This window comes from Phyllostomus hastatus, unplaced genomic scaffold, assembly GCF_019186645.2.
Source record: "Phyllostomus hastatus isolate PE091 unplaced genomic scaffold, TTU_PhHast_1.1 phas_scaffold_760, whole genome shotgun sequence".
Lineage (NCBI taxonomy): Eukaryota > Metazoa > Chordata > Mammalia > Chiroptera > Phyllostomidae > Phyllostomus > Phyllostomus hastatus.
Window position 1 is genome coordinate 97,968 of NW_025334040.1, and position 59,459 is coordinate 157,426.

Genomic DNA, 59,459 nt, shown 5'->3' on the forward strand with positions numbered 1-59,459 from the left:
TTTCAAAGGCTTTCGCTGACACCTTGTTTGCCCTCCCCCAACCCCCTTATAAAAGATCTGGCTGGGAAACAAAGAGTAAGATGGTTTGTTAGGGTATGAACCCGCCATCTTCTCAGATCGCCAGCCATGTGAATAAAGCGCCTATAAAAGATTCAATCACTGTCATTGCTTATTGGATTTGGTAGTGACAGGCAGCCCGAATGCTGGTGTCTTTTCCGCTTGCATGACAGGTCACATACCTTCCAGGAACTATTTTTTCCTTATGTTTTGGAGGAAAACATAGTAGTTTTGGGGGGATGTAGAGATTTCCAAAATATCTCGATGACCCCAGGGGCATGATTCACTAAAGGAAGACTAAGTGGACCACCCTGGACAGCACCACCGTTACTGTTTTGCTTTGCAGTGTTGTTGAAAGAGGATGAAAAGGAGAAGAAAGTGCAAGAAAACATTTTCAAACTAAATATCAAATGAAAAACTTATCCTAGAGTATCGAAAGCTCTTAAAAATAAACAGTGAGAAGGTAAGAAACGGATTGAACACATTTAGAAACTGGTCGATGGTTTCTGAACAAGAACACACAGGCCCCGGAAGAGACAGAAAATGGCAGCAAGAACCCGGGAAGAGGCCCCTCAGGAGCCAGCCGGGAAATTCGAGTGAAAACATGGGGGGATCACCGCGCACCTGCCAGATGGTAAAGCAGACAAGGCGACCAGCCCCAGTGTCGGCAGCACGTGGACACACGGGGTCACCGGGGCGGAGGGTGTGAACCGGCACCGACACGGGAAGGAGTCTGGCGGCTTCTGACAGCAGCAAACCGGTGGTTCGCACACGGCCCAGCGACTGCGGCTCAGGGCGCTCAGTTCAGACCCCGCAAACTGATGTCCACAGAGAAACCGCACACACGTGTGTGTTCCTGGGACCCTGGTGCGCAGTCTCCTAAGGTGAGGACCTTCCCGGCTTCTCTGCACGGGTGGGTGTCAAACAGACTGGGACCCACCCAGACCACAGAATTCTGCTCAGCAAGGAAAGGAACAAACTCAATATAACAGCAATTTGCAGGAATCTCAGGGTATAATCTAACGGAAAATATGCCAATCCCAGATGGCGAACTACTATAAGATTTGGTTTATTCTATTTCAATAGACCATTTCTGCAAAGAGAAGTTTTAGAAACGAAGAACTCATTCGTGGTGCAGGGAAGGGCTCCCGGGCGGGAGGAGGTGGACACTGTTACACAAGGAGAACAGGGGCCCTCGTGGTCAGGGATGTGCTCTCCGCCTCGACTGCCGGGATGGACACATGAACGCACACCTGATATACACTTACATCACTGTAAGCACACGCACACCTTGGGAAGGGAAAGCAAGTAAAGGGAGAGTTAATGAAAAGGGACCAGGAGCGTAAGATAGAGAGACTGACCAATTCCATACACCAGTAACGAAAACCCAAACGGACTGATAGAGAGAGACGCAGAGAGGGAGCGAGGCAGCGGCAGAGGGACCTGCGGGGGAAGGTCGCCTCCTCTGCTCAGGCGCCCTCTGGCCCTGCGCCCCCGTCCCTCTCTCCCCAGCTCTGTCTGCCTCCTGGCCAGGTCCTGGGGCCTGTTTCAGCTGCTCTTTCTGGAGCCTCTGCCAAGGCCACAAGCAAGACCAGCAGAAGTCAGTTGTACATGACAGAGCTGACAGTGGTGTCACTGAGACCCTGACCCTGTCACATCCCTGACCAGAAGAAACGGCTTCTAAGGGGCCTTGTCCTTCTGTGACCTGGGACGAGAAGTGGCAGCCGCCTCACTGGCTGGTCACCATCTAAGCACAGCAGGAGGTGACCTGCATCTGCTGCCTCTGCACTCCCTGTCGTCACTAACACGGGGCGTCCCTCTGTCTGTCCATCGAGGCCACTGCTGACTTTCTTCCACGTTACCTGCACCACAGGCCCCGCGTAGACCTGGAGGAGGTGTGGTCCACACTCGGGTTGGGTTCATTCCTCACAGTCCTCCCCACGTGCTGTCCTGCAGTGTGGGAGGTGGAGGACACTCCCACTAGAGGGCGCATGGGAGCCTTGTTTGAGACAAAGTCCCTGTGTCCCTTGCAGAGAACAACATTTGACTGGAGAGGGGGGGATGGAGATGGCCCCAGGTCCCTGTGATCCAGCCCCCTTGGCTGACCGAGGTCACTGCAGGACTGAGCCTGAGTCCATGTCCTCCTGCCCGTTCTGCCCCCTGTCCACTCCATCCCGAGACCAGCCCACCTCCTCCTCTCCCGCCTCCTTGGGGCCCCAGAGGCCACAGGCAGATCCTGGACTTTCATCTCAGAGTCAGTCTCTGGGGACCAGCCCTGAGATCCCAGCTGAGCCAGCTCAGATCAGTGTCCTGGAATCAGTATTACTGTGGAGAGTGGGCTGCTCCATGTTGCCTCCAAGGTGGGGTGTGTGTTAAAGATGCTTTGTCTTCTGTTTGTACAAAAGTTGCACAGGAAATTAGTGCACCAGGGGACCTGCAACTTCCAAGTGTATGTGAGGAGGGTCACCCACAGGGCTGAGCTTTGTCACCAGTGAGGAATGTATTTCATGCCAGTGTCCCCGTTTCCCATGCTCTGCCGCTGCCCCCGTGGACGTGGTGTTGTCTCGTCCCCAGAAAACTCCTGTGGGCACATGCGAAGCTTTCCTTGGTACCACAGGCTGAGAATCTGGCACCGATGGAGGACCCAGGTTGTGTTCCACATGGGTCCTGACGCAGCCCTGCCAACAGCCACCTGTTTCCCTCCCAGACCCAGCTCTGCCCTCACCAGGGTGTCAGGTCTCTCAGTCCTGCCTCTGCTCAGGGACAAATGCTTCCTGCCGGACCTCAGTCCTGACAGGACTCCTGCTTCACTCTCAGATGTCCTGAGTCAATACAGTCACTCTTCCCACTTCCAAGGTCACCACTGGGACAGCAAGGTCTTTGGTCTTTCCTTGAGAGGAGCCCCAAGATGGGAGCAAAGGGCCAGATGGTTGCTACGGATGAAGTTGTGTCAGCCTAAGCTATGAGCTGCATCTGCCTCTCCTTAGGGGTGTCCCCAGGAGGAGGTGCAGGATGATGGGACAGTCAACCAGAAGAGTCAGGGACTCAGGGTCCTGGGGAACGAGAGGGAGCACATCTCTCAGAACCCGTGGGGAGGTGGGAGAGGAGGAGGATGGTTTTGGCCTCACTTCCCCTTTGCCTGTGTCACTGTGGCTTAACCAGTTTGGTCACCAGTACTATAGCTTACAGAGCAGATATACTCAGCCTCGTCCTCAGACTGGAGGTTGGAGATGATCAAGTAGTGGTTGGTCCCAGAGCTGAATTTTGAGAAGCGATCAGGGCTTCCGTCACTCTTAAGCTGCATCACATACCGAGGGGCCTTCCCTGGATGCTGCTGATGCCATTCAATGTAGTAGCTGCTGTGTTCGCTGCTGAGGGTGCAGGTGAGCTTGGCCGAGGCTCCCGGGGAGGCAGAAGCAGACGGGGGCTGGGTCAGCACAGGCACAGCACAGAGACCTGCAGGCACAAAACATGGGGATGATGCCAGATGCACCCAAAATGGACGGATGCCCCTGAAACAATGATTACACGGAAAGCCCGGTTCAAGATCCCTGAGTGCCCAGGGATGCCCTGACCTGTGGAGAAAACCAGGGACAGAAAGTAGAAGGGAGCCCAGTCCATGGTGGGAAGGGCTTCCAGGAGCTCTGCCCTGAGGCTGCCCAGCTGGCCCTGGCCTCTCCAAGCCCCTGTCTTATCCTCTGTCCTGGCAGCTCAAAAGGGAGGAGCATGAATGCAAATCTGTCTCAGCTCTAGCTTCAACCCCAAGCCTAACAGCCTCCTGCTGGTAATTTTCTGAGGTCAGAAGAAGGTGCAGGTGTGGGTTTCATAGGGGAGGGTTGATCCTACCCAATGGAACTGTCTTCAAATGATGCTTATTACACACACCCCTTGCACTGAGCACAGCCCAGTGGAAATGGGACCTTTCAGTCCCAAAGGCAGTACCACAGTGCCCCCTGCTGTCCGCAGTGTGAGTGACATCCTTCAGTTTATAGCTCCTTCAATGGAGTGACTGTGTTCATTACTTTCAGCCCTCAGAAAGCTGAGCCTTGATGAGTGTGTTACCTGCACCCCCAACCCGACCTCAGCCCAGCCCCTCGTCCTGTCTCATGAGCAGGGAACCCTCACTTTGAGGTTACGATTTTCCCAGAGCCCCCCAGACAGTCATGATGAGTCAAGGCTCCAATCCAGGGATGCAGGAGCCTGACCTGTGAATCCCATCCCTGCTCGGCCCCTCTCCATGTCCCTTACCCTGCTCTTCCCCATCCCAGGTCCCAGCCTCCTGAGTCCCTGAGACACAGCCCTGCCTCCTGTCCCCAGGTGCTCCAAGTGCTCAGTCCCTCACCGTGGAGGAACCTGCATCCCTTGACATTAGAGGCTGCGTGTGCACAGGGGGGGGGGCACTGAAATATGTCCCTGTTTTCCAAACCTCAGTGTAAGAAAAATGGAAAATACATCAATATGTTATATTTAATTCACATTGAAATGATAATACTTTCAACTAAGGCAGTTAAACAAAATCTGCTATGAAACTAATGCCACTGGTCTCTTCCTGTTTGTCAGTGTGGCTCCTGGGAAACTTTAGGTGACACGTGCGGTTCACAGTTTTATTTCTGCTGGACAGGACGCCCTGTAAGTCACTGCACCCATCACCTGCTTTTGAAATAGCAGAGAGAACTTTCTGGCACCTTAAGGAGCAGACACATCTCAGCACTGAGAGCACAAAGAGAGGATGGGACGGTAGTGACGACCAGGGACCCTGGGGTCAGAGGACATCGGTGTGCTGCCACTCTGCAGTGGTGACCTCAGCCCAGGGCCACTGCGTCTGGGCCTCAGCCTTCCCGTCTGTGACAGCAGTGAGGAGGGGACTTCGTGGCACACAGAGCCCCTGCGGCCACACAGCTGAGGGACTGAGGTGCTGGGAGCGGGGCTGGCACCTGTGGGGCAGCAGTGAGTGTCTGTCCCCTCCCGTCCAAGCCCTCCGTGCCCGTCCTGGCAGGGCACGCAGGGCAAAGGCCCTGGGTGATGGGTGAAGAGAGTGGTGGGGAGCGAGGGCCACGGTGTGGGACATGTGACACTGGAAGTGTTTCTTGGCAACACTCACACACACACACACACACACACACACACACACACACTGTAGTCACACACACACTCATCTGTGCACACACGCAATGCCCTTTACACAAGTCCCGGGAGGTCACTGTCCCCAGCACCCTGTTCTGGTAACCAGAAATGAGAGTTGTGGGTGAAATTAATTCAGACCAGGTCACACTGGAGTATGGAGGGCCCTTACCCCATTGGATGGGTGACATGATAAAAAGGGAAATGTGGGGACAGATGCTCCCCAGGGAGACCACCCTGTGAGGAGGGAGGCAGAGTCTGTCAGCCGAGGTCAGCAGAGATGCCAGGGACCCCCAGCAGCTGGAAGGGAGGCAGGGGGGACTCTCCCCCACAGCCCACAGACCACCGACCCAGCGGACCACAGATCTCACACTGTCACTCTCAGATCTGAGATGGTAAATCTCTATTGTCACCCCCGTGGTGGGGTCTGTGACTGCAGCCCCAGCACCTGCACAGTCCCCTCCAAGGACACAGGTCTGAGGACACCAGCTGCTTCTGTGTCCCTGATCACCACTCCCTGGGGCGAGGCTCCTGCCCTGAGCTCCCTCCCCTGAGGGGCTGACCCTGCTCCCAGGAGCTGCCTCTGTCCCCACACAGCACAGTCTCCCCTGCACCTGGGTCCCCCTTGCAGCTCCTTCTGGGGTCACAGTGAGGAACGCTCACAGGTCCCCAGGGTGTGTGCTGGCCCACAGGAGCGTCTGCAGTGCCCAGTGTGGGGGTCCCCCTGAGAGCAGCTGCTCCCAGTCACTGCTCTGCGGGGCCCTGTGGGCGTCTCCCCTCCCAGGACTGAGTCTGAGGGGCCGGAGGGGACGGCCGAGATGGGGGCTGTGCTCAGAGCTGCAGAGGGGCCCGGGGTCTGATGAGTTCCCTTAGGAAAAGTGTGTCACCCAGTGTTTGCATCACGGATGGCCTCCCTGAGGAGGGGACTCTTCTCCAGGACCTTAAAGGGAAAGGTGGTGTCAGCCAGGTGGGCATCGGTATCCTGTGGAGGATGAGGGTGGGAGCTGGGATCACCTGCCTGCGGGGAGCAGAGATGGGGATGCAGGAGGAGGAGGAGGGGTCCCCTTTCACAGGAGGACCCAAGGCTCTAGCAGAGCTCCAGGCAGCTGTAGGGAAGAGACGACAGACCTGGAACCCTGGAAGGAGAGAGCCTGTGCTAGGACTGGGTGCAGGCTATGGCTGGAGGCAGGATCTGCAGATGAGGCCCTGCTCTGGTCACACCCAGGTTCAGTGGGGTAGGGACACGACATGCACCTGCCTGTCCTGCGCCATCCTTCTGCGTCTGAGCACACAGACCTTAGCAGGCTGGTTTGGTCTTAAGAGGCCTCATGTGCTTGTGTTCAGAAGGACACACTGGGCGATGTGGTGGGAGAGAAGAGGGACTCACTCCTTCAGCTTTGAAGATAGAAGGTTTCTCCTGTCAGGGGATGTGACAACACAGAAGGGGACAGGGGGAGAGGAGGGCCAGCCCAGGATGGACTGTGCTCCCCTTCCCAGCACTGGGACACTGTGGCAAAGAGCCCCGTCCCTGCCCTGCATGGGAACCTCCATAATTACAAGCCTCAGGGCTGCATGGAGCACAGAGGGAGGCTCAGAGAGGCTGTGTTGTCCCCTGGGGTCGTGCAGTTTGGTTCCTGACCTTCTATCTCAGCCACATTAGGCTGTGTTAAATGGCTGTTTATATCAGCAGTTACAATTATAATGTCCAATGTCACTGTTGCTCCTGCACAGTATATGGTCACCATCTGTCCAGGGGCCACACATGCCTGTCCAGGGAGAAGAGAGAAGTCAGGACAGAATGGCCCCCAACCCTGATGGCAGGGACAGATGTGGGCAGAAGTGAGGGCAGGGTGAAGACCACCAGGAGCCTGGGAGGGAGAGAGAGCAGGTCCCCTGTGATTGACAGATGGTGTCTTCTTGTGGTGACTGTCACTGAGCTTTGAGTGGCAGGTGGACAGGAGCGAAGCCCCTCCCAGTGTGGTCCTAGGAGGGACTGTCAAACAGGCAGGTTCCCTGGCCCACTTTTCCCTGGTGCAGCTGCATCTGCATCTTAGTCCATCCCAGGGGACCTGTGTGCTCTGGTCTCAGTCACCATGGAAACCCTCACTTCCTCTTATTCTGTCCCAACTCCTTCCTGGGCCATTGGGGTCTTGGTGCTGAACTACCTGCCCTCATCAGACTGAGCTTCATTCAGGTGCTGGACCCCGTAATATCGTGGAGAAAAGTATTTTACAAACAGTCACATGGGAGGTGTTTGGAGAAGAGGGATCCCTTTCTGACCTTGGTCTGTGTTACTTTCTGCTTCATTATGAACAGATTCTTTCTCTGACAGCAAGTGCTGAGTGTTTTCTCTGGTAGCATCTCATGGGCTGTCAGTCTCATCCCGTGCATTTTCAATCCCTGATATTGCAGCTTTTATATCCAGGTTTCCAGTTTGGATTTTTGGCCTCTGTGTCTTTCTTGCCAAGTCAAATCATTCTTCCTCCCTTGTGATGGAGGAAATATTGTTACAGTCACATTTTCTGTCTGCTTGCCCACAAATGGTGTCATCTGGACCACTTCAGGGCCATTCTGGACAAAGTGGTTTTTACATTCATAACAGCCCTGTTTTCCTGATTCTTCGCAGGAAAGTCTGACAGGGGGTCAGGCAACGGGACTGATTCCTGTTGGATCTGGAACACGTGTGCGTCTCCCTGTGTCGGGGACTCCCATTTGGGGTTCAGTGACTTACTGGCCACAGATCCATCCTGTGTCCACCTGCTCTCACTGACACTTTATGAGATGCCACCAGCACAGACCTTGGTTGGGGACTAAGTTCCCCTCCGTGGGACACAGAGCTTCTGACTCATCCACCTGATGCCTGAACTGGGAGCTGCTCCCGACTGGGCACAAGCCCTGCTGGCTGGGGTGCTGACCTGTGACGGTCCTCTCCCGTGTCTTTGGGGGGCTCCCTCCTCAGCCTCAGCTGCTTTCCTCCCGTGTGTGCTCACCAGTCTCCAGGGAACGTTTGCAGACGCCCAGAGTGTCCTCTCTGTGGGGCCCTCTCCTCTCCCACACACTCCCCCTGGACTGTGATTTCCTCTCTGGGGCCCTGGAGACTCCCTCTGACCTGGAGAATCTCACTCAGGGAGGTGTCAGGGGGTCTCTCTGGGAGGAACCTCAGAGGCATGACCTAGGAATTACAAAGCGGTGACAGTGGAATACTCAGCTGGAGGCTGCTAGGTCATGTGACCTGAGGCAGGGCTGTAGATCTTGGCATCATGTAGTCATGGGGCTGAGTCACACTGGGGAAAAGAAATGATCCTGAGGGAGGCAATTCTCTGCCCCATGGGAACTTTCCCAGTGGTGACCAATGAGGGCATAGCCCTGGTCACCTGGCTCCAGCAGGGGTGCTGGGTGTGCAGACGCTGGTTGACCTCATTCAGAGTCCTGGGCGTCACGGAGCCTGGGGTGTGTGGAGCACAGCTGAGCTGGCAGCTCTGGGGATGAGTCCAGATCGTTTCATAAAGGAGCGACCCAGTCACCGTGATGTAGAATTTCAAGACTGTTGCTTCAGCAACACAGGAATATGGCAGTCTGTCCTCTTGTCAGTCCCTCTAAATGGAAGTGACACTGTGGCAGAGACACACTAGGACAGCCTGGTCCTGCCAGCCCTGAATCCACTCCTGACCCTCCCCTTGCACAGCTGCCTGAGGCTGGGAGGAGGGGCCTCTGGAGGACCTGAGAAATGGGACCTGAGCCAGACATGCTCATGACTTTGCCCACAGTCCTCATGGGACCAGGGGAGAGTGTGACACACAAGGAGGTTTTTGTCACACTTCTCTGTCTGTGGGTATCACTGTGAGTCAACGCCAGCTGCTCCCACTGCCATCACTTTCTGCACAGTAGTAGTCAGCCTCGTCCTGGGCCTGGGCGCCGCTGATGGTCAGGGTGTTAGTGTCCCCTGAGTGAGAACTGGAGAATCGGTCAGGGATCACTGAAGTCCGGTTCTTGTCATCATAGATGAGCAGCATGGGTGCCTGGCCTGGCTTCTGCTGCAACCAGGCAGGATAATATTTTCTTACCAGCTCTCCCTGGCAGGTGATCCTAGCTGTCTGTCCCAGGTTCACAGACACTGCTGGGGGCTGAGTCACTTCAGAAGAGGCCACCAAACCTGTAAGGGAGGACAGGAGAGGTGAGTGTGAGGATGAGGGTCTCCTTTGCAGATGGCCCACGTCCTTGATGCTGAGCAAAGTTCAGGGTCAGGTTGCTCCCTAGTTTGTGTGGGGGCTTAGCCTTGGGAGTCAGCACCTGTGCAGAGAGTGAGGAGGGGGAGCAGGAGAGGGGTCCAGGCCATGGTGGAGAAGTCCCAGGATCTTCCTCTGACCCACAGCTGACGATGTGGCTTCGGGGCCTGTCTTATCCTGCATAAGGGGCTCCATGCAAATCCACTTCCTTCCCCTTGTGGCCTTGCTGAGTGGCACCCGCTGGGCAGAGAGCAGCTGGGGCCAGTGGAGGGTTTAAAACTGGGTCCTCACCTCCAGGGGTGCGCCCAGTTTGCTCAGAGCTCTCTGTGGTGTTGAGGGGAAGGTGCTGACCCCTGACCAGCCCCTGCACCCATATCTGGGCTGAGTTTCCTCTCTGGTCTTGGGGAGAGCGCTCAGTCCCCTCCAGGGATGAGATCACAGTGCGGTGTGGGGTGGGGGTGCTGGAAACAGGAGCTGGTAGGGACAGTGGTCAAGCTGGTGCAAGAGGCTAGACTTTGCTCCAGGAGACAATGACACTGGTCACATGCCTCTGGGGGAATTTCCATTACAGTTTAGAAAAAGGAAAAATCTTTTGCCTCTTGGTCTTCACAAGAATTCTTAGACTTCATAGAAATGCTTGACATCTAAAAAGAAAGAAAATAAATAGAAACCCTTTAAAATTAAAACCTTTGTTCTACAAAAGGCCCTTTATGGAGCTAATTTAAGAAAACAGTTAAGTAGGAGAAAACACTTTGCAATCCCAACCCATCAAGGAACCCTGTGTATAAAGTTTCAAACTAATTAATATGCAAAGCAGGCAGCCCTAGCTGGGGGCTCAGTTGGCTGGAGTAGTGTCCAAATGTAGGAAGGATTTGGATCTGACCCCTGTTGGAGGTGCAGACGGGAGTCGGCCAATGAGGGCATGAATGGGCAGAGCAACAGACACATGTTTTCTCAAATCATTTAAAAAGTTTAAAAAGTAAACAAAGCAAACAAAATTCAATTTGATAATGGACAAATGACAGAAATAGACAGTTGAAGGAAAAATATACAAATATCAAAACACACACACACAAAATGTTCATCAGGAGCCACCAGGGAAGGTAAGTTAAAACCCAAGCGAGACACCTGCACACCGGTCAGCACGGAGCAGACTGACTGAAGTGAAATCGGGGCAGCACCAGACACTGGTCAGGCAGCGAGAAGGGGGTCACTCACTCAGTGCCGGTAGGGAGGTCAGACGGGAGAGCCACAGTGGAAAAACAGCCCTGTACTTAGTATAACATGAACATGCAGTTACCATACAGCCAGTCACTGCATCACTGTACATTTATTTCAGAAAATTAAAAACTTATGTTTATATAGAAACCCATACACAAGTGTTCATAGCACCTGTCTAGTCAGCTCAGGCTGTGCTAACAAACACCACCGAGTTGCTTAAAGTTAGAATTCAGAGAGAGAGACAGAGACAGAGGCTCTGAACATTGATCCCACCAGGCCAGAGCCCCACCCATGACACATCCTTTGGCTTTTATTACTTCCTTGGAGTCCCCGTCTCCACATACAGCTACACTGGGAGCAAGGACTTCAACGTCCGAACTCCGGAAGACACAGACACTCAGTTCATACCAGCGCCCTTACACATAAGAGCCCCAATCTAAAAACAATTCAGAACTCCTTCGGGGTGATGGTTAAACAGACATTGGTACATGTGAATCACAGAATATTAATCAGTCAAAAAAATGGACTATTGATAAACACAACATCCTTGACGAGCATGTGAGGAAATACGATGAATAAATGACCAATCAAAAAAATTACATTCTGTAGGATTCTATTTCTACACAATTTTCCAATGACAGAATTTGAGAGATGGAGAAGCAGGTGATGGCTGCAGGGCTGAGGGGCAGGGGGAGGCTCTGGGTGGGAGGAGGTGGGTGTTGTGAAAGGGAAACACGAAGAGTCCACGTGTGATGGGACCACATGGAATCCTAACCGCTGTGGTGGGTGCATGAGCCGGCACGTGGGAGAGAAGTGTGTAGCCGTGTCCAGTGTGGCCCAGTTGCTTGGGCCATCATCCTCTGATCACAAGGGTGTGAGTTCAGTCCCCGGTCTGGGTACATATGGGAGGCAATCAATCAATGCTTCTCACTCTCATCAATGTTTCTCTCTCTCCCTCCTCTCGGTCCCTTTCTCTGTCACTAAAACAATGAAAAAAAGCTATTGGGTGAGGATAATAAACAAACAAACAAACAAATAAACTGTATAAGAAATACACACTCACACACCCAAAAACAGGAGGATCCAAATTATTTAAAATATCTGTAGATCTGATCCAACACTTCACCAAGAAAGAAGATGCACGTGTGAAAATAGGCACCTGAAGATCTGCTCACCGTCACAAGTCACTAAGGTGATGAGCACGACAGACAGATACAGAGGCACACACACCATGTGGAACAGGAAGAAAGTGGAGGAAGGGGTGCAGGACACGGGGTCAGGTAAGACAGGCTCAGCTGCTCTGCAGGGATGACACAGAACATGACTAACAGGGAGAAACCCAGATTTCACCAGAGTGACAGACAGACGGACAGAGGCAGAGAGTGACAGTCTGAGAGATGCAGAATGCACCAAGGGAAGGGGACAGCTCACCACACACACTCTCACTTTCGGCCCAGCCTGCCTGTCACCCCCTCAGCCACATCCCCTCCAGCTGCCTCCAAGGGCAGGTCCTGGCACCTGTGTCAGCTGCTCCTTGGGGTTACTGTCCAGAGCTCAGCAGGCTTTAATTATTCCCCTACTGTACCAGTGACACCGTGTGGTGTCCGCTCAGGTGGACATCCCAGCTTGAGGTCCTGGGATGAATCCCACAATCATGAGACAGGACTGGCCTGAACCTGCTCAGGTGACTCTGATCACCTACCTGTGAGCAGGCACCAGGTCACTGTGGTCCACGCAGCTGCTCCAGGCTGACTCTATGGTGTCGGTGTGAGTGAAAGATTCTGGTATTTCAGTTCCTGGGAAAGTCAGCAGAATATCAACCCACCCACTAATCCTGTCTCCATCCCCCCACAGATGCGGCTGAGGCTGGTGACCCACAGGGCAGGGACTGGAGGTAGGAGGTCGTTGACATATTTTCCACCTCAGCTTCCCATCCCCCATGTCCCACTGGGCATTGTCCTGATCTGTCCCTAAAAATGTTCTGTGGCCACAGCTGGAGCCTTCCTTGGCACCACAGGCTGAGAACTGGCACAGCTCGGGGACCCAGCCCGAGCTCCACATGGGTCCTGCCCCAGACCTCCCAACAGGCACCCGCTTCCCTCCCGACCCAGCTCTGCTCTCAACTCGGCATCAGGCCTCTCAGTCCTGCCTCTGCTCAGGGACAAATGCTTCCTGCAGAACCTCAGTCCTCACAGCGCTCCTGCTTCACTCCCAGGTGTCCCGAGTCAATACAGTCACTGTCTCCACTTCTAGGGTCATACCTGGAACACCAAGGTCTGCGTTCCTTCCTTGAGAAGAATCCCAAGATGGGAGCAAAGGCCCGATGGCTCCTGGAGATGCAGTCACCTCAGCCCAGCCACTTGTTCAGGGTCATGTTCCTGTCTGGGCTGCTCGCGTTTGTCCCAGCGTCCTGCATAGTGCCCTGTATTGAAGGAAACAGGACGTTGCTTTGTGAAAATGAACTACATTGTGACCATATGTGACTTTCCCCAGACGGGAGTAAGTACAGGAGGAGGGGATTTGCAGGGGAAGACGTAAATGTCTCAGGGTCCTGGGCAAGGACAGGGAGCAGCTTAGCCCAAGTCCCTGTGGGGGAGGGGATGAGGGATGGAGGTTTGGGCCTTTCTTACTCCCCTTTTGTATGTGTCACCGCAGCTTCTGTGAAAAGGCCGTTGTGTGTGTGGCTCTCACCACAGATATACTCAGTCTCGTCCTCAGACTGGAGACTGGAGATGGTTAAGTAGCAGTTGGCCCCAGAGCTGGAGCCTGAGAAGTGATCGGGAATCCTGTCCCCACTGCTGTGGCTTCCATCACTCTTAATGTACATCACATACCCAGGGCCATTTCCTGGTCTCTGTTGATATCAGTGAATGCTGTAGGGTCTGTGCTCACTGCTGAGGGTGCGGGGGAGCTGGGCGGAAGCTCCCAGGGAGGCTGGGTCAGTACACGTGCAGCACAGAGACCTGCAGACACAAAAGATGGCGATGATTCCAAAGGCACCCAGACTGGACGGATGCCCCTTGGGACTGTGCTTGGAAGGAAACTATTGGGGAGGGGACCCCTGAGTGCTCAGGGATGCTCTGACCTGTGGAGAAAACCAGGGGCAGGAGGGAGAAGGGAGCCCAGTCCATGGTGGGAGGGGCTTCCAGGAGCTCTGCCCTGAGGCTGCCCAGCTGGCCCTGGCCTCTCCAAGCCCCCTGTATTGTCCTCTGTCCTTGCAGCTCAACAGGGAGGTCCATGAATGCAAATCTGTCTCAGATGTGTCTCAACCCCAAGCATGACAGCTTCCTGCTGGTAATTTCCAGAGGAGGAGGAAGGTCCAGATGTGGGTTTCATTAAGAGTTGAATTTAACCAATAAAACTGTCTCCAAGGAGAATCAGTTACACTCGTTGCACTGAGCACAGCCCAGGAGATTTGCATTATGAGTTCCCAAGGCACGACCCACTGTGCCCCCTTGTGCCCCCAGGGTGAATGTCCTTCTCCATGTGAGTAGCTCAACCTATTGACTACTTTGGAGGCCTTAATAGGTGTCACATGGTTGGTGAGTGTTTGACCTGCACCCCTCACCAGACATCATAATTATTCAACATGATCTTTGTGCTGAAGGCACCTTCCAATGAGCAGGGGCCAACCTTGCAAGGTTATGATTTCCCCAGAGTCCCCCAGACTGTGATGTTGAGTCAAGGCTTCAATCCAGGGATGCAGGAGCTGGTTCTCAGAGCCTGACCTGTGGATCTCCTCCCTGCCCAGCCCTTCTCCAGGTCTCTTATCCTGCTCCTCCTCTGTCCCACATCCCATCCTCCTGAGTCCCTGAGTCAAGGCCATGCCTCCTGTCTGCAGGTGCTCCGCCCCCTGAGTCTGCTCTGAAGTGCGCTGGGATCTTCTCGGTGTTGGAATCTGTCTTTTCCAGTGAAACCCTGGTCTCTCTTGTATGGAGGTGGGGCCACTTCCACCACCGCAGACAACACAGCGAGACATTGGGGATCAGGTTGGGATCCTCGGGAGAATCTGTACAGAATGCCTTTTGTAATAATGTCAGGGCCATTGAGGTTGGATGACTGTCAGAATAAGAAGGGAAATCTTTAATATTAAGAAATATGATTGGCAAGGCACATTATTACCTAATATCTCAAACAAATGTATTTGTTTGCACACCAGTACTGCTGAGAATCTAATGCAATTAATTCACCTGGGGAATGCTGGAGCATTTTCCTTGGAGGTGAGGTGCAGCCTGGTGTGACTCCTGTGCACAGACAGACAGACAGACCCCTGACTGACTCCCTGAGTTTGTTCTGAGAGACAGTGGAGAGGGGACAAGGGTCTGGTGCCTGAGACATGCCCCCCACTGTCCCCCAGCTGAGAGGACCACAGCAGCTCCTCTCTGCCCCTCCCACCCAAGGGCGTCCACTCCTCACACTCACACCTCAGGGTCCCCATGGGGACCCTGCAGGCCAGTGCTCACACCTGTGCTGTGGGTCTCCTGACCACCTTGGGAGGTCACCTGTGAGTGCCACCCTGGGAGATTTCACCTTCAAAACACATTCTGTGTATGTGAGGTAGGCAAATGTATCCCTTTGTGGGGCACAGCATGTGGCCCCCAAATCAATAAAATCCATCTAGTACCCTCCTTCCTTCCAGATCTCTGCACAAAGTATAACCTTATGGCTTGTGTTGATGTTTATGGGAATGATCTGCCCAGTGAGGGAGTTTCCTGTAGCAACAACTACTTACAAATGTATGTAGACTGTGTCATTCATTCCACTAGTAAGAAAAATGTGCTCCATGGCTCAGAATCATGTTTAAAATTGTACTTGTATTTAATATCAGGTCCTTGAGGACAGAAGTAGTGTGGACAGGTGACATAATAATTCCCCTTGTTCTGTCCTCAATATTTCCGGTGTAGATGGCAAGTGGAGCAGACATTCCTCCCCTAGTGACATCTGGTCACAGGATCCCCGCCCTCCTCATGCCCTGGTGGCTGCAAGGATGCACTGCAGGGTCAGTGACATTGTCCTCTGCCCCCAGCCCAACGAGGACACGTCTCCCATCTGACCTGCTCTGACCAATGTGGTGTCCACAAGCCACATGCACCTCCTGAGGATGAAATGTGGGCGGTTCCAGTAGGAGGTGCTGTAGTCTGAAATGTGCACCAGATTTTAAGATTTATGATGAAAAAATTTAAGATTATCCACATTTTAATATTTAATTTATATGGAAACATTTCCACTAACAGAATTAAACACAATATATCCTGTAAACTAATCCCACCCATTTCCTGTCCTCCAGCTGTCACTAGACCTGAGTCACACCCAGAGACAGTGATGAACAGGGGTGGGGGGTGGGGGGGACAGTTCCCTGCTACCATCCCGCTCCCAGGGAGGGCCCGGCTGAGAGCAGCCGGGGGCCTGCAGCTGTGGTGGTGGGCGTGTGGGACCCGACTGGGCACCAGGGGATCTCACAGTGTCTGCTGCACTGGTCGGCTCCATTCAGAGTCCTGGGCGGCCTCGGAGCCCGGGCCTCAGGAGCTCCATGGAGCTGGCAGCTCTGGGGATGCATCCAGAGCATTTTCACAAGGAGCAGCCCAGTCACGATAATAAGGATTGTAGGACCGTCACTTCTGGGCACAGGACTCAAGCAGGCTGTCCTTTCGTGAGGCCCTCTTTTTGGCATTGATTCTGTGTCACAGACACAGGAGGCCAGCCTGGTCCTGCCCCCTGAATCCAGTCCTGACCCACCCTCTGCACAGCTGACTGAGGCTGGGAGGAGGGGCCACTGGGAGACCTGAGAAAGGGTACCTGGGCCAAAGCTACCCATGGCTTTGTCTGCGGTCGTCCTGGGGCCTGAGGAGAGCTTGACACAGACTGAGGTTTTTGTCTCACTTCCCCATCTGCCTGTGCCACCGTGAGTGTTTGTACTACCATCCCATGCTGCACAGTAATAGTCAGCCTCGTCCCTGGGCCTGGACCCCGCTGATGGTCAGGGTGGCCGTGTTCCCCGAGTTGGAGCCTGAGAACCGGTCAGGGATCCCTGAGGGCCTGCTGCTATCACTGTAGATGATGGTTACAGGGGCCTTGCTGGGCTTCTGCTGGAGCCAGTCAACACTTTTTCTTCCAATGTTGTCTCCCCCACAGGTGATCCTGGCTGTCTGTCCTGGCTGCACTGACATCGAGGGTGGCTGTGTCACCTCATAGGAGGCCACAGACCCTGCAAGAGAGGAAAGGAGAGGTGGGGTTAAGGATGAAGGACCCCTTCCCAGGACACCTGAGCCTGCCCTTGTTGGAAGATCTACAGGGATTCTGAGACTGGGCCATGAGTCTCAGCCCACATGTCCCACTGATGAGCTGATCCATGAAACCTGTGAAGAAATGGGGACCCTTCTGTCCCTTTCTCCTGGCAGGTGCAGCCCCTCAGGCTCACTCAGACCAGTGAGCACAGTGGAGGGTACAGCACCCCCATCCCCTCATCCTGCAGCTGGTTCAGGTGCACCTGAATCTCATAGGCTGAGGTCAGAATCAGGGTGAGAGTTGTCTAGACCCCTGGGGCTGGGAAAGGCTGGGAGCCATGGGCAGCACCTGTGCAGTGAGCGAGGAGGCCGAGGAGGAGAGAGGTCCAGGCCATGGTGGAGGTGTCCCACTTCTGCTCCCTGAGGCCCCAGGCTGGGCAGCTGTCCTCCCAGGCTTCTCTTATCCCCTTGCTGGAGAGACAGCTGCTGGGTATGCAAATCAACCAGGGCTCAGGGTAGCTGCCTGAGTAGCTGTGTGGTTCCTGCTGGGGGATGAGCCTGAGCAACTCAGGGAAGGGAGTAGTGGTCCCTTGGGACCCCACCTCATTCCCAGGGGATTCTGGTTCATATCCTTATACCACAGTGAGAGGCTGACATCTCCACCCAAGACTGTCTCAGGGCCTCACTCCTGGGCTGGGCTGGCCCCAGCAGAGCTCAGAGGTGACATCTGTCTGCACGTTCTGGACCCCTATAGAGCGTTAACTGTAGTGGTGACAATATGAGCTTGAGGACAGAGCAGGGTCCCACCCAGTGACAGTGTGTGAGCATCAGAACCTGTAGGACATTCTCACCTTGCTCAGTGCACAAGGAGAACTTGGAGCCTCTGAGATTCTGGAAGTTTCTAACTTGGTTTCAGCTCCTGGGACAGGTTATAGATGCTGTGCCCCAGTGTCCCGAGTGTGTGCCAGTGCCAGGGTCAGATCCAGTGCTTGGAAAGGTGTGACAGTTACAGAGTGTGAGCACGAATGGGGTGGGCTGGACAGGAATGAAGTGCCTGGACCTGAGACAGATGCACAGGCCAATTCTATGAGAACCCAATCTGAGAGACTCACAGTCAGGATGTTATATCATCCGTGTCAAAGTTAATGCTGTAGAAAACCTGCTGCTCTCTTTAAAGATGTGACGTGGTGCTTAATATTCACCATGTCTTACCACAATTAAATATCTTAATTATTAATGAATGGACAGATAGTTCCAAAACATAAATGATAATAATCCCCCTGCATGGTCGAATTCCTCATGCCCAGGCCCTCCAAGTCTCCAGGAGGCTTTGCCAGGTGGTCTCTGCTGCCCCCTGGTGGCCTCCCCACACTGGATGCAGGGGGAGGAGGTGTGCCTGGGTCCAGATGCAGAGTCTGAACCTACTGCTCAGGTGGCAACTCCCTGATCCAGGGACTGAGGGTCCCAGGGGGGATTGCTGTTCTCTCCATAACCACCACCGGCCCCAAGACCAGGCACAGGAGGCTCAGATCACCCATAAAAGTACGAACAGGCTCATTGGGAGGAGGAGAGGGTGGGGCCCACCTGAAGCATCTCTGACATATCCCTGGGGTGCCTGTGTGATGCTGAGGCCTTCATGGGGTACACAGGACTGAGGGACTGCCTCTCACTGATGCCCACTGCTAGCGCTGGCTCAAAATAGGGCCGTGTCAGCATCTGCCCCCAAAGACTGAGACAGGAGACACTCACCCAGCAAACACTGATTCAGCCCCCACTCTGTCTGCCAGACACTGCATCCTGGGTGAGACGTGTGAATGGGACCAGTCCTGCCTCACAGATGCCAGTGTGCACATGGGAGCCCACAGTGGACACACTGGTGTGGGTGACACAGCACAGTCACCGCCACCTTCTACCTGTGTGCTTTTTTCCCAAGCAGAACTGCATCCGACTTTATTAAAGACACTTTTCATGAACAACGAATCTGAGGTTTCCGGCAGGACGTGGGGGACAACAGTGAACTGTGCACAACAGCTCTCACCCTCCCGTCCTCAGTGCACTGCCCACCCAGAGAGCCGCTGTAACCATGGGGACGTCCTTGTCTGCTGCCCTGAACGGGGAGCGTTTAGAGTGAGGGCCGAAGTCTCACATGGGCATGTTGTTTAACAGCTCTTCACAAGCTGACCCTGACTTTCAGGCACTTCCTGGAAGAAAGGGGGGAAGGACTTGGGACCTCACAGGGCTGGTGAGTGTCTGCAGAACACCCGTCGGGCCCAGACTTGTGGCTGCAAGAGAAAAAGAGGCTCCTGTCTGCCCACGTCTCATATTGTCGTGTGTGCGTTTGCATTAAAAAAATGTCCTGACTAGTGAGGAAAATAATAGGCACTAATAAATAAATAAAAAATGAGAATAATTACAGGGGAATAACTGTGCAGCTGTTGTAGTATTCACATAATTAGTTGAGATCAGATAAGAACTGACAGGCAGGTCCTGTGTGGGGAGGGGCTGGAGGGGTCTCTCTGGAGGGGACCCTGGAGCTGCCATCAGGGTGAGAAGAGGGAGCAGCAGGAGGGAGTGAGTGTGGGGAGAGCAGGGTCACTGCCCTGGGGGGAGGGTCTGTCTGTCTGAGCAGGAAGGACAGTGAGAAACTAAGGTGGTTATGGTCCAAACCAAGTGGGCCCAATGTGACATGAATCTGTGACATTAAGGGATGAGTGGCAGGACTGACGTCACACTGAGCACACACACCTGGCCCAGGAGTCAGAGCTGCTGAGGGGTACCCTGGGGAAGGAGGAGCCACTGCACTGTGACTCCTGTCCTGTGTCAGTGATGTGAGTGAGCAGGTGACCCACAGGGACTGTCACTACACAGGGGCTGCTGCTTCCCTTCTGGTTTGCACAGGAAGTCACACGGGACCTTCTCTCCTGATTCCGAGAATTCTGACAACTCATCACTCCTGCTGCCGAAGTTATGACCTTGTGGGAAAGTGTCCCATTGTCCCTGAACTAGGTGTGAGTGAGACACCTGAGTTTATCATATGAGGTTCTCAAACCTTTAGGTAACATTGTCATAGCTTTACTTTATCATATATTATAAACCACAACATACATTGTTGTTGTTTTTTTTGCCTAAACAGTGATGTGTGTTATGGAATATAATAGGACAAAACATTTCATATTGATCCCTGTGGTAACGATACCAGATGCCATTAATTTCTCTGTGTAGATCCCCATTTCTCTCTGACTCGGGCGGGTCCCCTGCTCTTCCTGGTACAGAGCATCTGTGGGTGTCAGTTCTCTAAGTGTCTGTACATCTGAGAGAGTTTCACTTTCCTTCCTTTTTTTAAAGGTAATTTCACTGGGTAAAGACGTGAAAGTGGACAGGTTTTTGTTTTAGTTTTGTTGTTGCTTTTAGTTTTCTAGACTCTCTGCCCCCCTCTCCCCCCGTCTGTGGTGTTTCCAGGGAGACCTCTGCCCTGGTCCCTCTGCTCCGTCCTCTCCGTGGACGGGCCCCCGAGTCTCTGCGGCTTTTGTGATTTTCTCGTCAACACTGGGTTTAGGAATTTGGTTGTGATGTGTGTTGATGTCTCTTATATGTTTTTGTGCTTGGGTTTTGCCTAGGTTCTTGGATCTGTAGGATCTCAGTTTTCTATGCAATCAGAACATTTTTGCCCAGTGTTTCCTCAAATATTTTTCCTACCTTCCCCAAAACTTCTCTGCTTCAAAGCCTGTGATCACGTGCCAGTGAGGTTCCCTCCGTGCCCTCCCGCACACTGACGCTTCCGTGTGTTTATTCAGTGTGGTTTCGTGTCTGTGTCTCATGTCCTCTCTGTAGTTTCTCCTCCACTTCGTCTATTCTCATCTCTCCTCTGCGGAGATGACCCTGCTGTCAGTCACATCAGGGTCATTGTGTCCCAGACACTGTAGTGTCTGCATCTGTGTGTTGACTTGGCCTTGGTTTTTGTCCTCCTTGTCTACAATTACCATGTTCAAACATCTCCTACACACGGAACAAATGCAATACGAATTTTCTTAAAATCCTTGACTAACCATTCAATCATGTGTGAAATTTCATGGCCACTACAACTGCTTGTTTTTGTTGCTTATTGTAGCTGGTATTTTCTTGCTTCCAATGAGGAATATTTGATGTGACATCAGACTTGGTGAATACTTCCTTGTTAGTGAACAATACTTGTGTTTATATGTGTATTTTGTCTGCTGTTCTAGGTTATTGCAGACTCATTAGAGTTAATGCAAACAGTGTGATCCTTGGTCAGTTGCGCCTGTAGGTGACACAACAGTCCAAGGAGTCGGGTACTGTTTTCACACCTTGAGGTTCAGCTCCTTGACAGGTGACTCTGGTGCCTGATTAGGACATGTCCTCTTCGACTGTGGGACAAGTGTGACTTGTGGTTGTGTGTGTGAGCTCGGCAAGAGGTCTCTCTGGTGTACGTGTGGTTCTCTTTGGCCTCAGGGTGTTTCCTCACACGGTGTGTGTTACAGAACAGACCCGGGGGGGGGTGATACACTATTATCAAATGGACCCCCTTCTCTATGGGTCCCCCTGTACTAGGTTCTCCTTGCCCACCACCAGCAAATTATAGCTCTCAATGTCAGAGATCCATGAAAAGGAAACAAATTATTTATTCAAAAGTTCTACAGTCTTAGAGTAACGACTGAGTGTCTTCATTGAGACCTCAAAGTCCCTTAGAATTCCCACAAAGCCACAATCTTTCTTTCCCCCTCTGCCCGGTCCCGGGTACCATATCTCAGATAAAGAAATAGAGGACCGTGGCTCAGGGAGTCCCGGGTTCATTCAGGTAATCCGTGCTCCGCCGCCCAGCCTCCCTCACCTCCCAGCACCATCAGCTGTGTTGCTGCAGCGATCTCCAGTTCTTAATCCACAACCCTGTGGCACCTTCTCCGGGCCCACCAGCAAGAGTCATTTCACCCCTTTCCTTCCCACAACGTCTCTCCTGCATGCTTCCACATCACTAAGAAAGAGAGCTCTGCCTCACTGCTACATCTTGCTTTCTGGCTTCCTAAGCTGCGTGGCAAAGGGAGCCCCAAAGCCACAAGGTTGCAAACTTTTTCATGGCTGCTGCCCCTGGGTTTAAATCCCAGCCCCAATTTTCCTCTGCAGCCCCATTTCGACTCCTCGCATGATGGGCTACACCTGCCAGCACTCCCGTATCTTTCCAGCTTCTCTGGGCTGCCTGTCCAGGCAGGTGTGGCCCTATGGCATGGAGCCTGTCATCTCCAAGCTCTCATGCAGGCACAGGCCCTATAACCATGGGGAGCTGCCTTCCAGTGACATCCTGGGTGGAAGTCACTCCCATCTCCTTGGCTCAAGGCAAGGCCACAGCCATTTAACATATCCATGAAACCAGTTGCAGTTAGAGACATGCTAAATGACTGTGCCTGAGGTTATTTGCAAAACTGTTGCTCTGCAGAACAGCTCTCATTGGCCCTGCTCCATGGGTCCCATCCCCCAGTTCAGACTCATGGGGTGAGGACATCCTACCTTTTTAATATTTCCTGGACACCCTGAGTTCTGGACCCCATTACAAATCCCTCTTTGCAAGGGAGGGTCCTGGCTGCACCCTGTTACATGTGGTGATCAGATTCACCAAACTGGCAGTCAGTTCCCTGGACGCACAGAGGGAATGGAGAACCACATGCATTTGTGATTGTGGGTGATCTTAGCGGAGTAAACATGAGAGTTAAGAGTGGGAACCTGAAATGTGGTGACAACTGAGGACTCAGCTGGGAGGCCCTGTAAGGTTATCCTGACCCTGAGCCACACTCTGAGAGGGGACTGACTTTGTAGGGTGGGTCCTCTCCACCAGGAGCACTTCCTAGTGAGGGCACTGCTGTGAGCTGCCAGGACCCAGCAGTGGAGGGAGGGAGGGTTATCCCTGAGGAGGGGTTGTAGATGGATCCTCAGAGTCCTCGCCCATGTTTGCTCTGTTCAGAGTTCAGGCTGCCAGGACATCCTAGAGCTTCCTGAGCTCTGCTGATCTGGGTAGTTCTGGGTACAAACCCAGATCAGGTGACCAGTGAGGGGCCCAGTCACCATTACAAGGATATTCAGGGACAATTTGCACAGGATGTGTGTTCTGGCTTTTTGTCCTGCCACAATTTCCCTCTGTCTCCAACTCACATGCAGGCCCTGGAAACCCCAGGTCAGCCCTGTCCTGTGAGACTGAATCCACTGCTGTCCCACCCTCTGCACAGCTGCCTGAGGCTGAGGAGGGGCAGCCTGAGGATCTCAGTCTGGGGACCTGGGACAGACCTGCTCATGGCTTTGTCTCTGGTCCCGTTTGGGCTGGAGGAGAGTGTGACACCGATGGGGAAGGGGGTCATGTCCCACTTCCCCATCTCTGAATGTCATTGTGAGCAGTACCACTGCTGCCCCATGGTTGACAGTGATAGTCAGCCTCCTCCTGGGCCTGGGCTCTGCTGATTGCCAAGGTGGCTGTCTTCCCTGAGCTGGAGCCAGCGAATCCGTCCGGGATCGCTGAAGGTGCCTGGCTGTCCTCATAAGTGACCAGCACAGGGGCCTGGCTTGGCTTCTCTGGTACCAGTGAGTTATTTTTCATCCAGTAAATCTCCGGGGCAGGTGATCATGTCTGTCTTTCCTAAGACCACTGAAAAAGAAGACGAGCAGGAGAGCAGGTCTCCTGAGATTCACAGACAGTGCTTTCTGGTGGTGACTGTCATGGGAATATGAGTGGCAGGTGGACAAGAGTGAAACCCTCCCAGTCTGGTGCTAGGAGGGGACAGTCAGACAGGCAGGTTCCCGGGTCCATCCAGCCCTGCTGCAGCTGCATCTGCATCTTAGTGAATTCCAGGGAACTTGTTGCTCTGGCCTCAGTCACCATGGAAGCTCTCACTTCCTCCTGCTGTGTCCCCAACTCCTTCCTAGGCCACTGAGGTCTTGATGGTGAGGTGTCCTGCCCTCGTCACACTGAGCTTCTTTCAGTTGCCAGACCCTGCAGCATTGTGGAGAAAGTGTTTTAAAACCGAGTGTGTTTGAAGAGAAGGTGGGATCCCTGTCTAACCTTGGTCTTTGTTATTTTCTGCTTTATTTTGAATAGTTGATGTTGCTCTGACATAAGTGCTGAGTGTTTTCTCTGGTAGCATCTCATGGGCTGTCAGTCTCATCTGGTGTCTTTCGGATCCCAAATATTATAACTTTTACATCAAGGCTTTCAGTTTGGATTTTTGGCCTCTGTGTCTTCTCTTGCCATGTCAAATCATTTATCCTCCCTTATGACAGGAGGAAATATTATCATACTCACATTTTCTGTCTCCTAGGCCACAAATTGTGTCATCCAGGACATTTCAGGGCCATTCTGGACAAAGTGGTTTTTACATTCATAACAGCCCTGTTTTCCTGATTCTTTGCAGGAAAGTCTCACAGGGGGTCAGGCAACAGGACTGATTCCTGTTGGATCTGGAACACATGTGAGTCCCCCTGTGTCGGGGACTCCAATTTGGGGTTCAGTGACTTACTGGTCACAGATCCGTCCTGTGTCCACCTGCTCTCACTGACACTTTCTGAGATGCCACCAGCACAGACCTTGGTTGGGACTAAGTTCCCCTCCGTGGGGCACAGAGCTTCTGACTCGTCCACCTGACGCCTGAACTGGGAGCTGCCCCCCGACTGGGCACAAGCCCTACAGGCCAGGGTGCTGACCTGTGACCGTCCCCTCCTGTGTCCTTGGGGGGCTCCCTCCTCAGCCTCAGCTGGTTTCCTCCCGTGTGTGCTCACCAGTCTCGTGGGAATGTTTGCAGACACCCAGAGTGTCCTCTCTGTGGGGCCCTCTCCTCTCCCACACGCTCCGCCTGGGCTGTGATTTCCTCTCTGGGGCCCTGGAGACTCCCTCTGACCTGGAGAACCTCACTCAGGGAGGTGTCAGGGGGTCTCTGTAAGGAAGCTCAGAGGCAAGACCTGGGAACTGCAAAGCAGTGACAGTGGGCGGCTCAGCTGGAGGCTGCTAGGGCCTTCTGACCTGAGGCAGGGCCTTGGATTTGGGCCTCGGGTGGTTACAGGGTCTAGGTCACACTCAGGGAGAAGAATGACCCTGAGGGAGGCAATTCTCTGCCCCATGGGAACTTCCCAGTGAGGGCGCAGCCCTGGTCACCTGGGCTCCAGCAGGGGTGCTGGGTGTGCAGACACTGGTTGGCCCCATTCAGAGTCCTGGGCGGCCACGGAGCCTGGAGCTTGCGGAGCTCAGCTGAGCTGGCAGCTCTGGAGGTGAATCCAGGCCATGTCACCTGGAGCGGCCCCATCACTGTGATGCAGAAATTCAAGGACTGTTACCTCTGTACACAGGTTCTGGCAGTCTGTTGTTTTGCCAGACCCTCCTTTCAGAATTCATTCTGGGGCCCAGACACAGCAGGCCAGCCTGGTCTTGCTGCCCTGAATCTACTCCTGAATCACTCTCTACAAAGCTGCCTGAGGCTGGGAGGAAGGGCCGCTGGGAGACCTGAGAAATGGGACATGGGCCAAAGCTGCTCATGGCTTTGTTAGCAGTGCCCATGGAGCCTGAGGAGAGTGTGATACAGACTGAGGTTTTTGTCTCACTTCCCCGTCTGCCCGTGTCACTGTGAGTTTTACTGTTTTTGTTCCACACTGCACAGTAATAGTCAGCCTCGTCCTCAGCCCGGGCACTGCTGATGGTCAGGGTGTTCGTGTCCCCTGAGTGAGAACTAGAGAATCGGTCAGGGATCACTGAAGTCCGATTCGTGTCACCATAGATGAGCAGCATGGGTGCCTGGCCTGGCTTCTGCTGCAACCAGGCAGGATAATATCTCCTTATGAGCTCTCCCTGGCAGGTGATCCTGGCTGTCTGTCCCGGGCTCACAGACACGGCTGGGGGCTGAGTCACTTCAGAAGAGGCCACGGAACCTGTAAGAGAGGACAGGAGAGGTGACTGTGAGGATGAGGGTCTCCTTACCGGACGGTGCACATCCTCAGTTCTGAGCAAAGCCCAGGGCCAGGTTGCTCCCTGGTTTCTGTGGGGGCTTAGCCTTGGGAGTAAGCACCTGTGCAGAGAGTGAGGAGGGGGAGCAAGAGAGGGGTCCAGGCCATGGTGGAGAAGCTGCAGGATCTTCCTCTGACCCACAGCTGATGATGGGGCTTTGGGGCCTGTCTTATCCTGTATAAGGGGCTCCATGCAAATCCACTTCCTTCCCCTTGTAGCCTTCCTGAGTGGCACCTGCTGGGCAGAGAGCAGCTGGGGCCAATGGAGGGTTTAAAGTTGAGTCCTCACCTCCAGGTCTGCACCATGGTTGCTCAGAGCTCTCTGTGGTGTTGAGGGGACAGTGCTGACCCCTGACCAGCCTCTGCACCCACAGGTGATGAGATCAAATTCCTGTACCCCTCCAGTGATGAGATCACAGTGCGGTGTGGGGTGGGGGTGCTGGAAACAGGAGCCGGTAGGGACAGTGGTCAAGCTGGTGTAAGAGGCAGGAATTTGCTCCAGGACACAGTGACACTGGTCATGTGCCTCTGGGGGAATTTCTATTACACTTTAGAAAAAGGAAAAATTTTTGCATCTTGGTCTTGGCAAGAATTCTTAGACTTCACAGAAATGCTTGACATCTAAAAAGAAAGAAAGTAAGTGGAAACCCTTTAAAATTAAAAACTTTGAGTCCTGGCTGGTGTAGCTCAGTGGATTGAGCGCGGGCTGCGAACCCAAGTGTTGCATGTTTGATTCCCAGTCAGGGTACATGCCTGGGTTGCAGGCCATGACCCCCAGCAACCACACCTTGATGTTTCTCTCTCTCTTTCTCCCTCCCTTCCCTCTCTAAAAATAAATAAATAAAATCTTAAAAAAAATTAAAAACTTTGTTCTATAAATGATCCCCTATGGAGCTATTTTAAGAAAATAATACAGTGGGAGATAACACTTGGCAATCCAAACCCATTAAGAAACTATGTGCATAAAGTGTCAAACTAATTAATACACACAGCATACAGCCCTGGCCAGGGGCTCAGTTGGCTGGAGCAGCGTTCAAATGCACCAGGAGTTCGGGTCTGACCCCTGGTTGAGGGGCAGACGGGAGTCGGCCAATGAGGGCGTGGATGGGTGGAGCAACAGAGGTGTGTTCTCCTCAAATCATTAAAAAACTTTAAAAGGTGAACAAAACAAAATTCTATTTGAACATGGGCAAATTACCTAAATAGACAGTTGAAGGAAAAATATACGGATGTCAAAAAGCACATAGAGAAAAATGTTCATCAGTCACCACCAGGGAAGGTAAGTTAAAACCAGAGCGAGACACCTGCACACCGGTCAGCACGGAGCAGACTGACTGAAGTGAAATCGGGGCAGCACCAGACACTGGTCAGGCAGCAAGAAGCGGGTCACTCACTCAGTGCCAGTAGGGAGGTCAGACGGCAGAGCCACAGTGGACAAACAGCCGTGTGCTTAGTATAACATGAACATGCAGTTACCATACAACCAGTCACTGCATCATTGGGCATTTATTTCAGAAAATTAAAAACTTATGTTTACATAGAAACGCAAACACAAGTGTTCACAGCACCTGTCTAGTCAGCTCAGGCTGTGGTAACCAAACACCAGTGAGTTGCTTAAAGTTCAAAGTCAGAGAAAGGGAGAGAAACACTCTGGCCAGTGATCCCATCAGACCAGAGCCCCACCCATGACACATCCTGTGGCTTTTATTACTTCTCTAGAGTCCGAGTCTCCACATGCAGCTACACTGGGAGTAAGGACTTCAATGTCTGAACTTCGGAAGACACAATCACTCATTTCTTACCAGCGCCCTTACAAATAAGAGCCCCAAACTGGAAACAATTCAAATGTCCTTTGGGATGATGGTTAAACAGACTTCAGTACATGCGAACCACAGAATACTATTCAGCCATAAAAAAAATGAACTATTGGTACACACAACACCAGTGACGAGTCTATAAGGAAATGTGATGAATGAATAAACAATCACAAAATGTTACATTCTGTAGAATTCTATTTATACACAATTTTCCAATGACAGAATTTGAGAGATGGAGAAGCAGGTGATGGCTGCAGGGCTGAGGGGCAGGGGAAGGGTCTGGGTGGGAGGAGGTGGGTGTTGTAAAAGGAAAACACGAAGAGTCCACGTGTGATGGGACTGCGGGGAATCCTGACCGCTGTGGTGGGCACATGAGCCTGCACGTGGGATGGAAGGGCTTAGCTGTGACCAGTGTGGCTCAGTTGGTCAGAGCATCATCCTCTGATCATAAAGTTATGGGCTTTATACTGAGTCTGGGTGTGTATGGGAGGCAATCAATCAGTGCTTCTCTCTCTCATGGATGTTTCTCTCTCTACCTTCCTCTCTGTCCCTCAGAGAGATGAAAAATCTGTCCTTGGGTGAATGAATGAATGAATAAAATAAAATGCATAAGAAGAAATCTATAAGCTCCCACTTACAAGCACAAGGAGGGGGACCCAAATTTTCAAGTGTGCAATGATTTCATCAAACACTTCCCCCCAAATGAAAAGATGATCTGTGAAAACAGGCACCTGAAGATCTGCTCACCGTCACAAGTCACTGAGGTGATGAACACGACAGACAGATACAGAGGCACACACACCACTTGGAACAGGAAGAAAGTGAAGGAAGGGGTGCATGACCCGGGGTCAGGTAAGACAGGGTCAGCTGCTCTGGAGGGATGACACAGAACCTGACCAAGAGTGAGAAACCCAGATTTCACCAGAGTGACAGACAGAGACAGAGACAGAGACAGAGAGTGACAGTCTGAGAGATGCAGAATGCGTCAAGGGAAGGGGACAGCTCACCACACACACTCTCACTTTCGGCCCAGCCTGCCTGTCACCCCCTCAGCCACATCCCCTCCAGCTGCCTCCAAGGGCAGGTCCTGGCACCTGTGTCAGCTGCTCCCTGGAGTTACTATCAAGAGCTCAGCAGGCTTTAATTATTCCCCTACTGTACCAGTGACACCGCGTGATGGCCATTCCGGAGATCCCAGCTACAAGTCCTGGGATGAATCCCACAATCATGAGACAGGACTGACCTGAACCTGCTCAGGTGGGTGCCCGGCCTTGCCCCTCACCTACCTGTGAGCAGGAACCAGATCACTGTGGTCTACGCAGCTGCTCCAGGCTGAGTCTGTGGTGTCGGTGTGAGTGAAAGGTTCTGGTATTTCAGTCCCAGGAAAGTCAGCAGAATATCAACCCACCCACTAATCCTGTCTCCAACCCCCCATACATGCGGCTGAGGCCAGTGACCCACAGGGCAGAGACTGGAGGTAGGAGGTCGCTGACATTTTCCACCACAGGATTCTCATCCCCCATGTCCCAGTGGACATTGTCCTGGGCCTATCTCTAGAAAACTCTCGTGGGCAGACGTGGAGCCTTCCTTAGCACCACAAGCTGAGAATATGGCACAGCTGGAGGGTCCAGCCTGTGCTCCAGGTGGGTCCTGCCCCAGACCTCCCAACAGGCACCTGCTTCCCTCCAGAACGCAGCTCTGATTCCTCACTGGAGGCAGGTCTCTGACCTGCCTCCACTGAGGGACAAGTGCTTCCTGCTTAACCTCAAAGGACTCCTGCTTCACTTCCAGGTGTGCTGAGTCAGTACAGTCACTGTCCCCACTTCCAAGGTCAGCCCTGGAACACCAAGGTCTACAGTCCTTCCCTGAGAAGAACCCCAAGATGGGGGCAAAGGGCCAGATGGCCCCTAGGACAGGGCCATCTCAGCCCAGCCACTTGCCCACAGTCATGTTCCTGCTTGGGCTGCTCGGGTCTCCCCCAGAATCCTGCCTACAGCCCTGTATTGGGGGAAACAGGATGTTGCTTTGTGAAAATGACCTACATTGTGACCACATGTGACTTTACCCAGTGGGGGAGGAAGTACATGATGATGGGATTTGCAGGGGAAGATGTAAATGTCTCAGGGTCCTGGGCAAGGACAGGGAACAGCTTAGCCCAAGTCCCTGTGGGGGAGGGGAAGGGGGATGGAGGTTTAGACCTCACTCCTTTTGTCCATGTCACTGAAGCTTCTGTGAAAAGGCCGTCTTGTGCATGACTCTCACCACAGACATTCTCAGCCTCATCCTCACACTGGAGATTGGAGATGGTTAAGTGGCAGTTGGCCCCAGAGCTGGAGCCGGAGAAGTGATAGGGGATCTGACCCCCACTGCTGTGGCTTCCATCACTCTTAATGTACTTCACATACCCAGGGCCACTTCCTTGTCTCTTATGATACCAGCAAATGGTGTAGCTGCTGTGCTCACTGCTGAGGGTGCAGGGGAGCTGGGCAGAGGCTCCCAGGGAGGCAGAAGCAGATGGGGGCTGGGTCAGCACAGGTGCAGCACAGAGACCTGCAGACACAAAACATGGGGATGATGCCAAACGCACCCAGACTGGACAGATGCCCCTCGGGACTGTGCTTGGAAGGAAACTATTGGGGAGTGGGACCCCTGTGTGCCCAGGGATGCCCTGACCTGTGGAGAAACCAGGGGCAGGAGGGAGAAGGGAGCCCAGTCCATGGTGGGAGGGGCTTCCAGGAGCTCTGCCCTGAGGCTGCCCAGCTGGCCTGGGCCTCTCCAAGCCCCTGTATTATCTTCTCTCCTTGCAGCTCAAGGGGGAGGAGCATTGAATGCAAATCTGTTTTCTGCTCCTCACCTTGCCTGTCTCAGCTCTAGTCTGAGCCTAACAGCCTCCCAATGGTAATTTCCTGAGGCCAGAAGAAGGTCCTGGTGTTGGTTTCAGTGTTAAGAGTTGATTTTACCCGACAGGGGTGTCTTCAAAGAAACCTCAGTCAGGCCCTTTGCACTGTGCACTGCCCAGGGGACTTGGACCTATTATGGGTGCCCAAATCAAGACCCACAGTGCCCCCTGGTGCTCCCAGGATGAATGTCACTCTGGATCAGTGGGAACTGTAGCAGTGGGGAATTCTAACCCACTCCCCCCATCCTTTTGACATTGTTTCTGTAAGTTCGGACACTGACTAATATGAATCTTGTAGATAAACAGCTTGTTTGTATAAGAACCCCAGGAACTAACATCAGAAGATACAGACTCTCAGCTTTGGGAGATCTGTAGACCCCCAACCTTGGAGTCGGGTGATGTGTCGGGATGAGGTGAAGCCGGGACAACTACACCGGGATGACCCACACAGGACCATCAGCCTTGTCGGGTTGGACTGTGCTCATCTGCACGTAGAGAGCTTTTCAATCCGCTCCCTTCACCTCTTTTCTCTCTCCCCTCTCCCTCCTTGTAAAAATCTGCTCCACTGAGAGGCGGACATGAGCTTTGAGGCATGCGTCCCCCATCTCCCGGTGTCCGGCACCTGAATGAACCACCCTCCTTGACATCAGCACCGGTCTCTCTGGTATCGGCTTTGAAGCCGTAAGCAGCTGGGCTTGTGTTTGGTTCCAGCCTCCCTGTGTGTGTAGCTCATCTGAATGGCTGCTTATGCCCCCAGTAGACACTGACCCTCGAGGATGAATGTTTTCCATGCACCCCTCACCTGACACCGTAACAACCCAACATCACCCCCATGCTGAAGGCCCAGGTCCTCCTCCTGTCTGATGAGCAGGGTGCCCTCACTGGGAGGGTATGATTTTCCCAGAGCCCCCCAGACAGTGATGCTGAGTCAAGACTCCAATCCAGGAGCTGGACCTCAGAGCCTGACCTGTGGATCCCCTCCCTGCCTGCCCCCTCTCCATGTCCCTTATTTCCCTCCTCCCTGGTCCCAGGTCCCACACTCCCGAGTCCCTGAGTCACAGCCCTGCCTTCTGTGTGCAGGTGCTCTGTCCTCCGGAGTCTGTTCTAAAGACAACTCAGTTCTTCACGGTCGTGGGTCTGTGTTTCCCAGTGAACATGGACGGTCTGTGCACAAACATGGGGACAGTCCCTCTGCTGCCTGCTAGACAGGACAGGATCAGATGCCAGCGGGACACTGGGAATCAAGTTACTGGTGAGGCACCTTGTGCAATTCAGGATTCTTTTGCAACATGATCAAGGGCACTGGATTTAAACAACTACAACTGTAAGGAATGATACCTTTCATTTTTATGGAACACCATTGGCAGGAAAGCGTGTTTCACTTCATGTCCTGAGCAAGTGTATGTGCTTTCAGGCCAATATTGCTGAGGATTCGATGAAACACATTCATGTACAAAATGCTGGAGGCATTGTGCTTGGGGGTGATGGTGCAGCACTGAATTCATGTGCACAGACAGACAGACAGAGAGGCAGACCCGTCACTCACTCCTCAGAGTTTGGTCTGAGAGACAATGGAGAGGGGACCAGGGTCTGGTGCCTGAGACATGTCCCCCACTGTCCCCAGCTGAGGGGACCACAGTAGCTCCTCTCTGCCCTTCCCACCCAAGGGCGTCCACTCCTCACACTCACACCTCAGGGTCCCCATGGGTCCCGCTGGCCACTCCTGCAGCCCAGTGCTCACACCTGTGCTGTGGGTCTCCTGACCCCCTGGGAGGTCACCTGTGAGTGCCACCCTGGGAGGTTTCACCTTCAAACAGTGATCTGTGCTTGTGAGTTAGAGAAATATATCCAACTGCGGAAAATAGCATGTGATTCCACATCAATAAAATCAATCTAGTACCCTCCTTCCCTCCAGATCTCTGCACAAAGTATACCTTATGGCTTGTGTTGATGTTTATAGGAATGATCTGCCCAGTGAGGGAATTTCCTGTAGCAACAACTACTTACAAATGTATATAGACTGTGTCATTCATTCCACTAATAAGAAAAATGTGCTCAATGGTTCAGAATCATGTTTAAAATTGTACTTGTATTTAATATCAGGTCCTTGAGGGTAAGAGGAGTGTGGACACGATATAATAATTTCCTCATATTGTCGTCAATATTTCCGGTGTAGTTGGCAAGTGGAGCAGACATTCTTCCCCTAGTGATGTGTGGTCACAGGATCCCCGCCCTCCTCATGCCCTGGTGGCTGCAAGGATGCACTGCAGGGTCACTGACACTGTCCTCTGCCCCCAGCCCAATGAGGACACATCTCCCATCTGACCTGCTCTGACCAATGTGGTGTCCACAAGCCACATGCACCTCCTGAGGATGAAATGTGGGCGGTTCCAGTAGGAGGTGCTGTAGTCTGAAACGCCCACCAGATTTTAAGATTTATGATGAAATAATATAAAATTATCAACATTTTAATATTTAATTTATATGGAAACATTTCCACTAACAGAATTAAACAGAATATATCCTGTAAATTAATCCCACCCATTTCCTGTCCTCCAGCTGTCACTAGGCCTGAGTCATACCCAGAGACAGTGCTGAACCGGGGGGCAGTTCCCTGTAACCATTTCACTTCCCGGGAGGGCCGAGCTGAGAGCAGCCGGGGGCCTGCAGCTGTGGTGGTGGGCGGGTGGGACCCGACTGGGCACCAGGGAGTCTCACAGTGTCTGCTGCACTGGTCGGCTCCATTCAGAGTCCTGGGCAGCCTCGGAGCCCGGGCCTCAGGAGCTCAGTGGAGCTGGCAGCTCTGGGGATGAATCCAGAGCATTTTAACAGGGAGCAGCCCAGTCACGATGATATGGATTGTAGGACCGTCACTTCTGGACACAGGACTCAAGCAGGCTGACCTTTTGTGAGGCTCTCTTTTAAGAATTGAGTCTGTGGCACAGACACATCAGGCCAGCCTGGTCCTGCTCCCTGAATCCAGTTCTGACCCACCCTCTGCACAGCTGCCTGAGGCTGGGAGGAGGGGCCACTGGGAGACCTGAGAAATGGGGCCTGGGCCAAGGCTGCTCATGGCTTTGTCTGCAGTCCTCCTGGGGCCTGAGGGGAGTGTGACTCTGACTGAGGTTTTTGTCTCACTTCCCCTTCTGCCTGTGCCACCGTGAGTATTAGTACCACTACTATATGCTGCACAGTAATAGTCAGCCTCGTCCTGGGCCTGGACCCCGCTGATGGTCAGGGTGGCCGTGTTCCCCGAGTTGGAGCCTGAGAACCGGTCAGGGATCCCTGAGGGCCGGCGGCTATCACCATAGATGACCGTTACAGGGGCCTGGCCGGGCTTCTGCTGGTACCAGTAAGCATATTTACTTCCAATGTCTCCCCCGCAGGTGATCCTGGCTGTCTGTCCTGGCTGCACTGACATCGAGGGTGGCTGTGTCACCTCATAGGAGGCCACAGACCCTGCAAGAGAGGAAAGGAGAGGTGGGCTTAAGAATGAAGGTCCCCTTCCCAGGACACCTGGGCCTGCCTGTGCTGGAGAGATCTACAGGGATTCTGAGACTGGGCCAGCAGTCTCAGCCCACGTGTTGCACTGATGAGCTGATGCATGAATCCTGTGCAGAAATGAGAACCCTCCTGTCCCTTTCTCCTGGCAGGTGCAGCCCCTCAGGCTCCGTCAGACCGGTGAGCACAGTGGAGGGTACAGCACCCCCATCCCCTCATCCTGCAGCTGGTTCAGGGGCACCTGAAGCTCATAGGCTGACGTCAGAATCAGGGTGAGAGTTGTCTAGACCCCTGGGGCTGGGAAAGGCTGGGAGCCATGGGCAGCACCTGTGCAGTGAGCGAGGAGGCCGAGGAGGAGAGGGGTCCAGGCCATGGCGGAGGCGTCCCACTTCTGCTCCCTGAGGCCCCAGGCTGGGCAGCTCTCCTCCCAGGCCTCTCTTATCCCCTTGCTGGAGGGATAGCTGCTGGGTATGCAAATCAGCCAGGGCTCAGGGGAGCTGCCTGAGGAGCTGTGTGGTTCCTGATGGGGGCTCAGCCTGAGATATACTGGCAAGGGTGGGCTGTCCCTGAAGACCCTACCTCATTCCAAAAGGATCCAGTTCATAACCTGGTACCACAGTGTGCAGCTGACGTGCCCATTCCAGAGTGTCTCATGGCCTTACTACTTGTCAGGTCTGACCACAGCCGAGGTCAGAGGTGATGTCTTTCTGCCTGTTCTGAACCCAGTATGGAGCGTTAACTGTAGCTGTGACAATATGAGCCTGAGGTCAGAGCAGGGTCCCACCACAGTGACAGTGTGTGAGCATCACAGCCTGAAGGACAGTCCCACCTTGCCCAGGGCATAAGGAGAACTTGCAGCCCCCGAGATGCTGGAAGTTTCCAAGTCAGTTTCAACTCCTGGGACAGGTCATAGATCCTGTGGACAGTGTCACCACTGTGTGCTAGTGCCAGGGTCAGCCATAGTGCTTGGAAAAGTGTGACAGTTACAGAGTGTGAGCATGAATGGGGTGGGCTGGACAGGAATGAAGTGCCTGGACCTGAGACAGATGCACAGGCCAATTCTACAAGAACCCAATCTGAGAGACTCACAGTCAGTATGTTATATTATCCGTGTCAAAGTTAATACTGTAGAAAACCTACTGCTTTTTTTAAAGATGTGACGTGGTGCTTAATATTCACCATGTCTTACCACAATTAAATATCTTAATTATTAATAAATGGACAGATAGTTCCAAAACATAAATGATAATAATCTCCCTGCAGTGTAGAATTCCTCAGGCCCAAGCCCTCCCAGTCTCCAGGAGGCTTTGCCAGGGCAGTCTCTGCTGCCCCCTGGTGGCCTCCCCAAGCTGGCTGGAGGGGCAGTAGGGGTGTGCTCTGTCCAGGTGCAGAGTCTGAACCCACTGCTCAGGTGGCAACTCCCTGATCCAGGGACTGCTGGTCCCAGGGGGGATTGCTGTTCTCTCCATAACCACTGCCGGCCTCAGGACCAGGCACAGGAGTCTCAGGTCACCTATAAAAGTACGAACAGGCTCATTGGGAGGAGGAGAGGGTGGGCCCACCTGAAGTATCTCTGACACATCCCTGGGGTGATGGTGTGATACTGAGGCTTGCGTGGGGGACACATGACTGAGGGACTGCCTCTCACTGATGCCCACCGCTAGCGCTGGCTCAAAATAGGGCCGTGTCGGCATCTTCCCCAAAGACTGAGACAGGAGACACTCACCCAGCAAACACTGATTCAGCCCCACTCTGTCTGCCAGTCACTGCGTCCTGGGTGAGACGTGTGAACAGGACCAGTCCTGCCTCACAGATGCCAGTGTGCACATGGGAGCCCACAGTGGACACGCTGGTGTGGGTGACACAGCACAGTCACCGCCACCTTCAACTTGCATGTTGTCTTCTTTTTTCCCCAAGCCGAACTGCATCCGGCTTTATTAAAGACACTTTTCATGAACAATCCTGAGGTTTCAGGCAGGACGTGGGGGACAATAGTCAACTGTGCACAACAGCTCTCACCCTCCCGTCCTCAGCGCACTGCCCACCCAGAGAGCCGCTGTAACCCCGGTGACGGTCACGTCCTCATCTGCTGCCCTGAACGGGGAGCGTTTAGAGTGAGGGCCGATGTCTCACATGGGCATGTTGTTTAACAGCTCTTCACAAGCCGACCCTGACTCTCAGGCTTGGCCTGGAAGAAAGGGGGAAGGACTTGGGACCTTGCAGGGCTGGTGAGTGTCTGCGGAGCACCTGTCGGGCCCAGACTGTGGCTGCAGGAGGAAAAGAGGCTCCTGTCTGCCCACGTCTCTTATTGTCGTGTGTGTGTTTGCATTAAAAAAATGTCCTGACTAGTGAGGAAAATAATAGGCACTAATAAATTAATAAAAATGAGAATAATTACAGGGGAATACCTGTGCAGCTGTTGTAGTATTCACATAATTAGTTGAGATCAGACACAAACTGACAGGCAGGTCCTGTGTGGGGAGAGGCTGGAGGGGTCTCTCTGGAGGGGACCCTGGAGCTGCCAACAGGGTGGGAAGAGGAAGCAGCAGGAGGAAGTGAGTGTGGGGACAGCAGGGTCCGTGACCTGGGGGAGGGTCTGGTCTGTCTGAGCAGGAAGGACAGTGAGAAACTAAGGTGGCTGTGGTCCAAACCAGGTTGGCCAAATGTGACATGAATCTGTCACATTAAGGGCTGAGGGGCAGGACTGACGTCACACTGAGCACACACACCTGGCCCAGGAGTCACAGCAGCTGAAGGGAGACCCAGGGGAGGGAGGAGCCACTGCACTGTGACCCCTGTCCTGTGTCAGCCAGGTGAGTGAGCAGGTGACCCACAGGGACTGTCACTACACAGGGGCTGCTGCTTCCCTTCTGGTTTGCACAGGAAGCCACACGGGACCTTCTCTCCTGATTCAGAGAATTCTGACAACTCATCACTCCTGCTGGTGTGATTTTCTCACACACTTGTGAGAAAATGTAACATGGGACCTGAACTAGATGTGAGTGAGACACCTGAGTTTATCATAACAGGCTCCTCTTCGTCTCAAACCTGTGAGGTAACTCTGTCATATTTATACTTTATCATGTATTATATACCACAACATACATTGTTAGTGATTTTTTTTGCCTTAAACAAGATACCTTTTATGGAATTTAGTATGACAAAATTGTTTCTCTATTTCCATGGAGAAATGGTACCTGATGCTGTTAATTTCTCTGTGTAGATCCCCATTTGTCTCTGACTCGGGCGGTTCCTCTGCTCTTCCTGGTACAGAGCATCTGCCGGTGTCAGTTCTCTAAGCGTCTGCACATCTGAGAGAGTTTTAATTTGCTTTTTTGAAAGATACTTTGATTGGGTAAAGACTTGAAACTGGACAGGTTTTTGTTGTTTTCTTGTTGCTTTTAGTTTTCTAGACACTCTGCCCCCCTCTCCCCCCGCCTGTGGTGTTTCCAGGGAGACCTCTGCCCTGGTCCCTCTGCTCCGTCCTCTCCGTGGACGGGCCCCGTGTCTCTGAGGCTTTTGTGATTTTCTCGTCGACACTGGGTTTAGGAATTTCATCGTGATGTTTATTGATGTCTCCTGTATGTTTTATGTTTGGGTTTTGTTGAGTTTCTTGAATCTATAGGATGTCAGTCTTCACTGATATTGGTATTTTTTGGCCAATATTTCCTCAATTAATTTTTCTACCTCCCCCCAAATTTCTCTCCTTCAATGACTGTATTGTGAGGCTGTGAGACTCCCCTTGTGCCCCCCCGCACACTGACACTTCCATGTGTTTAGTCAATGTGGTTTCGTGTCTGTGTCTCGTGTCCTCTCTGTAGTTTCTCCCCCACGTCATCTGTCACTATTTCTCCTCTGCAGAGATGAACCTGCTGTCAGTCACATCAGGGTTATTGTGTCTCAGACACTGTAGCGTCCGCATCTGTGTATTGAGTTGGCCATGGATTTTGTCCTCCTTGTCTGCAGTGACCATGTTCAAGCATCTCCTACACACTGGACGAAATGGAATATTAATGTTCTTAAAATCCTTGACTAACTATTCAATCATTTCTAAAATTTTATGGACAGGACGATCGGTTGGTTTTGTTGCTTATTATAGCTGGTATTTTCTTGCTTCCAATCAGGAATATTTGATAGGATACTGGACTTGGTGAATATTTCCTTGTTGGTGAACAATACTGTATTTATATATACATTTTGTCTGCTATTCTAGGTTATTGCAGATTCATTAGAGTTAATTCGAACAGTTCGATCATTGGTCATTTGTGATTATACATTCGTCAGTGGGACCACAGCAGTGAGGAGTCAGTGAGCAGTGAGGAGTCTTCCCACCTCAAGGCCCAGCTCTCTGACAGGTCAATCTGGAGTCCTGACTGAGACTTGTCCTCTCTTACTGCGGGACAAGTGTGACTTCTGACTGAGTGTGTGAGCTCAGCAAGCAGTCTCTGTGGTCTCTGTGTGGTTGTCTTTGCCCTCGGGGGTCTCCTCACACCTGTGGTGATCTGATTCTCGAACACGGGCAGTCAGTTCCCTGGGGGCACATAGAGGTTGGAGAACCACATGCAGGAAGGTTAGGGGTGATCTTTCTGGAGTGAAGGTGAGAGGCAAGAGTGGGGACCTGCAATGTATTGACAACTGAGGTCTCAGATGTGAGGCCCTGCAAGATCATCCTGACATTGAGCCACACTCTGAGGGGGGCGTGACTTGCCAGGTGTGTCCTCTCCACCAGGAGCACTTCCCTGTGAGGGCGCTGCTGTGAGCTGCCAGGACCCAGCAGGGGAGGGAGGGAGGGCCAGCCCTGAAGGGGGGATGCAGGTGGATCCTCTGTGTCCTCTGCAAGGGTTTGGTGTGTTCTGAGCACAGGCTGCCAGGACAGCCTGGGGTTTCCTGAGCTCAGCTAAGCTGGGTAGTTCTGGGGACAAACCCAGGACTGGTGACCAGTGAGAGGCCCAGTCCCCATGAAGCATTATCAGGGTCCGTTACCATGGGATGCATGTCCTGGGCAGTGTGTCCTTCCACTCACACTCTCTGTCTCCAATTCACATGCAGGCCCTGCAAACACAAGGTCAGCCCAGTCTTGTGAGACTGACCACTGCTGTCCCACCCTCTGCACAACTGCCTGAGGCTAAGGAAGGGCAGCTTGAGGATCTGAGGTCTGGGGAGCTAGGCCAGCCCTGCTCTTGGCTTCGTCTCCTGTCCTGTTTGGGTCCAAAGAGAGTGTGACACAGACGAGGAAGAGGGTTTTTGTCCCACTTTCCCATTGGCTTGTGTCACTGTGAGCATTACCACTGCTGTCCCATGCCGCACAGTAATAGTCAGACTCATCTTCAGACTGGAGGTTGGAGATGGTCAAGTAGCGGTGGGCCCCAGAACTGGATCCCAGGGAGTCAATTAGGGATCCTGTCCCACTTACTGTGGCTTCCGTCTCTGTTAACTTACGTCAAATACCGAGGGGCCTTCCCTGACTGCTGCTGATACCAGTGAATAGAGTAGCTGCTGTGCTCACAGCTCAGGGTGCAGGTGAGCTTGGCCGAGGCTCCCGGGGAGGCAGACGCTGATGGGGGCTGGGTCAGCACAGGCGCAGCACAGAGACCTGCAGACACAAAACACAAGAGTGATGCTGAATATACCCAGACTGGACAGATGTCCGTTGAAACTGTTCTTGGAGGAAATGCAGACCCCTGAGTGCCCAGGGATGCTCTAACCTGAGGAGAAAACCAGGGCCAGGAGGTAGAGGGGAGCCCAGTCTATAGTGGGAGGTGCTTCCAGGAGCTCTGCCCTCAAGCTCCCCAGCTGGCCCTGGCCTCTCCAAGCCCCTGTCTTACCCTCTCTTTTTGTAGTTCAAGAGGGAGAAGCATTGAATGCAAATCTGTCTTTGTTCCCCAACTTGTGTGTCTCAGCTCTTGTCTGGACCCTGAGCCTAACAGCCTCCTGCTGAATTCCTGAGGCCAGAAGAAGGTGCAGGTGTGGGATTCATTGTTTAGAGTGATTTTCCAGATAGAAGTGTTTTCAAAGGAGCTTCTGTCATGCCCTTTGAACATGAAACAGCCAAATGCATTTAACCTATAAAGTTCCCCAAACAAGGACCCACGGTGCCCCCTGGTGTCCACAGCATGAATATCATAGTACATGTGTAGCTAGTGTATCAAGTGGCTACTTCTAAGAACTTAATGGATGGTGAACTTTGGTGAGTGTTTTATACGCACCCTTCACTTGACATGGTAATAACCTGACATCAGAATAACCCCACATTATCTGTGGGTGCTGTCAGTCTCCTGACAACCTAGGACGTCCCTGTGAGTGCCATCCTGGGAGATTTCACCTTCAAACAGTGATCTGTGCTTGTGAGTTACAGAAATACATCCCAGTGTGGAGAATAGAATGTAATCCAACTTCCATGAAATATTCCTTATGGTCTCTCTTCCTTCTGAATCTCTGCACAGACATCACTTATGACTTGTGTGAGGTTTGTGGACATGATCTTCCTACTGAGAGGGACATTTGCAGCAATATTTGTTCAAAAATTCAAAAGGAGTATCACCATTCATCACACAGATTTTTAATAAAATGTGTTTGTAGCTTCAGATTTATCTTTAAAATTATAATTATATTTACTGTCATGTGTGTAAGAATGAAAGTAGTGTGGACCCACGGTATAATAATTTTCTTGTTTCTGTGTCCTCAGGATTCCTGGTTTGGTTGGAGAGTGGAGCAGCCATTGTTCCCTAATGAGGGGCTGGGTTCTGGGACCCTGCATCGCCCCCTCGTGGCCGTGAGTATGTCTGCAGTGAGCTTCACGTGGTGAGTACCTGCAGGGACAGTTACCCAAGACACCTCATCCACCTGATCCTGCTCTGTCCAGTTTGGTGTCACAAGCCACACGACCCTGTTTAGCATGAAATGTGGGTCGACCCACTAGAGAAGAGCTGTAGTCCTGAAAGACACAGCAGATTTCAAAGAGTAGAAACGTAATGTAAAATATACCAATATTTTCTGTTTCCTTCATTTTGAATAATATTTTGAACTGATTGAAATTAAATAAATATTTTAAGGAAACTTATTCCACCTGTTTAACCCTTTAAAAGTGGACCCTGGAAAGTCTAGGTTTCCTGTGAGGTTCACACTTTATTTCTGTGGGACAGGGCTGCGCTGTAGCACCACATCATCTGTCCCCTGCCTGTGAAAGAGGAGAGAGAAGTTTCTGGCACCTTAAGAGGTGACAAGTGTCAGCTTTGAGAGCACAGTGAGAGATCACTGGACTGTGGTGAAGACCAGGGACCCTGGGCCCAGAACCTTGGTTTGCTACTCCGTTGTCTACTTTCCAGTTTGGACCTCAGACAAAAAGCTCATCCATTTGTGCCTCAGTTTCTGACTCTGTAAAATGGGGTGACAACGAGAATGCATTTTTTCTTTTAATTGTTGTTCAAGTACAGTTTTCTGCCTTTTACTCCCATTCCAGCCCATCCCCCCAGTCCTCACCACCTCACTCCCATTCCCACCCCCTTTGTTTCTGTCCATGTGTCCCCCATAATTGTTCCTGTAAACCCTTCCTCTTTTCCCCTGAAATTCCTTCCCCTCTCCCCTCTGGTCACTGTCAGCCTGTTCTCTATTTCAGTAGCTGTGGTTATACTTTTCTTGTCCGTTTGTTCTGTTGATTAGTTTCCTGTTAAAGGTGAGATCATATGGTATTTGTCTTTCACCACCTGGCTTATTTCGCTTAGCGTAATGCTCTCCAGTTCCATCCATGCTGTTGCAAAGGGTAGGAGCTCCTTCTTTCTTTCTGTTGCTGCATAGAAGTCCATTGTGTAAATGTACCATAGTTTTTTGATCTACTCATTTACTGATGAGAATGCTTATCTGTGGAGGGGCTGATATTAAAGGGCTTAATAAAAATGAGGCATTTGGTGCTTTCCACATATTAAACATACATGAGTGTGTACTCATCCTTCTTCATTAACGCCCTTATTTTATTTTTATGATAGAGCAGAGACATTGAAGAGAGAAAAATGATAAAAGTGAAGAAAACATAAAAAATTGTGATTTGGGACATTTGACATTGACTGCATTTCCCGGCAACACCAAATGCACTCAGGGGCACAGGGGCCCCCACATGCACTGCCCTTCCAACAGATTATAGGGCCACATGCACTCAGCCCCCTTTCCTGTCCACTAGGCCTTGTCCCAGTGATATGGTCCTTGTCCTCCATCAGCGACATCTCAGGGTGTCCCAGCACAGCCACAGCAGACTACTCTATGTTCGTGGAGATCTGGGACATGTGTTACATCACCCTGGCTGTCTAACTAGACTCGGCCCCAGTGTGACTAGAGGTTTGGGAGGGGGGCCTGGTTCTGCAGAAGCTGTAGCCTGACCCGCACACGTTGGCATCAGTGTGTGTCTGCTGACCCATGCCCCCAGGGCCACATGGACATCTGGGGACAGGTGAGGGCTGATGGGCTCAGGGCTCAGACAAATGGCACTGGGCAGAGAGCATAGGGGCACCTCATATGGACCCGTGGGCACAAGGAGAGGTTTACCAGGGTCCTAGTGTCACCATGTCACATGAACTGAGCTGACTCAGGAGAACCCAGATGTTTGGTTGGAGGAGAAGCAGACCAGGTGATGTCCTGGGGTCTCCATCAAAAAGTCAGCAGCCTCTGAGTTCCTCACTGGACATAGGAGGTCCTTGCCTCACTTCTACCAGACTGGGAAGCTGCGGAGGCCACTTTGTCTTGTGTCAGAGACTTGCCCCCTGTGGTGATGTCAGAGAACAAGGATGGAGCCTGGCCAGTCTGCCCAGAGATGGGCCACTTGGGGGAGGGCCAGGATCTCTCTGGGCCCCCAGTGATGCCTCCTCTAATCCCTGAGGGCTTGTGGTGCACCCCAGCCTGCGGGCCTCCTAGGAGGCGGATAGACCCCATAACAGTAAGGGCACTGTTGATGGTTGAATCGTGTGCCCCAAATTCATATGTCGATGCCCTAATCTTCACTACCTCAGGTGGGAGCTTATGGAGTTGGGCATGTTGTAGATGTAATTCCTCACCATGAGGTCACAGTGGAGTAGGGTGACCTTTGATTCATTGGACTGGTGTCCTTAGAGAAAGGGGGAATATAGAGACAGACACTCACAAGTGAGAATATTATGTGAAGATGAAGGCAGAGTCCATCAGTCAAGGTCAGCAGAGACGTCAGCAACCCCCAGAAGCTAGAAGAATGGCAGGGGGAGACTCTCCTTCACAGCCCACAAACCACCAACCCAGCTGACTAGTGATCTCTCACTGCTGACCTCACAACTGGGAGACAGTAAATCTCTATTGTCTCCCCCCACCCCAGTGTGTGCTGTGTGAGGCCACAGCTCCAGCAACCTCTAGAGTCCCTCCTGAGGACGCTGCTCTCAGAACATAAGCAGTAGGTGGGCTCCTTCCTGGGGCTTGTTGTCCAATCTCTTCATCCAAGACCAAGTCTGATGGAGACGCAGGGACAAACGAGATGTGAGCTGTGCTGGGAGCTGCAGAGGGGACGCTCTGGAGTATGACGAGATGGTTCAGCAAAGGCGTATCTCTTGGTCTTTGTGTCATGGGGGTCTCCCCGAGGATGGGACTTTTGAACATAGCCTTGAGGGAGAATTTGGTGTTGACTCGATAAGGTTGATCCCCTATGGGGTGGCGGGGTGAAGGGCAGGGGGCTGAGACGACCTTGGGCTGCAGAAAGGGATTTGTGAGGGGGTGGGAGGCACCTCCAGGGGCAGGACCCCTGGCTCCCTCAGGGTTCTCTGGGTGCAGACCCAGCCCGAGTCCCCAAAGGCAGCAGATGCTCCCGTCCCTCAGATCTGCTTCCTGCACGGGTAACATGGCGGTCAGGCCAACGTCAGCGCTGGCTCCCCACTGCTTCCCCTGGTAACGAGAAGGAAGAACAGATCTGAGAATCTTACCCCTGGGCTCCATCCCAGGAAGGGCAGATAGCAGTAGCCAGAGGCAGGATCTCAGGGTGACACTTGTTCTCTGTCCCAGGGGGACTCTGTGGCACCCAGACAGCACCACACCCATCTCTCACGAGGCGTCGGTGGGTGGCTGAGCACACAGACCACAGGCAGAGAGAAGCATCCTTCACAGGTGACCTCAGTGAGCTCATGCTCTCGAAGATACACCTGCCTTGTGGTGGGAGTGAGCAGGGGACCTCATTTCTGTGCCCTTGATCATGATAGGTGTCCCACATTATGGGAGCTGACTACACACCTGGGCACAGAGGGCAGGAGGGACAGCCCAGCATTGTCTGATCTCGCTTTCTCAGCACTTACGAACAGCAAGGAAGAACCTGTTCCACACCCTACCTGCAAAGCACAAAAATAAAGCTTGCGGCTGGGCTGGGGGCCAAAGATGCTCAGTGAGGCCAAGTTGGCAGAGTTGGTGTCTGGGGTCTGTGAGGTTTGATTCTTGACCTTGCACCTAAGCCATGTTAGGCTGTGCACAGAAGCTGCTGGTATCAGGACACACGATTATAACCTCCAGTGTCACAACTGCTTCAGCACAGAATATGGGCACCATCTGTCCAGGGGCCTCCTGTACTGGGAAGAGGGAAAGTCAGAACAGAGAAGGCCCCAAACTTGATAGTAGGTGGAGATGCAGGCAGAAGTGACAGCAGGGTGAAGACCACCAAGAGCAAGGGAGGGAGGGAGAGCAGGTCCCCTGTGATTCACAGATGGTGTCTTCCTGTAGTGACAGTCACTGAGCTGAGAGTAGCAGGTGTACAGGAGAGAAGTCACTGCCACTGTGGTCCTAGGAAGGGGCAGCTGAGACTCCTATGCCCACCCTGACCTGCTGCAGCTGCATCAGGGTTTTAGGAGATCCCGGGGGACTTGTGTGCTCAGGGAGGTCCCAGAAGCCTTGGTTTAGGTCACCATGGAAACTCTCACTTCCTCTGCTGTGCCTCCAACTCCTTCCTAGGCCACCTGGGTCTTGGTGCTTAACTGTCCTGCCCTCGTCAGGCTGAGCCTGATTCAGGTGCAGGACCCTGTAATGATGTGGAAAAAGAGTTTTATAAACAGACATTTCCACCAGCCACATGTGAGGGGTTGGGGATGGGGGTGTCCCCATGGACATCTGGATAGAAATAAATATTCATGACATCATTTGTTCTTTGGTCCAGGTGGTCTGGACTTTCCTGCTTTCCACAGATGCTCTCCTCCATCTGCCTTGCAGCCTCTGCCCGTGTTTCTCTCTGGCCGACCCCTCCCGAGGCCCCGCTCCTCACCCAGTACCTGCCCGAGCCTCAGCCTCCTTTCAGTTCTGTGTGCTCATCGTTTGTCTGGGAGGTGGCCTCTGACCACCACATGTTTGGAAGCACAGCGTTACGGCCTTTTATCATATTCTCGGGAGTGTGTTCACAGTTTGGTGTGGGCCATTCAGAACTTTTGCCTCGAAGAACCCACCCCACGCCTCTCCACACCAGCAATCACACCTTCTGAGGATGTGAGGGGACTAGAAACACAGCTAGAAGCAGTGGCTGCTGGCGTGAAGACGTTGAGACTCCTGAGAAGAGGACGGTGCTTTGTTCTCTATTGTGTCCCTGTGGTGTATTGGGTTGACTGATCTGCAGGTGCTAAATCAACCCTGTGTTCCCAGGATGAATGCCAGCCAGTCCTGGTGTGTGCTCCTTGTGCAGGTGGCTGGACTGGTTTTCTAGGACAGTTCGGGGGGTTCTAGGTCTGTATTGTCAGGGTTATTGACGATTAGTTTTTTTTCCTTGTGACATATTATCTGGTTTTTGGGTCAGAGTAACACTGACCTCATCGAATGAGCTGGTAGGTGTCTTTCTCTTCTATTTTTTTTTGAAAAAGTATGAATAATTGGTAATAATTGTTCTTTAAATGTGTGGTGACATTCACCAGTGAAGTGTCTGTATCTGGGCCTTTCTGTGTGGCTAATTTGTGATTATTTCTTCTCTGTATTGTTGGGGATTTCATCAGGCTTCCTTAGTTTTCATTGAGTTGGTTTCAGCAATTGCTGTTTTTCTAGCAACTTGTTCATTGCATCTACATTTTGTGGCGTGCATTGGTTCATAGTATTCCCTTATATCCTTAAAGACTTCTTTCATGTTTGCAATGTCAGTAGTAATGGCTCCTCTTTATTTCATGTTTTTAGTAATTTATCTTTTCAAAATATAATCAGTCTAGCCCTGACCAGTGTGCTTCAGCTGACTGAAAATCATCCTGCAAAGCAAAAGGTCACTGGTTGGATTCCCAGTCAGGGCACATGCCTGGGTCGCAGGTTCGGTTCCCGGTCAGGGCAAATTTGACAGGCAACTGATCAATGTTTCTCACATCGAAAATTCTCTCCCTTTTTTCCCCTCCCTTCTGCTCTCTCTAAAAATAAATATATAAAAATCATTAATAAATAAAGAAGTACATGAATAAGTAAATAAAGTATAATCAGTCTAGCTAAAAGTTTGTCAACAATGTTAAAGTTTTAAAAGAACAAACTTTTAGTTTAGTTGATATTCTTTACTTCTTTCCTCAATATTTAGTCTAACTCTATTAGTTATTTTGCCTGCTTTTGTTCTGTGTACTCTTCTTTTTACAATGTCTGAAATTGAAATGCTACATTACTGATCTGAGATCATATATGTATATTAGTATTTAGAAACAGAAAAATATTTTAATTCTATTTATTAATATACATTAAGTACCTATAAATATATTTACACATATTAATTAATATAATACAGGATGAGCAAAAAAAGGTTTATAGTTGTTTGTATAGAAAATAATACAATAATAAATATATAATAACAGAATAAACTCTGTTTTTGTGCATTCACAACTGTAAACCCATATTTGACCTACCCTGTATATAAATCAGGATAAATATACGAATTTGATTGTATAAATGTAAATATGCAAAGCACTCCTTCGAGGGAATTATATTCCTGTAGATACACACACACATAAACACACAACGCACGTATTCATTTTTTCACTTGTACATTCATATCTAATACACAGTACATACATAGATAGATCATGCACACACACATGTACACACACACGGATAAACACTCTCCTCTAAACACTGCTGTAGAAGCCTTCTGTTGGGCTGATACGCCATGTCTTCACCATCATTCACTGTCCACACATTTTCCAATTTTCCTTTGATTTCTCCATTGAGCCATTGACTATTTGGGTGTGTGCTTTCACATTTCCTTTTTTTATAAATTAAAAAATTGTTCTATTGATTTCTAATTTTATTCCACTTTGGAGAAAATACTATGTGTAATTTCTATCTTTTATTTATTTTTTTGTCATGTAACTTTTTAATTATATTTTTTCATTACCATTTATCCTCCTTATACCTTCTCCCATGTCTGTTAAATACATTGACCCTGTTTGGTGTCCCAGAAATGATCTAATCTGGAGAGTGGTCACGTGCCCTGGAGTCCAGTATATATTGTGCTGTTTTGGGACTGAGTGTTCTGTCTACATCTCTAATTGCTTTATACTCTGGTTCAATATATTCTATCAATTTATACACATGGAAATAGATGTTTGTATCTGTAGTCTATCCTTTTTCTCCTTTTTCAAAACTTTCAAAGGAGAAACTTACAAAGGATACAGTTCAAAACTTTCAAAGGAGAAACTTACAAAGGATACAGTTCAAAAGCTATTTTGAAATGTATCCATGTACCTACCATATCTGATGCTTTTCATTTCTTTGTGTGGGTACGTTTTCTATTGGGTGTCATTGTCCTTTTGTCTGAGGGTGTCTTACTATGTCCTGTAGTGGGGTCTGTGTGTGGTCAATTCTGTTTGTTTTGTATGCCTGAAACACTTTTATTTTACCTTTAATTTTGAAAGACACTTTACCTGAGTAAAGAATTCAAGGGTCTTTTTTTCTCTCATCATTTTAAGATCCTTCTATCTCTTGGTTGCATTGTTTCTCATGAGAAATCTCCCTTTATCATTGTCAGTTCCTCACTCCAGGACATGTCTTCTCTCTCTGACTGCTGCTGAGAGCATCTTTCCTCTAAGCCGTTTTACTATGAAACGTGTGGGTGTTTTCTCTCCCTCCCTCCCTCCCTCCCTCCCTCCCTCCCTCCCTCCCTCCCTCCCTCCCTATCTTTCTCTCTCACTCTGTTTCTTTCTCTCTATTTTTCTTTCCCTCTGTCTTTCATTTGTATTTCATTTTGTTAAGGTTCATGGACCTGTGCCTTTACAGTTTAACCAGTTTGGAATATTTTGGTCATATTTCTGCAGTTTTTCTAGTGACCCCCACCACATACTTCCCAACTTTTCCCCTTCAGTGCTTCCAATGATACACATTTGGGCCCTTTGAGATTGTTACAACTCAAAGATGTTCTGGTTATTTTCAGTCGTTTTTCTTTTTGTGTTTCTTTTTGTATATTTTCTGTGGCAACCTGTCAATTTCATTAAACTTTTCTTCTGCAGCATCTAATCTATTGTCATTCCCGTGCATTGTACCTTTGAGTCTCAGATACTGTAGTTTTCATTTTCACAAGTTCAATCAGTATCTCTATATAATCTTCTATATCTCCACATAACGCCTTCAGCCTTTCTTCTACCCTCATGTACCAGTGATATATGTTGATAATAATTGCTTTTATATCATTGAATATGAATTACATCATCAAAGAAATTTCTGGGCAAGTTCGGGTTCACTGATTTTTGTTTTTATAATAGCCTATATTTTCCTAATTTGTTTTCAGAAAATTTTTCATAAGATGTCAGCTATTGTGACTTTTCCCTTGTTGGGTATTCATATCTGTATTTCTCTTGATGTTTTTGATTTTTATATTTGGATCCAGTAAAGGTACTTGGACATATGTGATTGTTTGTCAACTTGCTTTAATCACCTCTCCAATGGCACCAGAGCAGCCTTTAGTTTGGGGCTCATTTTCTCACTGCTGAGACAGAGCTCTTCTGACAAGCCAGCCTGAAGCCTGAACTGGCAGACTCCTTCTGTCTGGGCACAAGCCCTGCAGGCTGGTGTGCTGACCTGTGACCGTCCTTTCTCGTGTCCTTGGGTGGCTCCCTCCTGAGTCTCAGCTGGTTTCATCCCACGTGTGCTCACCAGTCTCAGGGAACGCTGGCAAAAACCCAGGGTACCACCTCTGTGGGGCCCTCTCCTCTTCCACACACTCCCCTTGGGCTGTGATTTCCTCTCTGGGGGCCCTGGAGACTCCCTCTGACATGGAGAACCTGTCAGGGGATTTGTCTGGAGGGAAGCCGAGGAGGGCAGACCCGCCGTGTGCTAACAACTGAGGACTGAGCAGGAAACTCTGCACAGTTATCCTCAGTGGAAGCAGGGCCTGGGGATCCTGGCATCAGGCCGTCACTCGACCTGAGTCACACTCACAGGAAGGACATACCACCAGTGGGGGGTACAATTCTCTGCCAACACTGACTTCCCAGCGAGGGCACAGTGTGAGCTGCCTGGGGCTCCCAGCACAGGTGCCTGGGTACGAAAGCCCCAATTAGGGATCAAGGTGGACACCACAGTGTCCACTACCCCAGTCTGTTCCATTCAGAATCCCAGGCTGCCAGGGAACCTGGGGCTTCAGAACCTCAGGTGAGCTGGGAGGGTCTGGGGATTACTCTAGTATATTTTTCCAAGGAGTGGCCCAGTCACCATGCATGGAAATCCAAGGCCCACTGGACATAGATTTCCACCTGGATGTCCTTCAAGTGAGGACTTCTTTCTACAACTCATACTTTCTCCTAGAAACCCCAGAACAGCCTGGACCAGCCAGCCCTGAATTCACTCCTGACCCACCCTCTGCAGAGCTGCCCGAGGGCTCAGACCAGGGGCAGCGTTGGGATATCAGATCAGGGGACCTGAGCAAGTGGCTCAATGATTTTCTGCACAGTCGCCCTGGGGCTGGAGGAGAGTGTGACACAGACAGAGGAAGGGTTTGTGTCTCACTTCCCCTTTGGCCTGTGTCACTGTGAGCAGCACCACTGCTGTCCTGTGACTGACAGTAATAGCCTCGTCCTCAGCCTGGGACCTGCTGATGGTCAGGGTGGCCGTGTTTTTCGAGCTGGAGCCTGAGAATCGGTCAGAGATGCCTGAGGGCTGCTCGTTACCCTCGTAAATGACCAGCACAGGGGCCTGGCCAGGCTTCTGCTGGTACCAGTTCACAGCGTATTCTTCTCCATAGATGCCAGGTATCACGAAGATATCTCCCTGGCAGGTGATGGTGGCCGTCTGTCCCAGGGCCACAGACACCGAGGGGGGCTGTGTCAGCTCAGAGGAAACCACAGAGCCTGCAAGGCGGGAAGACAAAGCAGGAGTTGAGAATTAAGGGCCCATTCCCGTAAGGACCCACCTTAAGTCTGCATTGGGGCTGAGATCAAGGTTTGGGGGCACCTAGCTCCTTGTCCTGTTGGGCTGAGAGGCCGGCAGGGTCTGGGGGCAGCACCTGTGCAGAGAGTGAGAAGGGGAAGCAGGAGAGGGGTCAAGGCCATGGTGTAGACACCCCAGAGCTCTGCCTCGTGAGTCCTCAAGGCACCGTGGGCTCCCCAGGCCTCTCTTGTGCCCTTTCAGTCCTCTGGGGCCCTGATGTTTCAGTGTTTATGCAAATGCACTCCCCATCTGGGTTCCAAAGTAAGCAGTTAGCAGAGATCATTTTTACCCCCTCCAGGGGGCAGGCTAGGTGACTGAGGAGGAAGGGCTGAGTGTCCAGATTCTTCTAGCTGCTTCTCAGGTCAGAAAACTATCCATGGACCCCTGATCATGGTCACCTTCCTAGGGTGTGTCCCAAACCCTCCCAGCTAGGCGTCTGTCCTGGGCTGGCTCAGCAGGGCTGCGAGCCTTCCAGGAGCCTGGCCACAGGGCTGAGCTGGGCCCTCTGAGATGTAAGTGACAACTCCTGACTCAGCAGGTGCAGGGCCCTGGTCCCGACCTCCTCCTCCTTCACATCCTCTCTCTGTCCCCACGCATGTACGAGTGTCCATCACCGGCTTTCATTAGATGTGGTTCCATGGGGTCAGCATGTGTGTACAGTGCCTCTTGTGTAATGTGTTCCTTGTTCAATGGGCTCCTGCTTTAGATGATTCACACCAGCTCCCAGTCTCACCCACACTGGTGTCTGTGTCCCTTCCTCCGCGCCCCTCTCCACACAGACTCGCTATGGGTGGTGTTGACCCTTTGGTCCTTCTAAAATGCTGCATCAGGGCTTTAACTGACCTGGAAAAGCTCCAGAAATCCACCTGACTGAGACCCCAGCTTCAGGATGTATCTGCTCTGTGAGGGTCCCCAGAGCCCTGGTGTTACACAGGTTGTAACCTCTGGGAACCAGACATTTTGGTCTCTCCTTTGAGGCTGAACTTGTTCCTGACAAGGACAGCCTGGTGACCAGAGCTGGACCTGAGCAGGGAGAATCCCCTTCTCTCCGAGAGTCTCCTGAAGTGTCTGTGCTGCTCCAGGCAGGGACCAGAGGTTCCGACTCTGCCCTCTTCCCCTGAGATGGCCCTGAGCAGAGCAGCTGCAGCCCCAGGGTCAGAGAGCACCCACAGGTGAGAACAAGAGGCAGAAAGTAAAGGTCAGGGTGTCCTTTTCCTGTCCAGACAGAGGGTCAGCCCCAGGATCCCTGCCAACAGTGAGGTGACCTGCATTTCAGGTAAGCATTCACATGTTCCTATCAGGGTCCAGCAGTGATGCTGTGTGAGTCTGACTGTCACAATGTGGTCTTTGGATCTCAGGGTAGAGATGGAACTTCCTGAAGTCCAACACCTGCACTGGGCCTTGGAACTGTTGACCCAAGGGCTGGTCTCCCTCTGAGCCTCCAGCTGGGCAGCCCCAGCTTCTGCCCAGGCTGCTCCTGGATGCAGCTCTGCTGCCCTCTGCTGGTGGGAGAACTCAGACTTGGAGTTTCCCTCTTGCAGGTCACCCAGATTGCTTGTCACCTGAGAGGGTGTGACCCCGGCCCTGTGCAGTCCTGCTCTGAGAGGTCACATAAGGACTGCAGGAAGGCGGGAGGTGCTGTTCTGGTCACGCTGTCCCAGGGTTACAAGGCCCTTCCTGCTGATTGGTTTAGTTAGAAGAGTAGAGGGTGCAGAATAAACTCTGTTCTTTTGCAACGTGTCAAATCCCGTAGAAACCCACATGCCACCCTACAGGGACCCAGGATTTCAGTGTATCTCAAACCAGAACTGTCTCTACCCTTTCCCCACTAAGGACTGTGGGACACAGACATTCCCATACTGACATCAGCTGGGCACTGAAGTCAGTGTCACTGCTGTCACCCCTAGGGCAGTGAGTCCATCTCTGACTTGCCTCCCAGAGTGAGCAGTGGGCGGGGTCTGCTCTGGCCTCTGTGGCCTTTGATGAGACTGGGAGCCTCCTGCTCCTTCAATCTGGGAGCCGACCCCTCCCCACAGAGGTCAGCATCTGCTGGTCCCTCTCCGGGCTCCCAGAGGATGTACTGTAGGTGCCAGACCTGAGCCCCAGATGACCTCCTGCCCAGTGTCTAAGACACTTTCCTTTCTTTTGTATCATTTAATTTTGAGGGAATGAAAGAGTTTCCAAAATTAAGTATCAAACTTTACATTTCATAGCAGGTGAAGTTGGGGCCTAGAGTCTAGGTCCCCAGGAAAATTGAGAAAATGCATTGAGTCCAGGAGAAGAGCCCCTAGTTCCTAGACCCTGACCATGGCTCTTTGGGGCCGAGCATGACAGAGGCAATGGGGGAGCATCAGCTCCAGGCTGGGTAGTAGGGTGGTGTCCTCCAGGCTCATTCTTGTCCCCTTATCCTCCTGGGTGTCATGAGAATCCCCCTCAACTGGAACGTTGTGGTGTCAGCAGCTGATCACAAGTTGGACCTGGAGAATCTCTGGGGACCCTCAGGCTGCTTTGCTCTGCAGGGTCTGTCCTGGGTACTTCTGGCTCTGCTCTGCTTTACTGATTGGTCCTCAGCTCCCTGACCAGTAGGAGTGACAGGTGTGTCATGGCCACTCTAGTGAAAGCAACTGTGTCTTCAGGAGACAATAGACCTGCAGGTCCCAGAAACAGACGGTCACTCTCAAGCGTCCCACCCCTTGCAGTATCCCCTGGGCTGAGCTCAGGCTCTGGGTTCAGTGAGTGTCAAGCCCACAGTCAGGGCCTGGGGACACCAGCTGAGCAGAATGAGCAGGAGAGGGGCCTGGGCCTCAGGGGTGATGCTCCGAGTCCTGCAGCCGGTTCTGACCCCAGCGGCCCCAGCCTCCCTCAGTGCTCAGCAGTCCCTGTGAGAATGCTTTTCAGAGGCCTGTGTGGGAGAGAGCTGTGTGTGGGCAGGATGTGTGGGTGCAGGTGGTGCCAGGCACTTACCCCTTCTCACGTACCGTACCTTGTACTGACGTGCTCTGTTTCTTTACTATATTTGTCCTTTATTGCCGATCCCACAAGGTCAAAGCTCCACGGGGAGGGCGTTTAGTCTGTCTCCTTCCCTGTAGCAGCAGCACAGTGCACAGGGTCTGAGACCCTCAGAGACTTGGCCCTCACTTCATACTGTTGCTCCCGTGAATATCTTCATGTGTCTGCAAGACATCAGATTACCACGCGTTATTCCAACTCCATTTCAGATTCTCTGACAGATGGCTTAGTCTAATTAGTGACTTGCAGAAAAAACAACTCAGTCTCATTCAACTAAAGCAGCGGAGGCAGGTCTTGGTGGTCTTCACCGCCCCCTTTGGCTTTTCCAGGGCCCTGGGACTCTGCCTTTCTCTCCCTGGTGAGTAGTGGGACGTGCCAGGCGGCCTCTGTCAGGTTCCTAGAGCACCTCGGCTCATGACCTGAAGAGTTTCTTCTCTCACAGGAGAAATGCAAATTCCTACAGTCAGATACAGGCACTTCAATGTCTTCCTTCAGAGAGGGGAGGGAGAGAGGGGGAGGGGAAGGGGGAGGGGAAGGAGAGACACTGATCAGTAATTACACCCCTTCTTGCTAAAACAAGAACCACAGACACAGTGGCTTCATGGCAAATTCCATCAAACATGTGAGGAAGAGTAAGTCCCACTCCACGGGGCTCTGTCACCACACCGCCGCAGGGGGGCGCCCTTTCTTATCCATTCTCTGAGGTCAGCAGGGCTGTGATCCCCGAGACACCTTCACATAAAGCAAACTGCAGAGGAGCACCCCAGCAGGGAGTCCACAAGCCTCAGGGACCTGTCAGGGGGAGGGACCTCACACAGGCACTCTGTGCACCCCAGGGGCCCCTTTGGACCCCTGGCCTTGCTCTGTCTCTCCACCTGTGTCTGCACCACAGTCCTGTTCTCCTGGCAAGGTCACACAGGTTTCTGGTAGGAAGCCTTTAGCCGAGTCTTGCTGGAAAATTCAGTCTCACTGTAACTCTCTTTGAATATATCTTCATGATTTCATACGATTGCCCTTGGTGGCATTAAATCTAACTGATGTTTAAAAGGGTTTTTATTTTAATGGTTGTGCTAGGGTCTACAGGACACAGCTGACTTACCAAAGTCCCCCTTCTAGTGCTGTCGTATCGCTTCACATAAGACATAAGGACATTCTATCATGTTTTCCACCCTCTGAAATTTTGCTCACATTGTCCTAGATTTTGCTTTAACTAACATTATAAATCACAGCATACCCTGTTACTGTTCTTCTGCTTTGAATATTATAAAATGTTTCTCTTTATGCACGTAGTTACCTTATCTGGTGCCTTTCATTTCTTTGCGTGCATTCCTCCTTCTGTCTGGGTCACGTCCCTTCCGTCGGAGGGCTGTCCTCCCTCCCTCCCTGCACTCAGGGTCTGCTAGTGGTCAGCTGTGCACGTGGCTGTGCGTGTGAGCAGGGGTGGTTCTGCCCCTTCCTCAGAGGCGTTTCTCTGGGCGGAGTTGGAAGCCGACAGCCTTTTGGTTGGGTTGTTGTCTGTTCTGAAGATGCTGCTCCCGGCTCCTCCTGGTTTCGTTGTTTCCACTGAGAACCCTGCGCTCCCATTACGGATCTTCCTGTGTGGGGGGACGTGACTTTTGCTCTGCTGCTTTTTGATGGTCTCCTCCACACGGGTGTGAGGGGTTTGGTTGTGACGAGTGTGGGCGCCGTTTCCTTTGTGTTTTAGGTGCTGGGGTGTGTCAAGTTTCTTAGATCTGTGGGTTCTTAATGCTCACCAAAATGAGAACGTTCTGGCCCATTTTTCTTCAAACATTTTTCCTTTCTACCCTCCCCTCCCCACCCTTCATATCTGTTCAGGGTCCCAGGCAGCCGTCAGATCCCGCGGCCTCAGGAGCTCAGACCAGGAGGACAGTTCTGGGGACTGATTCAGAGCCGTGGGCCCATGAGTGACACAGCCTCCATCACGTGGACATGCAGTGTCTTTCACCGCTGCCTGGATGTCTCCCTCTGTGTCCTTTCATTCAGGCCCTGTGTGCCTATTCACACCCTGGCCTTGAAATCCCCAGGACTTTCTGGTCCTGCGAGCCCTCAATGCACTGCTGCCTGCCCTCGGAGAACTGGGTGAGGGCTGGGAGGAGGGGGAGCCTGGGGATGTTAGACCTGGGGCCTGAGTCAGACCTGCTCATGGCTTTTTCTGTCCTCATACTTAGGCGGGAGGAGAGTGTGCACAGATGGGGAAGGGATTTTTGTCTCACTTCCCTGTCTGCCTGTGTCACTGTGAGTATTACTACCACTACTCTGCGTCACTGCACAGAAGTAGTCAGCCTCATCCTCAGCCCGGGCCCCGCTGATGGTCAGGGTGTTCGTGTCCCCTGAGTATGAGATAGAGAATCGGTCGGGGATCCCTGAGGGCCGATTGTTGTTCCCATAGACGACTGTTACAGGGGCCTGGCCTGGCTTCTGCTGCACCCAGGTAGGATAATAGCTTCTCAGGGACTCTCCCTGGCAGGTGATCCTGGCTGTCTGTCCTGGGCTCACAGACACTGCGGGAGGCTGAGTCACTGCAGAAGAGGCCACCAAACCTGTAGGAGAGGACAGGAGAGTGAGTGTGAGGATGAGGGTCTCCTTCCCAGACGGGCACACCCTGCGGAGTCCCCTGTGCTGAGCAAAGGCCAGGGCCAGGTTGCTCCTGGTGTCTTTGGGGGCTTAGCCTTGGGAGTCAGCACCTGTGCAGAGAGTGAGGAGGGGGAGCAGGAGAGGGGTCCAGGCCATGGTGGAGAAGCCCCAGGATCTTCCTCTGACCCACAGCTGACGATGTGGCTTCGGGGCCTGTCTTATCCTGCATAAGGGGCTCCATGCAAATCCACTTCCTTCCCCTTGTGGCCTTGCTGAGTGGCACCCGCTGGGCAGAGAGCAGCTGGGGTCAGTGGAGGGTTTAAAGCTGGGTCCTCACCTCCAGGTGTGCGCCCGGGATGCTCAGAGCTCTCTGTGGTGTTGAGGGGAAGGTGCTGACCCCTGACCAGCCCCTGCAACCACAGGTGGGCTGAGTCTCCTGTCTGGTTTTGGGGAGAAGGCTCAGTCCCCTCCAGGGATGAGATCACAGTGTGGTGTGGGGTGGGGGTGCTGGAAACAGGAGCCGGTAGGGACAGTGGTCAAGCTGGTGCAAGAGGCTGGAATTTGCTCCAAGACACAGTGACACTGGTCACGTGCCTCTTGGGGAATTTCTATTACACTTTAGAAAAGAAAAATCTTTTTCATGTTGATCTTGGCAAGAATTCTTAGATTTCATAGAAATACTTAACATGTAAAAGGATAGAAAATATATGGAAACTCTTTAAAATTAAAAACTTTGTTCTACAAAAGTCTCTTTTATGGAGTTACTGTGAAAAAACAATACAGTCGGAGAAAGTATTTGGCAATCCCAATCCATCAAGGAAGTATTTGTGTAAAGTGTTGAAACTAAGTAATACACACAGCAAACAGCCCTGGCCGGGGGCTCAGCTGGCTGGAGCAGCGTCCAAATGCAGCAGGGGTTCGGGTCTGACCCCTGGTTGAGGGGCAGACGGGAGTCGACAGAGGATGGGCGGAGCAACAGAGTTGTGTTTTTCTCAAATCCTTTAAAAAGTTTAAAAAATAAACAAAGTAAATTCAATTTAAAAATGGGCAAATGACATGGACAGTTGATGGAAAAATATACACATGTCAAGAAAACATAAAATGTTCATCAGGAGCCACCAGAGAAGGTAAGTTAAAACCAGAGCGAGACACCTGCACACCAGTCAGCACGGAGCAGACTGACTGAAGTGAAACCGGGGCAGCACCAGACACTGGTCAGGCAGTGAGAAGGGGGTCACTCAGTGTCAGTAGGAAGGTCAGACGGCAGAGCCACAGTGGAAATACAGTCATGTGGTTAATATAGAGCTGAACATGCAGTTACCATACAACCAGTCACTGCATCACTGGGCATTTATCTCAGAAAATGAAAAACTTATATTTATATAGAAACCCATACACAACTGTTCACAGCACCTGTCTAGTCCTCTCAGGCTGTGGTAACCAAACACAAGTGAGTTGCTTAAAGTTGAAAGTCAGAGAGAGAGAGACAGAGAGAGAGAATGACAGAGAGAGACAGTCTGGTCAGTGATCCCATCAGACCAGAGCCCCACCCATGACACATCCTGTGGCTTTTATTACTTCCTTGGAGTCCCTGCCTCCACATACAGCTACACTGGGAGTAAGGACTTCAACGTCCGAACTTCAGAAGACACAGTCACTCAGTTCATACCAGCGCCCTTACACATAGGAGCCCCAAACTGGAAACAATTCAGATGTCCTTCAAGATGATGGTTAAACAGACACTAGTACATGCAAACCACACAATACTATTCAGTAAAAACATGGACTATTGATAAACACAATATCCTTGATGAGTGTATGAAGAAATATGATGAATAAATGAGCAATCAAAACACATTACATTCTGTAGGATTCTATTTCTACAGAATTTTTCCAATGACAGAATTTGAGAGATGGAGAAGCAGGTGATGGCTGCAGGGCTGAGGGGCAGGGGAAGGGTCTGGGTGGGAGGAGGTGGGTGTTGTAAAAGGGAAACACGAAGAGTCCACGTGTGATGGGACTGCGGGGAATCCTGACCGCTGTGGTGGGCGCAGGTGCCTGCACGTGGGATGGAAGGGCATAGCGTGGCCAGTGTGGCTCAGTTGGTCAGAGCATCACCCTTGATCATAAGGTTATGGGCTTGATACTCAGTCTGGGTGTGTATGGGAGGCAATCAATCAATGTTCTCTCTCTCATGGATGTTTCTCTCTCTCCCTTCCTCTCTGTCGCTTTTTTTTTTTTGTCACTAAAAACAATGAAAAAAAGTACTTGGGTGAGGAAAATAAATAAATAAATAAAGTGTGTAAGAAGAAATACACACTTACATACCCACAAACAGGAGGATCCAAATTTTAAAAAATATCTGTAGATCTGATTCAACACTTCACCAAGAAAGAAGATGCACATGTGAGAATAGGCACCTAAAGATCTGCTCACCGTCACAAGTCACTAAGGTGATGAGCACGACAGACAGATACAGAGGCACACACACCATGTGGAACAAGAAGAAAGTGGAGAAAGGGGTGCATGACACGGGGTCAGGTAAGACAGGGTCAGCTGCTCTGGAGGGATGACACAGAACCTGACTAACGGGGAGAAACCCAGGTCTCACCAGAGTGACAGACAGACAGACAGACAGAGGCAGAGAGTGACAGTCTGAGAGATGCAGAATGCACCAAGGGAAGGGGACAGCTCACCACACACTCTCACTTTTGGCCCAGCCTGCCTGTCACCCCCTCAGCCACATCCCCTCCAGCTGCCTCCAAGGGCAGGTCCTGGCACCTGTGTCAGCTGCTCCCTGGGGTTACTGTCCAGAGCTCAGCAGGCTTTAATTATTCCCCTACTGTACCAGTGACACCGTGTGATGTCCATTCTGGAGATCCCAGCGTGAAGTCCTGGGATGAATCCCACAATCATGAGACAGGACTGGATGAACCTGCTCAGGTGAGTCCCAGCATTGCCCCTCACCTACCTGTGAGCAGGAACCAGATCACTGTGGTCCACGCAGCTGCTCCAGGCTGACTCTATGGTGTCGGTGTGAGTGAAAGGTTCTGGTATTTCAGTTCCCGGGAAAGTTAGCAGAATATCAATCCTGTCCCCATCCCCCCACAGATGCAGTTGAGGCCAGTGACCCACAAGGCAGAGACTGGAGGTAGGAGGTCGTTGACATATTTTCCACCTCAGCATTTCCATCCCCCGTGTCTCAGTGGACATTGTCCTGGCCTGTCCCTAGAAAACTCCCGTGGGCTAATGTGGAGCCTTCCTTGGCATAAGAGGCTGAGAGTCCGGCTCAGCTCGAGGACCCAGCCCGAGCTCCACGCGGGTCCTGCCCCAGACATCCCAACAGGCACCCGCTTCCCTTCCGACCCAGCTCTGCTCCCAACTCGGCATCAGGTCTCTCAGTCCTGCCTCTGCTCAGGGACAAATGCTTCCTGTCAGACCTCAGTCC

The 59,459-nt window shown here is 51.8% G+C and overlaps 1 pseudogene and 6 gene segments (V, D, J or C); all 7 read right to left on the bottom strand.

Annotated features, from left to right (window-relative positions):
- Positions 1–3,211: 3,211 nt before the first annotated feature.
- On the bottom strand, positions 3,212–3,714 carry LOC123810805. The segment is given in 2 exon segments: positions 3,212–3,513; positions 3,633–3,714. Coding segments are annotated over 2 exon segments (348 nt in total).
- Positions 3,715–9,023: 5,309 nt separating this feature from the next.
- Positions 9,024–9,603, bottom strand: LOC123810806. The segment is given in 2 exon segments: positions 9,024–9,331; positions 9,469–9,603. Coding segments are annotated over 2 exon segments (354 nt in total).
- A 6,964-nt stretch (positions 9,604–16,567) lies between these two features.
- LOC123810774 lies at positions 16,568–17,279 on the bottom strand. The segment is given in 2 exon segments: positions 16,568–16,830; positions 17,199–17,279. Coding segments are annotated over 2 exon segments (309 nt in total).
- A 6,157-nt stretch (positions 17,280–23,436) lies between these two features.
- LOC123810807 lies at positions 23,437–25,977 on the bottom strand. The segment is given in 3 exon segments: positions 23,437–23,495; positions 25,439–25,762; positions 25,900–25,977. Coding segments are annotated over 3 exon segments (429 nt in total).
- A 3,797-nt stretch (positions 25,978–29,774) lies between these two features.
- On the bottom strand, positions 29,775–34,492 carry LOC123810808. The segment is given in 4 exon segments: positions 29,775–29,782; positions 29,917–30,204; positions 33,692–34,012; positions 34,382–34,492. Coding segments are annotated over 4 exon segments (663 nt in total).
- A 3,993-nt stretch (positions 34,493–38,485) lies between these two features.
- Positions 38,486–50,529, bottom strand: LOC123810809 (annotated as a pseudogene).
- Positions 50,530–55,431: 4,902 nt separating this feature from the next.
- LOC123810810 lies at positions 55,432–56,256 on the bottom strand. The segment is given in 3 exon segments: positions 55,432–55,523; positions 55,651–55,977; positions 56,122–56,256. Coding segments are annotated over 3 exon segments (465 nt in total).
- Between the last annotated feature and the right edge of the window lie 3,203 nt (positions 56,257–59,459).